At 35.8% G+C, this 72,089-nt stretch overlaps 2 protein-coding genes, 1 non-coding gene and 1 pseudogene across 4 annotated transcripts; 2 read left to right on the forward strand and 2 right to left on the reverse strand.

The window, feature by feature from the left end:
- The first annotated feature begins 22,347 nt into the window (after positions 1 to 22,347).
- LOC132600961 (small nucleolar RNA R71) lies at positions 22,348 to 22,454 on the forward strand. Its single transcript, XR_009567415.1, has one exon. It is a non-coding gene; the product is annotated as a small nucleolar RNA R71 (small nucleolar RNA).
- Positions 22,455 to 46,832: 24,378 nt separating this feature from the next.
- Positions 46,833 to 47,870, forward strand: LOC132643744 (pentatricopeptide repeat-containing protein At1g05750, chloroplastic-like; annotated as a pseudogene).
- Positions 47,871 to 48,340: 470 nt separating this feature from the next.
- LOC132599508 (protein CLAVATA 3-like) lies at positions 48,341 to 53,321 on the reverse strand. Of its 2 annotated transcripts, none has more exons than XM_060312864.1 (3): positions 49,239 to 49,325; positions 49,097 to 49,129; positions 48,341 to 48,776 (listed from the first exon to the last, which is right to left on the reverse strand). In XM_060312864.1, exons 1-3 carry the CDS (start codon positions 49,323 to 49,325, stop codon positions 48,618 to 48,620), a joined length of 279 nt encoding a protein of 92 aa, XP_060168847.1. In that variant the 3' UTR covers positions 48,341 to 48,617. The 2 variants fall into 2 exon arrangements, 1 of the variants encoding a protein (XP_060168847.1); XR_009566848.1 differs by lacking the exon at positions 49,239 to 49,325 and adding an exon at positions 53,190 to 53,321 and having other exon boundaries at positions 48,645 to 48,776; positions 49,097 to 49,167.
- Positions 53,322 to 62,638: 9,317 nt separating this feature from the next.
- LOC132600644 (uncharacterized) lies at positions 62,639 to 66,971 on the reverse strand. The gene is made up of 4 exons (XM_060313948.1): positions 66,709 to 66,971; positions 65,107 to 65,363; positions 63,685 to 64,139; positions 62,639 to 63,119 (listed from the first exon to the last, which is right to left on the reverse strand). The coding sequence occupies exons 1-4, from the start codon at positions 66,834 to 66,836 to the stop codon at positions 62,856 to 62,858; spliced, it is 1,104 nt and encodes a 367-aa protein (XP_060169931.1). The 5' UTR covers positions 66,837 to 66,971; the 3' UTR covers positions 62,639 to 62,855.
- Positions 66,972 to 72,089: the final 5,118 nt, after the last annotated feature.

A 72,089-nucleotide genomic window follows, 5' to 3' on the forward strand; every position in this document is an offset into this window, starting at 1 on the left:
CTGTTGCAAGAGTTCGATATAGAAATCCTTGTTACCACTAAGGATTATGGTGTGAAAAGACTTATGTTACCACCAAGGATTATGGCGTGTCCTTAACCATAGAATTTGGGTTCGAACTCTGTGAATAAAATATTGGGCTCATTCAACTTTAGCTCAATCCAAATTGTCAATATTAGTAAGAATTCAATGTTAACGAGGTACTGTCACATAGTAATTGTCACGACCCAACCCCGTGGGCCGCGACCAGTGCCCTAGCTGGGCACCTATTCGTACCCGATACCCAAATTAGCATATTATCAGAGTAATAATATAATAATAACATTAGTGGATGCTACAGAATTTAGCAGAAGAGCAGACTTGGCACACAGAAGCCGAAAAGGCTATCATAAAACAAAACATCCCAAACGTATGTACAGAACCCACACAGATGTATCCACAGACCTCTACAGAACATATTATAATCATAAGACGGGACAGGGCCCCGTCATACCCTGAACAAAGTACATATCCAGATAGCAGTGACAGACTGTACTAAAAGATGGGCTCTGTAGAAGAGAGCGCCCCAAAATAGCAGAAATGGGATCCTAAACGTGCGGATCAGCAAACCTGTCGTCTGTACCTGCGCGGCATGAAAACGCAGCCCCCGAAGAAAGGGGGTCAGTACGAAATATGTACTGAATATGTAAAGCGGAATCACAGAAGTCAAATCATAATGATTACAGAAGATGGGTACAAAATCCAGAGTGTCAAATGCATATTTCCAAATCAGACAGAATGTGTACAGAAACATATGTCATATCATATCCGATCCCTGCCACGGGACTCGGCAGACAGAACGTGGTCACCCTCCCGACACTGGTGCCACAATACAGAGGAATCAGAAAAGGGGCGTGGCCCCGTATCATATAATATCATATCAAAATGGCCATAACAGATCAGATTAGAATAGGCGGACATGGCACATCATACTCCACAGACCCATGTACGCGTATACCTGCCCCCTCACATCGGGACGCGGCGAACAATGCAGAGAATTACGCTTGACAACATATCCTGGCCCGGGCTCAGTGTGGGAAACATTGGGACATCCACGAATGGAGTAGTGAGAGACTAATGCAATTTAAAAATATAATAAATGTTTTCAAAGACTCGATGAAGCGTATCAAAGACAAACAAATCCAATGGGGTCGGACGAATTCATAATACATGTATTTCGGATATCATAATAAATTACAGAAGTATAACTTTCCCGAAGTCATTCCGAGTGTCAAGATAATTTATAATATTTAACAGAATATTTAAAATAATATTCGTTAAGCGATTAGTAGGGTAATTAAAACATTTCTTTCAAAAATCGCTTAAAAAGGAAGCTTTAACACATTAGGGGCAAAACCGGAAATAGTGGGCCCGCCTCAGAACAAATAAGGCGGCGGGCTCAAATTGTGCCCTCTAAACATATAATATCATCTACGAAGGTTATACAGACATTCTATGACTTTCTGAGTAATTTAGAGCACAATTGCATAATTTCAGAAAAAGCGTATCAAAATGGTTCAATTCTACTGAAGGAAAAACTGAAATTTTGTCTTGCGGATTCCGCGGGCCAAGAGGTCCTTCGAGGCTCGGATCCGACCCTAATTCACTAAGGGCATGCCAAGGGAAGAATTGGGTTTGCTTTACATACCTTTCACGCCCCTTAAGCCTTTCCAAACTCACTTCCCGTTTCGTCGAAAAACTGCAATTGGTCAAGTTTACCAATTGTGAGTTATTAATGCCATTCTTACAACTTTAAGCATATTTGGCTACCGAAATTTCGGCAGCACTTCCCCTATACATATGGCACCCCGAGAATTTAACTCGGCTAGAAATCATCAACAACAACCCAAACGACAACATTAACATCAACAAAGAACATTAAGAACACAAATATCCTTCAACTAGACATTTCTCTCACAAGTTGACATAACCTTCATTTCAATCCAAACTTCCACTAATATCAATAATTTCACATTCATCAACAATCAAGATCATCACCATATAGTTCTAGATACATTTCATATCGTTTGCCTTAAGATATACACTCAATATACATAATATACAACTTTCCGCCAAAATCATAACTTATGCAAAACATCAAATCTTTGGCATCCAACTTCATAACAAGTTTCCAACTTCCAAATTCATCAATGATCACCATAATTCACAACCAAACAACTTCATTTCCTTAATGTCGGAAAATCATACTAAAACGACATAAGTTTCTACATTCCAATTCAATACAAACTTATATCATTCTAACTTCATTTACATATCAAGCATTACAACAACACTCCAATACACTAAACAACTTAATCAATTCCATTCCATAGCCAACATACCACACGGCCATATGCTATTTTTCCATATCAACTAAATTCATCCAACTTTCAATTCCCATATGCATTTCATCACAATCATAACTAGAATATAACAAAATTTCAATACAATTTGGCTATACAACATGCATATACACACGGCTACAAGCCATATACCAAACCCACATTGCAAACTTCCATTTCTTCATACAATTAACACATTTCCATAAACTACAACACAATCAAAACTTCATAACACAATTAAAAGGTAGAAATTCTTACCTTTTCTTCAAGTTCTCTTCACTTGGATATATGATCACTTTGGTGAATTGGATGCTCCCCACTCCAAACCAACTATACCAAGTTACAAAGGAACCTTAACTTTGTAGGAAAACAACAAGAAATAAATTTTTGGAACAATATTTTGGATAGCTATTTTTCCATGGCCAAACCCGAGAGCCTCTTTTTTTTTCTTTGTGTTGTTCTTGATTTTTTTGATCTTGCTTCTAAGTCTTGAACCTTCTAATGTATATCTTATAATGACTTGGTCACATGACCAAGCACATGACCACTTAATGGGCTTGGATCAAGGCCATTATGCCAATTAATCTTATGGAAATTTAATACAAAGTTTTGGGCTTGGGCCACCATGGCCGGCCACTACAATGCATTGGGCCTTAAATTTGCTTCTTATTTTACAAGCCCAATAATTTGTGGATCGTATTTTGTAATTCCCGAAATAAATTTCCAAAATTCCAAAATTACCCTTAGCCTTGTCCCACACTTTCATGACTCTATTCTTTCGTGCATAACTCCTATGTTCAACAAAATATCAAATTGACCTGATATCTCAAGAATCCAATATAATTCAAGTCTTTCCAAACGTGTAAAAACACGGGTTATAACAGTAGTCAAGTACTCAATTCGTTTGAAAAAGATTGTCTTAGTTTGACTTGGCACAAAGTTTAAAAAATAAATGACGACTTTTGAAATGTGTGGTCCAAAACAAACTTTAGATATTTGTGTGGCTGTAAATTATCCCATAAAGTTAAATTGTTTCTAAATATAGAAAGATGCCAATCTTTTTGGGACAGACTAAAAAGAAAAGGAAGACAATCTTTTTGGGACGGAGGGATTAGTATATAAAGAGATTAGTTGTGTCGGAATAATATCTTTGGTAAGCTACACCCTGTTCTATATCCATTATGTGTTAGGTTTTTGAGTTTTCCCTTCCTATGTGGAATTGGATTAATACAATCCAATCCAGTTTTGACCAGGCCACTTTTGCCCAAAACTTCCTCTATATATATGACCAATTTAGGTCTTATTTTTAGAATACGAGAGTGAATTAATACCAGCCATCTAGAGAGAAAAACGTGAGAGCGAAAGCCGATTTTCATCCAGAAATATTTTGCTACAGCAGTCCGCTTTAAATTACGAATTTCGATTCTTTAACCGTTGGATCGTGCTGAAATTTGTACTGGGGGTTCTCAACATCTGGTTCTTCGATTTTAATGGTGGAGATCGGATTTTGTGGTCTGTAGCTTCAGTTCTTTAGTACAAACAGTAGCTTATTTTGCGGGGTGCTTTCTCTCTTTTCTTCGCTAGTTTTGGTGCTATCTTTTATGTATTGTAGCTCCGTGCTTGACTTTGTTGTTGTATCCATTTGGAGAACATTGTTTTAACTCTTGTTGATTATAGTGGAGTTTTTGTGGGCCGGAGGTCCCGTGGATGTTTCCTCTTCACCTTGAAGGGGTTTTACCACGTAAATTTGGTGTCTCTTGCATTCGATTTATTTTTTCTTGCTTTGTTATTTTATTGTTGGTATAGCTGCTACCTGGTTTGTGCTAGTGTTTATTGTCTTCTCTTGGTTCAAATAGTGTAGGAAGTTTTGACTTGAGTATTTCTTCCGCTGTTACCTCGTCATGCAATTTGGTTGTTGCTTTTTTCTTCCTAACAAAGTGGTATCAGAGCTTGTGGTTGTATTTGGTTGTGTTGATCGTCTATTTGAATGATAGAGGCAAATATGAGCAAGATGGTTTGCTTAAATGGCAGTAATTACCATATTTGGAAAAGCAAGATGAAAGATCTTCTATTTGTCAAGAAATTGCATTTACCAGTGTTTGCTTCTAAGAAACCCGAGTCTATTGAAGATGAAGATTGGGAATTTGGACACTTACAGGTTTGTGGTTATATTAGGCAATGGGTTGAAGATAATGTTCGAAATCATATTGTGAATGAGACAAATGCCAAAAGCTTATGGGAAAAGCTCGAGACACTTTATGCTTCGAAAACTGGAAATAATAAGTTGTTCCTAGTGGAACAATTGATGAATATTAGATACAAAGACGGAAACCCTATTTCTGATCATATAAATAATTTTCAGGGTGTCCTTGATCAGCTGTCTGGAATGGATGTCAAGTTTGATGAAGAAATACAGGGACTTTGGGTTTTTAATACTTTGCCAGACTCTTGGGAAACCCTTAGAGTTTCTTTGACTAATTCTGCTCCCAGTGATGGTGTTACTATGGAATATGCTAAGAGTGTTGTTTTGAATGAAGAGATAAGAAGAAGATCTCAAGATTCGTCTTCTTCAGCTTCACACTCCGATGTTTTGGTTACTGAAGACAGAAGGAGAAGCAGTTTCAGAGGTCAAAATGATAGAGGTAAAAGTAGAAGCAAGTCAAGATCCTCCAGGTACAAGAATCTTACATGTGACTATTGTCACTTGAAAGGGCACATCAAGAAACATTGCTACAAGTTTAAGAGAGACCAGAAAAAGCAAAAGAAAGATGGAGATAATGAAAAATGTGTTGCTATTGTTGCTGAAAATGATCTTCTTGTTGCTTGTGGTAAAAATGATATCAATCTTGTTCGTGGTAAGTCTACCTGGTTTGTGGATTCAGGTGCCACTTCTCATGTCACGCCAAAGAAGGAATTATTTCCTTCTTATACCCCAGGTAATTTTGGAATGTTACGAATGGGCAATGATAGTGAGGTTGAGGTATTTGCTATTGGCACAGTTTTCTTGAAAAGTAAGAATGGTTCGAGGTTGGTTCTTAACAATGTCAAGCATGCTCCAGATGTTCGTCTGAATTTGATTTATGTGGGAAAGCTTGATGATGAGGATTATGATCAAACCGTTGGTGGCGGCTAGTGGAAGATTCTTAGAGGCTCAATGATTGTGGCTCGAGGTAACAAGATATCTGACTTTTACTTATTTCAGGGCTCCATTTGTAGTGACTCAGTAAACTTGGTGAAGAATGATAGTTCATCAGAGTTATGGCATAGAAGGCTGAGTCATATGAGCGAGAAAGGGATTGATAATTTGGCTAAGAAGAATTTACTTTCTGGAGTGAAACAAGAAAAGTTAAAGAGATGTGTTCATTGCTTAGCCGGGAAACAGAAAAGAGTTTCTTTTCAACGCCATTCTCCTTCAACAAAGATGGATTTGCTGGAGTTGGTACATTCTGATTTGTGTGGTCCTTTTAAAGTAAGCTATCGTTGTGGTGCACTTTACTTTGTGACTTTTATTGATGATCATTCTCGCAAACTCTGGGTATTTCCTTTGAAGTCCAAGGATCAAGTACTTGATGTGTTCAAGACTTTTCAGGCCTTGGTTGACAGACAGATAGGGAAGAAACTAAAATGCATCCTTTCAGACAATAGTGGTGAATACATTGGTCCCTTTGATAATTATTGTAGACAGCAGGGTATTCGGCATTAGAAAACTCATCCAAAGACTCCTCAGTTAAATGCTTTAGCAGAGAGGATGAACAGAACTCTAGTTGAGAGGGTTAGATGTTTGCTTTCAGATGCTAAGCTGCCAGATTATTTTTGGGCATAAGCACTTAATACTGTTGCTTATGTTATCAATTTATCTCCTACTGTTGCTTTGGATGGTGATGTCCCTGACGGAGTTTAGTTTGGTAAGGATGTCTCTTATGCTCATCTGAGAGTCTTCGGGTGTAAGGCTTTTGTGCACGTTCCTAAGGATGAGAGGTCAAAGCTGGAAGTTAAAACTAGGCATTGCATTTTCATTGGTTATGGTCATGACGAATTTGACTATCGTTTCTATGATCCAATTGAGAAGAAAATTGTTAGAAGTCGAGATGTTGTGTTCTTTGAAGACCAGACAATTGAAGATTTTGAAAAAGCTGAGAAGGTTGATTCTCAGAGTAATGAGAGCTTAGTTGATGTTGATCCAGTTCCTGTGACTATTGCACCTGAAGAAAATCTTCAAAATAATGAAGATCAAGTTGATAATGAAGATGGTGATCATGTTCAGAATGACCAGCATGATGTTGTTGATGCTCCAGTGGAAGATGATGTGGTTGGCCAGCAACCAGCTGATATTGATACTTTAGAGAGTTCTCTTAGAAGATCTATTAGAGAGAAAGTACCTTCATCTCATTATTCTCCCAATGAGTTTGTACTCTTAACTGACAGGGGAAAACCTGAAAGCTTTGATGAGGCCATGGATAGTGAAGAAAAAGAAAGGTGGTTTGATGCTATGCAAGATGAGATTAAATCCTTGCATGATAATCATACATTTGATCTGGTTAAGCTTCCTAGAGATAGAAAAGCTTTGAAAAACAGGTGGGTTTTTAGGGTGAAACATGAAGATAGTAACCCAGTTTCACGGTACAAGGCTAGATTGGTTGTCAAGGGCTTTAATCAGAAAAAGAGAGTTGATTTTGATGAACTTTTTCTCCAGTTGTGAAGATGTCATCCATTAAGCTTGTTCTGGGCTTGGCTCCAAGTCTAGATTTAGAGTGTTGCTTGATCGCCGGGATGGCGGCTTCCTCCACATAGTCGGGAGGGGGAGAATTGTTAGGTTTTTGGGTTGTTTTCCTTCCTATGTGGAATTGGATTAATAAAACCCAATCCAATTTGGATCATGCCACTTTTGCCCAAAACTTCCTCTATATATAGGATCAATTTTGGTCTTATTTTTAGAACACGAGAGGGAATTCATAGCAGCCATATAGAGAGAAAAACGTGAGAGATAAAACAGATTTTTGTCCAGAAATTTTCTGCTACAACAGTCTGCTTTAAATTGCGTTTTCTGATTTGTTAACCGTTGGATCATGCTGAAGTTTGTACTAGACGTTCTCATCCTCTGGTTCTTCAATTTCAACGGTGGAGATCAGATTTTGTAGTCTGTAGCTTCAGTTTTCGAGTACGAACAGTAACTCATTTTTGGGGGTGATTTCTCTTTTTTCTTCACTAGTTTTGGTGCTATCTTTTATGTATTGTTGCTCCGTGCTTGACTTTATTGTTGTATCCATTTGGACAACATTGTTGTAACTCTTGTTGATTATAATGGAGCTGTTGTGGGCCGGAGGTCCCGTGGATGTTTCCTCTTCACCTTGAAGGGGTTTTATTACTTAAATTTGGTGTCTCTTGCATTCGATTTATTTTTGCTTGCTTTGCTATTTTATTGTTGGTATAGCTGCTGCCTGGATTTCCATTTGTGCTAGTGTTTATTGCCTTCTCTTGGTTCAAATAGTGTGGGAAGTTTTGAATTGAGTATTTCTTCCGCTGTTACCTCATTGTGCAATTTGATTGTTGCTTGTTTCTTCCCAACATTATGTTACTTTTGTCCCTTGATTTCTATTAGAAAAGGCTATTATTTTACTTATAGAGGCCAGAATAATAATAATTATTGAGACGATTCAAAATCCCAAAATAGTTGTGCTCTTGAACTAATCTAAATTTTCAATTCATCTTTCAAGAAAATAAAGTAGTATAATTACTTATGGATTTAATTACTTATGGCGTGCGATACTCGTTTTGAACCCTGACCAATTAGGATTCGAGCCTAAGTGCATAGACACCCTATTTTGGGTAAAAATTAGATGAAATGACCCGTTTCTAGGTCTGCTATGGGTGTTTAGACACCGTTTGAAAAGTTTTAAGGAAATAGCCACACTTTAATGTGAAAATAAAATTCAGACAAAAATAACCCTACTTAAAACACAAAAGAACTTATAAAGGTTTGAACTCATGAACTGTTACTTGATTTTGAACCCCATGATCAATCCTTCTTTGGTTTGAAACTTCAGTAAATTATTTAACCCAATGAATCGTTTCTGAATTTTGAAATTATGAAGGTTTGAACCCCATAAATACCTCCTTGGTTTTGAACCCCGTGATGCTTTTCTTCCATTCCACTTGTTAATTCTTCGAATTCCAGTAGCATTTTAAAATAGTGGCTAATATTTGATAGCAGGAGCTAAAAGTAGTTACAATATTCAACTATTTCTCACTATTTTGGGACATTATTTAAGTCCTACTTGCGATGCGTAAAAATTTTCAAGTCCACTTTAGAATACTACCACAACAACATACCCAATGAAAAATGCAGTGTCCGAAATTTCAAATGGCTGAAGTTCAGTAACTTTTATGTATGTTTGCTTGAACTTCAGCTATATGTGTGGTTGAAGTTCAACCATTTTTGCCTCAGGTTCAAGTATTTTTTTCCTGAAATTAATGGACATATTGCTGAAGTTCAACCAATTTTGCCTGAGCTTTAGGCATAATTGCACAAACTTTAACTAAGAAACTTTAGTTATTTTGTCTGAAGTTAGGATTGACAAAGCCTAACTTCAGACACCACAAGTCTGAAGTTGTTGTGGTGCCTGAAATTGTTCCAAAGTGGGTAAAGTGCAGAGGCACGAGTCAAATGATGATGTCAAAATAGAATACCCCGCAAATTTTTACCTTTATTTGCTCTGCGTAAGATTCATTAAAGGATGAAGCGTTACCTATCAGAATTTTATTCATTTACAGAGTTCAACCCAAATATATGATTGAGGATAAAAGGATCATATCCATCACGCTATAATCCTTGATGGTAACACGAGTCTTTTCACACCATAATTCTTGGTTGTAACACAAATTTTTATTTATTTATTGTCATATTCATTACACCATAATCCTTGATGGTGACACGAGTCTTTTCATTTATTGTTTTGTTGCAAGAAATTATTTTAACCTTTGGGAAGAAGTCTTTTAGATTTTAACTTTAGGAAGAAGTAACTTTTAACATGTGATAGTTTTTACTTACCATATTTACTATATTGTGATTACAAATATTTATCAAAATACGTCATTACCACATAAATGATCTAATTGTCACATTAAATATTCCCCTCCCTCCCCCCCCCCCCCCCCGCCCCACACACACCATACGTACATTGTATGTACATAATTGACATATTTATTGCCAATTATTTTGGAAGTGAACTTGGTGCTTTTATTCTTAATTTGAGGTCTTGAATTCGATTTGAGACTGAAAAGAAATCTTGATAGAGAACAATTTGCTTTTAACGGATTTTATATGGCGCAAATTCGAATTAATTGACACCTCAAAACAAATTATTGAATACCAAATGGGAAATGAAAAAACACACAATTTAAGAGTGTGATTTATGTGAAAACTTCCGAAACAGTTCGGAGCCAGTTGTTTCCGGTTTTTTACCACAATATTCATTTGCTTCATTCACTACTAAAAAAACTGATTTTCCCGACCTCAAAAAACCGACCTCATGAGGTCGTTAAAGTCATAATATTTATTTTTTAATTTTTTTTAAAATAAACCGACCTCATGAGGTCGGTAATATTGTACCAAAATTTAAAAAAATAATATACTGACCTCACTAGGTCAGGAATTTATTTCATGATAAATATTATAACTTTATTTTTAATTTTAAATAATACCGACCTCAAAATAAGCTTATTAAATATACCGACCTCGTGAGGTCGGTATAATTGGACAAATAAATTAAATTAAAACAGACTCAAATAAATCCTTCTCTCTCTCTCTCCCTATCACGTTTTCAAATTAATATCACACATTGGTACGCTCAAATTACACTTATTAATGGCGTAAAGCGGATGTTGTCAAATATAGTAACCCAACAAGGTTGGGGTCGAATCCCACAGGGAAGATGGAGAGAAAAGAGTACTAATCGTATGCGATACTAGTCTTTAAAGGCTTTAATCCTATTCCGGATAGTTGGAAATAGTTGTTGAATAATGTAATTGAATATTTTGACTGGAATTGTATTTAATGCGAGATAGAGACTAAGGTTGTATTCCCCAATTTGAATAGATATTATGCTTCAGGTTTCAATGTGATATACTTCTGATGGTTGTTCTATGAATATGCACTTGGTTTCTTAAGGACTTCTTAATGTTTCCCAACAGTTAAGTCGTATTTCTTCTTTATGATTCTTCCGAATGTAAAAGAGTTGCAATCAAAGAATGACCAATAATGCCAATTTAGACTTGTTCTTATCCTTAAGTTAGTCTATTAAACGAGGGTTAACGCCTCGAGTCATTGTCATTCAATCTTACCAATATTAACTCTCTTTCCCAAGAACAGTTAATATAATGGCTTAGGATAATGCTTGCAATCATCACCAACGTTAAATCACTAAAATTGAATGAATACCAACAACCATTATGCATATATCAATAATAGAAACCCATTCACATAATATCCATCATGGGTTCCACAACCTTAACTTTAAAATTAGCTAACATGATTTTGGATAACAAAGAAAGCTTACAAGTAACATAATGAACTTACAATGCAAAATACAAGATGGAATGAGAGTGAAGTTGTTACCTTAAATGCTCTAACCACTTCTAAGATTAAAGACCTAGGGTTTGTGCCTTCAAAAGAAATCTGAATAATGAATTAAAACCCTACATTAAGTATTTATAGAGCCAAAAATCGCTCCAAGTTTTTGGACAAAAATTCCACTACGCCGCATCGTTACGGACCGTAACTCAGGTTATGGTCCGTCCTTCATTTCGTCATTTGTCAGCTTGTTGTTACGGCCACCATGTTACAGACCGTAACCTGTGTTACGGACCGTCCTTCGGAGGCGTAACATGTGATATTACTTGGTAACTCTCTGGAATTTTGGCTGATGTTACGGTTACATGTTACGGACCGTAACACAAGTTACGCACTGTAAAACCATACCGTAACACGGATGGTTTCCATGAAAACTTTCTGGAAATTGTGGTCCTGGTACGGTTCACTGTTACGGACCGTAACACCATACCATAACACGGATGTTTCCATGAAAACTTTCTGGAAATTTTGGTCCTGTTACGGTTCCCTGTTACGGACCGTAACATGAGTTACGAATCACGTTACGGTCCGTAACATGAGTTACGGACCGTCATTTAGCTTCATTCGTATGTTTTTCAGCATTTCATCTCATTTCCGATCCTTAATCAACCAACCCTATAAAACACAAAAATAACATAAGAAACAAAGTAAAAACACTTGAAATCAAGCAAGATTTCTAGTTACAAAGGCATAAAATGTGTCAAAATTCACGGCACATCAACACCCCAACTTAAGCTTTTTTGCTTGTCCTCAAGCAAACTACAATAAGACTAACTACTAACACACGACCTCTTAGTAAAATAAGAATGACTACGGTGGTTTTGGTATGTGTTTCTAGCACGGACCCTTCAATCCAAGAAAAATATTAAGGCTCTTATCCATCTCCTATTTGTGACACAAGACGCACATTTCAGAAAATATTTCAATTCACTATGCAACCTCAATTAATGACACAATCATAGTACGGGGGTCTCTATGCACATGAATTTCAACTTCCGGAAAGCTAGTTACTTTTAAACCTACAATCCTTACGCCCTCACATAGACCAAAGAATCTCCCAACACACAGTTACGACATAAATGGGACAGAAGACTAAAGAGACAGAAGAACACTCACACTCACAAAGAAATTTGCATACCATGCGTGCACATACCATAGGCTTGCCTTTATTTTCCATGCCTTCAACTTTGAACAATTTGATTGTGATCACATTAGGACTTTTTGGGCTTGTAACATTGGCTTAGGGACGGGTAGGATGAATATTTGGATATCGGTGACTCACCCTCCTCGACACTTCTTTTTGACTTCATTCACCATTCTTCCTATCATTTCTGACCCTCCATCTTCAGCGTGGATTTATTTAGAGCTTATATACCTATATATCTAAAAAAAAATTATATATATATCCACGCTGAATTATGCCCCTTAATATTCGCGATCACCCCCAACAGGCCTTTAGCCTCATCTCCGCATCTTTTACTTGTCACCCCCAACTTAGGCTTTTAGCCTCATTTGCCATTCTTCAGTGTCAAGGAGGGACTTGGTGCCAAATGGGTTTATTCACAGAAGGGAAAGAGGTTAGTTCACAGTTAATTGAAGAAAAAGTCTATAGGCTCAAAATGGGAGACTAGGGATCATTTTCTGTACAGGCTAGGCTCATTTAAGATAGACAGGCTTTGGGGTTAATACAAAGAAAGCCTAAGATCACTTCACAATCAAACTCTCCTTAGAATTCACGCACGACCAACCGGGCAAGTTCTAGATTACAAGCATCATATACAATTAGAAACTAAGAACTCACAACACAATGGCATAAGGATTGTTTAAATGCTCTGACTTCATTTCCGTTCGAAGATTTCACATGCATGAACACCCTTTCTTTGCAATGTTATTAAAAGAACTATACATGTCAATATCAACAACTCATTCTTGATGTACATCACAAAATATTTTTCGGAGGGATATCATTAAATTGTAAAAACCACTTTTATCTATGCTAGAAACACGGACCACCACCACTTAAGTCATTATTACTTCACTTCTATATTAAACATCCTAAACATGCCAGGTTCAACATACACATATCATTTCTTCGGGAATAGAACACATAGCAAAGACTAGCCGAAGAAGGTCCTAACACATACTTAATAATAAACACAATACCAACAAACACAAACAATAACAATTTTCCGAAACACATGTTTAATATCATAATTTGGGATAAAATACCCACCAAAAACAAAAACAATAAAAACAATATCCAGTATACCAAAACAATACAAATAAAAATAGTAATTACCCACACACCCCCAACTTAGAAACATGCATTGCCCTCAATGCATCAATATAAAGCATGAAAATAATGGAGGGCCTCCCTGGAGAGCACTAGGCACTCGGATCGGTAGCAGCATCATGAGGTGGAGCAATGGTGGTGTCAGGCCGGCCAACACTGGAAATCCCCGTCGCAGAGGGTGGGGGAGAAGTAGCTCCAGCTGGCTCAATGGGATGGGCTGAGCTAGAAGTTGCTCCAGTGGTGTCCGTACTCAGCCGAGACTCATGTCTGAGCTTCTTCAAGGTGCGCCGCTCCTCTTCCTCATTGTGCGGGCTCAAATCAGCAAATGGATCAAGACTCTGGAGAATGGGATCGAGGTTTTCATCATCTGGCGAGGCTCTCCTGCGCTTCCCTTTTGTCAAAGAGGGGATATCCTCTTCCAACTCCTCATCGTGCTCCTCTGCAACTGTGTCCTCGATGTCATCATCTCCAAGTAGACTCTGAACCGGCTGGTAGAAGCTCTGCACCAACTCTGTGTGTACGTTCAGAAGCTGGTCAGTCACCACAGCCACATCCTGGGCCTTCAATTTCTGCACATCATCCTTGACAGATCGCAACTCACTCCGAATAGCGCCCAACTCCATAGCAGGGTGTGTCCTGGTCAGTTCAGTCATTCTGTTCTCAATACCATCTATCCGAGAGTGGATCCGTAGGTGGTCATCAGCCAGCTGTTCTTTGATTGGCCACAACGCAGCATCAATGGCTCTTTTAGTGTACAATTTCAGCTCAGTCATGAGCTGCTTGACCTGCCTATCTGTGCGATCTGCTTGCAGGACCACTGCCCCAAAATTATCCCTGTTGAACATCATTTTTCTTGCAAGATCGGGTGGGACTCCCGGTATTGGCTGAGCCGGTGCTGGGCTCACTCCAATTAACGAGGTAGGACCACCTGAAGTAGGTGCGGCTGGAGCTGGCATGGGCTGGGTAGCATGAGCAACCGGTGAAGCCTCAGAATCTGTGGGCTGGCCCCTAGCAGCTTCCTCAGCACCCATAATAGACAAGGGTATAACATCGAATCCCGTTGGCCCCTCCGGCACCTCAGAAGACGATACAGAGGGCATTGAACCCTGGTTCAACACATCATCTTTCCCCTTTGTGATGTCATAAATATGGCTGGCGATCACACTGTGATCGATATGGGGTAGGGGTTCTGGTTCTGCACGTAAGAATAGTAGCGTAAGCAGACATGGATGAATGAGGGAAGTGGCCGGCTGAGTGGCTCTCTCTCGGAGATCTGCTGCTATCAATCGTCCGAAGTTGATCTTATACCTCGACATAATGGCAGCTACAAGAACAGTCTTGTCCGGAGTCAAAACATTATCTGTCTGGGTAGGACGGATGCGAAATAGAACAATCTGCCACCAAAACTTTGCCTCTGGCGTGAGGGTGTTTTTCCAAATTCGCGTGGTGGCTGTCAACTTTAGCACCATGGCCCATTCAGGATCTGTTGTTCGTGAAATAACTGAAGCCACCCATTTGCGGATGGAGATTGTATCTTTCTGTTCAACTTTGTATACAAACTCCCCTTCTTCCGCTGCTGTAGGCTCTATATAATCCTCCCCGAATAGTATTCTATTGATAGCCGTCGGAGAGATGTCTATCTTCTTTTTCCGCATTGTTACCTCGGTCATTGCCGGCACTTGACTTGCGCACTGCCCCTTTTTTAGTGCTTTGAATATAGCAGCCCCGTACGAAGCGTAGAATTCTCAAACAAAAATCGGGATGTAAGACCCCACAGAGTTTTTCAGAAACTCTAACTTATGGAAGCGGATAGTGTCACGAATGCCTGAATAACCATTGAGACCGTCGAAAATGACGGTCCTCTCCTCGAAAATACTCCGCCTTGGGTCCGTCCCCTCACTCTTTACCAACTCACACCCCTTGTTGTACAAGTCTTCAGATCCCTCCACAGAAAACCGGAGGGTCTGCTCATACACAGCCTGCATTCGAATGTCGGTTTCTCTCCTTTCCTGCTCGCGCTCTTTTTCGCGCTCCTTCGTAGAAGGCTGTCTAACGGGTGGTTGAGGTCGGTGTGTTGGTGTGACAGCCCGCTGGGGTTCACTCTGGCTTGACGAACTCGACGAACTCGACCCTCTCGACTCCTCAGCCGAGGAGGAACTTTCTGATGGAGGGTCTGGCTGGCTGGGTGCGACTGGTGGGGCTGGCTTGCTAGGTGCGACTGGTCTCTTTGTAGGCCTGGCGTCCTTGATTAGATCGTCGTCGCGCAGCCTTGAGGTTACTTTGCTTGTGGCACGACCTTTTTCTTTTTCCACAACTTTAGGTGAAGCCTTCTTTGATTGTCGTGGTTTACCCATACCTGCGTAAGGAACAGTTAGATATGATAGGGGAGAAACGTTTCAATTATACATTTTATTAGTGGAAGTAAAAAGCTTCATTAGCAGATGCACCGTAACACAGTCGATGGACCGTCATACGAGTTACGGTCCGTATCATCAAACCGTAACTCAATTTGTTCATTTCTAACACAGGGACTGTAACACAGCCGACGGTCCGTAACATCTCACCGTAACATGACCAAAATTTCCAGAAAAGTTACTGGAAATTTGAGAGGTGTTACGGTATGATGTTACGGTCCGTCACTCATGTTACGGTCCGTAACACCTCTCAAAATTCCAGAAAGTTTTTCATAGAATCCATCGATGTTACGGTGTGGTGTTACGGTCCGTAACATAGGGTACGGTCCGTAACATCCCACCGTAACATCAACCAAATTTCCAAAAAGTTTTCATGGAAATTATCGGTGTTACGGTGAGATGTTACGGTCCGTAACACACGTTACGGTCCGTAACACAGAATGACGGGCAACAGATTAACAAACAAATGGCTTGGCCAAAGTTTCTCGTTTTAAGCACGAGGCCAAGATTTTCGACTTAATGCTCCATGGGTATGTTGTAAAACAATATTTTATCCCCTTACATGCTTCGGGTTACTTAGACTTCACCCGATTTTACTAAAGTTTTCATTGGGGACTTTTATCGAACAGTTGGTGGGCAAACAGATTTTGGAATTTCACGAATGAAACCTTCAATCGGGATGCCCTCCAACTCAGTGGGAAACAATGTGCTTGTGCCCACGATTCTTTTAAACAGCACAAATACCAATCCCAACCCCTAACATTTGTCAAATCCTACACAATTTATCAATTGAAATTGAAAGTCATTCAAGACAATCAATGTACTAATTTCAACACATATCATACGAATTTACTCATAAAGATCGTAGCAATCACCTCGATAGTTAAAAGAAGAGAGTCACGACATGTAATACCTGATCGTTGGCGATTTGTGGGACGAAACTCGAACTTTGGCAGTGATTTTGACAAGAAAATATCAACGAGATTTAGAGAAATATGAAGAGAAGAATGAGAGATATAGAGAGGAGTTATGAGGGATAGCAAGTTATGAGAGGGAAAGGGAATTAAAATATGAAGGAGGCGGTTCGTTTGGTTTTTAAAAAAAATTGTAACCGTCGGGTTATGTATTTAAACATAACCGACGGTTACGTTCCCTGTTACGGAGATACGGGCCGTATCACGTGTTACGGTCAACCAAACGACCCCATTTTATTTATTCATTAATGACCTGGCACTACAGCCGACGGACCGCAACTCGTGTTACCGTCCGTATCACCGGGCGTAACATGTTCAAAATTTCCAGTGAATGCCTAGATTTTGCATCAAAGTTACGACCACGTGTTACGGTCCGTAACATGTACGACGGACCGTAACTCATACCGTAACAGTCTTCCTCATCCTTCAGCGATTGTTATTTTTTTCTTTTTGCCTGTTACGCTCCATGATACGGACCGTAACATGAGTTACGGGCCGTAACTTGGAGCGTCTCGCCTTGGATCACTCAGCAGTTATTTGGCCTCTTCAGTTCTCAAAATCCTACCACAATAGCACATCAACAATCCAAAAGAAAACAAAGGTAATACAAAATTTAGACTACTAACAAAGCGGTAAATGTGGGTTACCTCCCACACAGCGCTTGGTTTAACGTCACAGCTCGACGTGATACCACTTTGGGTGCTAAGGTCCGGTGCCATGTTTTAATCGGTGAGCATCGACAATCCTGTCACCATCAACCATCCAATGGTAGTGCTTGACTCGATGGCCATTGACTCTGAAAGTACGCATCCCGTCATCAGACTTTAACCCCATTGACCCATTGGGTGACACACTCACCAAAGTAAAAGGTCCAGACCACTTAGTTTTCAACTTGCCCGGAAAGAGTTTTAACCTTGAATTGAACAGCAGCACCAAATCACCCGATTGAAAATCCCGCTTCAGAAGTTTGACATCATGATAGTGTTTCATCCTTTCTTTGTACAAACTAGCACTCTCATAGGCATGATGCCGAAACTCATCCATTTCATTCATTTGAAACAACCGCAGCTTGGTTGCCTCATCCCAATTCAGGTTCAACTTTTTTAATGCCCACAAAGCCTTGTGTTCGAGTTTCACAGGTAAATGACAAGCTTTACCGAACAACAACCGGTAAGGAGAAGTACCAATGGGTGTCTTGAACGCTGTTCTGTAAGCCCAAAGTGCGTCATCAAGCTTGGATGACCAATCAGTTCGGTTTGCATTAACCATATTTGCTAAAATGCTTTTTATCTCACGATTGGAGACTTCGACTTGCCCACTGGTTTGGGGGTGGTAAGGAGTTGCCACCCTGTGCTGCACTCCATACTTTTCCAAGAGATTAGCGAATTGTTTGTTGCAAAAGTGAGTGCCACCATCACTGATGATTGCCCGTGGAGTGCCAAACCTGGTGAATATGTTCCTTTTAAGGAATTTGGTGACGCTCTTTCCATCATTGTTGGGCAATGCTACAACTTCAACCCACTTGGACACATAATCAACCGCGACAAGGATATATCGCATACCATGAGAACTTATAAAGGGGCCCATAAAGTTGATGCCCCATACATCAAACAGTTCAACCTCCATGACAAAATTCATTGGCATTTCGTGCTTCCTCCCAATTAATCCTTGGCGTTGACATTGGTCACAAGATTTCACCATCAAATTTGCATCATGATAAATGGTGGACCAATAATAGCCACACTCAAGCACATTAGCTGCTGTGCGGTTTCCACTGTGATGCCCCCTCCCCCCCACTGGGGAGTCATGGCAATCTTTCAAAATTTCCATGGTCTCAGATTCGGCCACACATCGCCGAATGATGTTGTCGGCACAAGTGCGGAATAAATAGGGCTCGTCCCAATAGTATTGACGGCTATCTCTCAGGAATTTCTTCTTTTGATAAGCTTTAATATCATCGGGGATAAGACCTGTCACCAAGAAGTTGGCGATATCTGCATACCAGGGAGCAATATCACAAGTTACAGCCAAGAGCCTCTCATCCGGGAAAACATCATTCAACTCAAGATTTCCACTTGGTCTCCTAGCTTTCTCAAGTCGAGATAGATGATCCGCAACTTGGTTTTCACATCCCCTTCGATCTTTGACCTCAAAGTCAAACTCTTGCAATAACAAGACCCAACGAATCAACCTTGGTTTTGCATCTTTCTTTGTCATCAAGTATCGCAAAGCCGCATGATCTGTATGAACAACCACCTTGGACCTAAGTAGATAGGCCCGGAACTTCTCAAACGCATAGACAATGGCTAGAAGCTCTTGCTCGGTGATAGTGTAATTCATTTGAGCTCCATTGAGGGTCTTGCTAGCATAATAAATTGGGTGCATGATTTTGTTGTGCCTTTGCCCAAGTACCGCACCAATAGCAAAGCCGCTTGTATCACACATGAGCTCAAATGGCATTGACCAATCCAGTGATACAATAATTGGAGTGGAGGTGAGCATGTCCTTCAAACCATTAAATGCCTTAAGGCATTTTTCATCAAATGCAAACTTAGCTTCTTTTTCTAGAAGCTTACACATCGGGTTGGCGATCTTGGAGAAATCTTTTATAAATCGCCGATAGAAACCGGCATGTCCCAAAAAACTGCGAACCCCCTTTACAGAGATTGGTAGAGGAAGCTTGGCTATTACGTTAACTTTTGCTCGATCTACCTCAATGCCCTTCTCGGAAATCTTATGGCCTAGGACAATCCCTTCCGTCACCATGAAATGACATTTCTCCCAATTAAGTACAAGGTTGGTTTCTTCACACCGTTTCAATACCCTACCGAGATTGGCAAGACATTCATCAAAGGAGTCACCAACAACAGAAAAATCGTCCATAAAGACTTCCAAGAAATCTTCTACCATATCTGAGAAAATAGACATCATACACCGTTGGAAAGTAGCCGGGGCATTGCATAAGCCGAAAGGCATGCGGTTGAAAGCAAAAGTGCCATAAGGACAGGTGAAGGTGGTCTTCTCTTGGTCCTCTAGTGAAATGTTGATTTGGTTGTACCCCGAGTACCCATCCAAAAAGCAGTAGTAAGCTCTTCCAGCTTGCCGATCAAGCATTTGATCAATAAAAGGCATAGGGAAATGGTCTTTACAAGTTGCGGTGTTCAGCTTCCGGTAGTCCATACACACTCGTCATCCGATGATTGTCCTTGTAGGAATCAACTCATTCTTGGAGTTAGGGACAAAAGTGATGCCCCTCTTCTTTGGCACACATTGCACCGGACTAACCCATGGACTGTTTGCAATTGGGTACACAACACCCGCATCCAACCACTTGATTATCTCTTACTTCACCACTTCTTGCATAGGAGAGTTGAGCCTCCTTTGATGCTCTACACTTGATGAACTATTCTCCTCAAGCTCAATTCGATGTTCACAAATACCGGAGGGAATTCCCCTAATATCTGCAATAGTCCACCCGATAGTTCTTCGATACTCCAGCAACACTTCAAGCACTTTCTGAGTTTGGTCCTCACTTAACAAAGATGAGAGAATAACCGGTAAAGTATTATCTGGGCCAAGAAAAGTGTACTTCAGATGAGAGGGTAGTAACTTGAGCTCAAGTTTTGGAGGCTCAACAATCGAAGGCTTAGCCGGAGGAGTGGTTCTTTTATCAAGATCAAGAGATAGTTTCTTCGGCTCATAAGAGTATGAACCCTGGCCAATGAGAGAATTAACTGCCTCAATATACCCCTGCATATTATCCGCCTCGAAGTTCACCAGGATAGCCGAAAGTGTCTCATCAAAATGCTCTTCTTCTAACTGATGTTCCACCGCTTCGTCTATATCATCGAATGAATCAATGACTGAAATGCTCTCATAAGCACTAGGAAACTTTAACCCCTTGCTAGCTTGGAAGGTTACTTCTTCATTATTGACTCGGAATTTTATTTGATTCTTTTCTGAGTCCATCAAGGCTCTCCCAGTAGCGAGAAATGGCCTTCCCAAGATAATTGGGACTTCTTTATCAATTGCACAATCCAGGATGACAAAATCTGCCGGTAATAAGAATTCCCCCACTCTAACAAGGATATCATCAACAACACCTACCGGTCTTTTTATGATTCTGTCGGCCATTTAGAGACGCATGCTCGTTGTTCAAGGTGTTCCCAGACCAGCTTGCTTATATATGGCTAGTGGCATCAAATTAATACTAGCGCCATTATCACATAAAACCTGAGCGAAATCATGATGACCGATGGTGCAAGGGATGGTGAAAGCCCCTGGATCTCCCTTCTTCTCCACATTTGACGACGAGATAATAGAACTCACACGATGGGTGACTCCCACCGTATCATGCTTGATCGGCCTCTTATTTGTCAACAAATCTTTCAAATATTTATCAAATCCCGGCATTTCTTAGAATGCGTCTAGGAATGGGATATTCACTAACAACCCTTTCAGTTGGTCGTAGAATCGTTGGGACTTGGCATCCTCCGTTCTTTTAATCAATCTTTGTGGAAATGGGGGAGGAGACTTATATGTTTGAGTCAAGGGTTTAATTGCCCCTATGACCTTGCTCTTTAGAAAGCTCTCTCCGGTGGCTTTTTCAACACTTGGCTCTTCGTCACCCTTTTTAACACTAGGGTGCACTTCCCTCTCTCTCTAAAAAATAATGGGCACTTCAATTGGTGCCTCTTTTTCTTCTTCAACCTCTTCTTCAATAACCTCATCAATGATCGGCTCGACAAGGATATGTTCAACCACTTTCTGATTTACCGCGTCAAGGACCTTTCCGCTTCTAGTGGAAATAGCTTTCCATGAGGCAATGTGATCGCCTCCACTACTCCTTGGGTTCGGAACTGTGTCGCTAGGAAGGCCCCCTCTTTGCGGTGGGTGTTGCTCACGAGAGAGATCTCTCATTTGTGACTCAAGTTTATGAATCGAAGCGGTGTGAGAGCCTACCACTTCGGTCAAATTTTCCATCTTCTTGTCACTATTTTGCTGGTTGTCCAATATCTTTTCAAGCATAGATTCCATCTGAGAGGTTCCTTGATCATTGGAAGGACTTTCTCGCCAATTCTGAGAGTTTGACGTACGGCCTTTTGGTGGAACATAGGCATTTGAATTCCGATTACCATAATTGTTATTGTTGTAATCCCTTCTGTCCGAACCTCCATATTCATTTCGACCATATTAATTGCTTTGTTGTTGGGGTCTCCATGGCTTTTGATAACCCCCTTGAGGGTGATCGATATAATTTGCATCCTCAGGTTGTGGCTACCCCTCTAGATAAGCTTCTTCCGAGACTTGGTACATTCCTGGAGTATGAAGTGGCATTTTTTCGACAACATTCACACTCTTAGCCTCTTTCTCCGTAAGCCTCTTTGATAATAAATCCACGGTGGTTTGCAATTGAGCGAAAGCATGATCTCGCTCATGATTTTCTTTGGCCACCGCGGCAATAGAGGGACTACCATATGACAGGACTTCACTATCACTCGAGTGCCAAGCTTGATTATAGGTTGTAAGCTTGTCGAGCAACCTGGTGATGTTGACAAATGATTTGTCCATGAAGCATCCCCCAGATGCAGTGTTGACAGCAATTTGATTCATGGTATCTAACCCCTTGTAGAACTTCTCGGTGAGGATTGCATCCGTAAATCCATGTGTCGGAGATTGAGCTAGATAATATTTGAAACGCTCCCATGCTGCATACAATTGTTCCCCCGGAAGTTGTTTGAACTCAAAGATCTTGTCCCGAAGCTCAGCCTTCTTGCTTGGTGGGAACCATTTTTTCAAGAATATATTGGTTAACTCATTCCAGGTATGAATAGTATTGCTGGGGAGCTTTTCATACCATTCCCTTGCTTGGCCAGCTAAGGAATATTTGAAAACCCGTAACCGTAGTGCATCAACAGGAACAACACCTTGAGATTGTTGAGAACATACATGCAGGAAATTCTTCAGGTGTCGGAGTGGACAATCCTCAGCGGAATTTCGGAAATAGCCTTCAAGTTTCAATAGCTGATAGATAGAACTATCAATTTTGAAATTAGCATTTCCCGTTCTAGGAGGAACTACAGCAGAAGCATAATCAGCTTCGTTGATGAATTCCGCAAATACATTCTCATCATCCTCTTCTTCTTCCGGTGCAAGATGGTTCACTTGGATTCCCCTTTGGTTCCCTTGATTGCGATTGTGTCTTCCTGCCATGTTCACCTGGTTCACTACAACAACAAACAAGGTGTAATGGAATAGAAAAAGTTTTAAAGAAGAGTACACAACAATCAGTAATTTCTAAACCGTATTCCCCGGCAACGGAGCCAAAATTTGATACGCTCAAATTACACCTATTAATGGCGTAAAGCGGACGTTGTCAAATATAGTAACCCAACAAGGTTGGGGTCGAATCCCACAGGGAATATGGAGAGAAAGGAGTACTAATCGTATGTGATACTAGTCTTTAAAGGCTTTAATCCTATTCCGGATAGTTGGAAATAGTTGTTGAATAATGTAATTGAATATTTTGACTGGAATTGTATTTAATGCGAGATAGAGACTAAGGTTGTGTTCCCCAATTTGAATAGATATTATGCTTCAGGTTTCAATGTGATATACTTCTAATGGTTGTTCTATGAATATGCACTTGGTTTCTTAAGGACTTCTTAATGTTTCCCAACAGTTAAGTCGTATTTCTACTTTATGATTCTTCCGAATGTACAAGAGTTGCAAGCAAAGAATGACCAATAATGCCAATTTAGACTTGTTCTTATCCCTAAGTTAGTCTACTAAACTAGGGTTAACGCCTCGAGTCATTGTCATTCAATCTTACCAATATTAACTCTCTTTCCCAAGAACAGTTAATATAATGGCTTAGGATAATGCTTGCAATCATCACCCAACGTTAAATCACTAAAACGAAATGAATACCAACAACCATTATGCATATATCAATAATAGAAACCCATTCACATAATATCCATCATGGGTTACACAACCTTAGCTTTAAAATTAGCTACTCATGATTTTGGATAACAAAGAAAGCATACAAGTAAACATAATGAACTTACAATGCAAAATACAAGATGGAATGAGAGTGAAGTTGTTGCCTTAAATGCTCAAACCACTTCTAAGATTAAAGACCTAGGGTTTGTGCCTCCAAAAGAAATCTGAATAATGAATTAAAACCCTACATTAAGTATTTATAGAGCCAAAAATCGCTCTAAGTTTCTGGACAAAATTGCCCCTACGCCGCATCGTTACGGACCGTAACTCAGGTTACGGTCCGTCCTTCATTTCGTCATTTGTCAGCTTGTTGTTACGGCCACCATGTTACGGACCGTAACCTGTGTTACGGACCGTCCTTCGGAGGCGTAACATGTGATATTACTTGGTAACTCTCTGGAATTTTGGCTGATGTTATGGTAACATAAGTTACGGACCGTAACACCATACCGTAACACGGATGGTTTCCATGAAAAATTTCTGGAAATTGTGGTCCTGTTACGGTTCACTGTTACGGACCGTAACATGAGTTACGGACCGTAACACCATATCGTAACACGGATGTTTCCATGAAAACTTTCTGGAAATTTTGGTCCTGTTACGGTTCCCTGTTACGAACCGTAACATGAGTTACGGATCACGTGACGGTCCGTAACTCAAGTTACGGACCGTCATTTAGCTCCATTCGTCCATTTTTTAGCATTTCATCTCATTTCCGATCCTTAGTCAACCAACCCTATAAAACACAAAAATAGCATAAGAAACAAAGTAAAAACACTTGAAATCAAGCAAGATTTCTAGTTACAAAGGCATAAAATGTGCCGAAATTCACGGCACATCACACATCACTCAAATTTTTCCCCATTTCTCAATTTACACTCTCTCCCCCCCTCAAACGCTCTCTCTCTCTCTCTCTCTCCCCCGTCAACGTTTTCTCTCTCTCCTTACTCATCAGTCGTCACCCATCTCCGATGACTGTCCTTCGCCCATCGTCAGTCGTCCCTATCGCCGTCTCCACCGTCGCCACCCACCAAAAAAACTCTTTTGTTCTGTGAAAGCTATTACCTGAATTAGGGTTTAAACATCTTCTCCTATTTGCACTGGTAAGTATCCCTCTAATTAATTATATGATTTCTTATTTGCAATTTTGCTTGAAAAAAAAGTTTTATTGTTAATTTTTTAGCTCTATTTTCTAATTGATGGTTGTGTGTTATGTTGGGTTTTCATTTCTCGAGTGCATTTGTTCAATAAATACAAATGTTAATTAACTGGCAGTATAATGCCTTTTTTTCGTCTTACTGCATAAGTTTACTTGATTTTGGCCAATTCATTTGATACTTTAGATGAGCTTGGATGAGTCACTTAAAATGACTTACTTTAGATGAGCTTGGGGGAGTTGCTTAAAATTACTCACTTTGAATCCTTCTTGGTTTGAATGATTGCACCCATTGTTTGTGGTTTGGTTCTCTCGTTATTTATCTTTGATGCAGCATTCATCTACTTCGATCTGTGACTTGATTGACATTCTTGGGATCTCTATTTCTAGTGTCTTAAAGTGTTTAACACACCTTCTATGGGTTCTCAATCTCTGTTTGTTCCCCTTCTACATTTTATTATGTCTTTAGTTTGAATAGAAGTTCATATTTGAGCAGTCTGTTTTGGTTCCTATGTGTATTTGTTATTCTTCAGAATTCTATTGTCATTCTAACGAGCCATTATAAATTTAGAAATATTCAGAATTTATTGAAACCTGCATATGTTCTTTGAGCCATTTCGACATTTTAGAGATCTAAGAGGGGTAATGCACTTGACCATCTTGACGGTGTAGTGGACGTTTTATGCTTTTTTCCCTTTTGTAGAATTTTACCTTACTAATCCTATTGAGGCAAACTAACATATATGTGTACCATGTACACTAGTATACCACTTATTCATGTCTTTTAGTAGCTGTATTCTTTTTTCATGTTGTTTGACTAGTCCTGCTTAAAAGGGTGAACTTTGGTTGCATATTCTTGGCTTTTAGTAGTTGTACTCTTCTTTTTGTTTTTTGTTTTTTTTTTGTTGTTTAATAAATGTTTTTAGTCTTACTTTTTTCTCTTTCTTGAACTTCTGTGATACTTTTGCATATTCACTGGAGAGAAGAAAAATCAGAAGGTTTTGAGTTTCTTTTGTCAATATCAGATGTAAAGTTAGTTGAATCTAACCCTTTCCTCAGAAACTGAAGTATAAATAGCTTCCATTTCTCCTACTAACTAACTACATACAGTTTGCTATTGCTGCATTTCAGCTGAATTGCTGCTAGGCAAACAGATGCCATAGTCCCATGGACCTTTGTAACTTTTTCCTAGAAAATGATTGCTATCCCATTAAAGGAACAAATGCTTCATTTTAGGTAAAAAGTTGTTGCTATGTGTTTTGTGTGTTGTACAGGCCATTACACTTGTGAAAGAACAGATTGCTACACTTGCTTTTCTTGAGAACTGAGGTTAAGATTCCTGAGGCTTCTGCAGTAACAAAATGGCAACTAAATGCCAACTTCTGCAGTAGCAAAATGCCAACAAAATGCCTGAGCTACACTAATTTTTGGCACCTGCCCAAAATAAATAATAGCAAAATGTCAACTAAATTACACTCTAACTTACTGGAATACAAGGCATATAGTATACTTGTATTAATCTTAGTCTTAGTTGCCTAGATGATCAATATGGCATTGTATGATCGTGTGAATGTTGATTTGGTTTATGTGTTTTGTTACTAATACTGCCTTAAAACTAGATTTCTCTGTCAAATGATGATTGAGTCCTTGCTTGATTATCTACTCTCTTGATATGATGGTGCTTGACCGTGAGACTTAGGCTAGAACAGACCCTAATAGATTTGAATATGCTTAGATAAGCCCTAAAACATGATCCAGCTGACTGAAAGGATCTAAAAAGGTTTAATGGCTTCTGGAGTAGCAAAATGGCAACTAAATGCCAACTTCTGCAGTAGCAAAACGCCAACAAAATGCCTGAGCTACTTTGTTGCACTTTTGACTGATTAGGAGTTGACAATTAAAAGTAGGGACACTACATTCTCCTAATACCACCCACTGAGAAACAAACAATAAATAGATCATGAGTGCAACTTTGTAGTTCAAGCAGTCCCAATAATAGCACAGTATACCACTGGTATATCTGTGTATATCAATCTGTTGTTCATATGCAAACTACAACCTGCAGATGTACAGAAAATAACATGTTCTGAGTTTTGTGATGTATTGCAATCTGTGTTTCTTCCATGCCAGCTGGTTTTCTTCCTCTATTGTGATAGTATCCATGACCTGGTCCTTGCATTACCTTTATGACTTTGGTGAACCTATAGCCATATAGCATATCTCTGCTGTTTACAAATTTCTCTGTTAAGCCTCCCTACTTGGCCCTGTTTTGTCTGAATTTTCCTTGAATGAATGATGCTAATTTTTTGTTTATGATGATGTGTGCATTATTAAGAGATTGATTAGTGTATAATATAATACCATAATCAAAGATAATGCCATCAGCTTTACTTTAACATCTAAACAAAAAAAAAAAGGTGACAGATGCATCTAAACAAACAGATTCAATTATCCAATTTACAAAAAACAATTTTTGAATCTGCAATAGTCTTAACACCTTCACTTGATTTTTGCAAGTTGCTACTAGGACAAAACTTGCCATCAGCAATTCAGTGACTCAGTTATTATCAGGAAATAATACCAAATACATCATCAGTCTCTGATTTATCCATTCCCTCCTCCAACATCATTTCTTTGTACCTGCAATCACTGTTGCAAAATACCTTCTCACCTCTAAAAAGAACACAGTACAGAATTACAAAAGGGAAAAAATGTAAGTAATGTTTAAGGTTCTAAAATGTAACTCTGTAGGATAAAATATGAAGGTTTAAGTGTTTAACATCAAAGATAACTTGAAGATTTAGTCTCTTAAATGTTACTGCCATTTTAAAGAATCTTATACAGAATACAGGACCCTCCAGAAATTCTCAAATGCTACTGGAAACTTGGAAAGAGTACTAGAGTAGACTGTGATAAAAAGTGTCAAACAACAATTAAATCATGAAGAACAAAAAAAAAAAGCAAAAAGCTCACTCTCATGACCAGATTAATGAACTTACAAACAGATCATGTGAAATCATCACTTTGAATAAGTCATGAAACTTTAACATCTAAGCAACTATTGAGTTTGCTGCATAGTATGAGATATCACATGTATGTTGAACATTGTTAGAATTTGCAACTTACGTTCGTTGATTTTAGTTTACATGTCTATTTTCAAATAATCTGTACTATGTAGTTCGTTGATTTTAGTTAAATAGGTGAATTATTTAAATAAATTTTGAAGTTGTCCCTTTTCTATTAATTTATATTTGCGATACTTACATATATTATTGTGTTAGATGGCAAGTGAAACGAGGGGTAAGAAAACAAAGAAGGCTAACGAGACAGCGGTTCCCCGGAGACCACCAGAATACCTTGCTATTAATGTTATGGTGGATTTGTGGATTTGCGAGGGGTAAAGTAGTCTAATGTTGTAGACTAACTTAGTGTAGACTAGTTTAATGTTTTGTGGATGTTTACCAATGTTGAAGTAGTTTAATGTTGTTTTGATGTTTGCGAAGGTTGAAGTAGCTTAATTAATGTCTCTTGTGAATGTTTGATTGATGTTTTTATTCAACTTTGAAGTAGTTTCGAATTGAATTTGATGTTTTGGTGGTTGTAATATATGTGTTGTAATAGTAGCTTATTGTTTTATGTATTTATAGTAGTTTGGTGTATTGTTGGCAGCTATTTGGGCTCGTTTTAGTTGAAAGTAAAATTATTTTCATCTTGACAGGGAGGCAGCTGGAATAAGAGGTAGGTGCTACAATTTTTTTTGCAGAATACCGACCTCATGAGGTCGGTAATGGGCAAAATTTACCCAGAAACTGCTAATTACCGACCTTATGAGGTCGGTTTTCTGAAAAATTTTCCCAGAAATTGCAAATTACCGACTTCATGAGGTCGGTTTTCTGCAAAATTATTCAACATATGACTAATTACCGACCTCATGAGGTCGGTTTTCTGCAAAATATTTCCAGAAATTGAAAATTACCGACCTCATGAGGTCGGTAAAGTTTTTAGCCAAGTATTAATTAAATAAATTACCGACCTCATGAGGTCGGTTTTATGTAAAATATATCATATATTCATATAAATTACCGACCTCAGGAGGTCGGTAAACTCATATGATTATACAATTAGTATAATTTACCGACCTAATGAGGTCGGTATTTTATTTAATTAATACCCGGCAAAAAAACTTTACCGACCTCATGAGGTCGGTTTTTTGCGACCTCATGAGGTCGGTAATAATTCCGACCCACTATTTTCCGACCTGATTTTGAGTTCGGTTTTGAGGTCGGTTTTTGGCCAAAACCGACCTCATGAGGTCGGAAATAGCCATTTTTTTAGGTCGGTAAAACCTGTTTTTTTAGTAGTGATTAAATACAATAATCTTTTTTTTTTGTCTACAATTGTTTCACTAAACTACTTTCTTAGTATATACCACTTGGCTACTATGTGGCTGTAAATATAAAGGGATGGTTCGCAGACTAAATTATATGGGATTATAGTTCTGAAATTATGATTTTTGGACTAATTTACTTAAAATAATTCCAAGTTTGATGGGATAAGGTGGGATATTGAGGATTAAGTATTGACTAAATTTATAATGTGTTTGTTGACAGGGATAAATTAATACTGTGAACCAAACACAATATAAATTTAATTCCAGATTTAATTCTGAGATATCCCACCTTATCCTAATACTGACAATTTGAAAAGAGTTAAAATTAAATAAGGTAGATCTAAAGTGATGTGAATAGGGATTGTTAGGAAAAATAGAGTATATCTTATAATTCATGCACAACTTTTTTTCCAGATAACTTACATAAATAGCTATAGTTTCTAGGCTTCTAACCAATAATAGCTACTTTTTTTAATTACATTTCGTAGCTATGTTATAGCTATTTCGCATGTATTTGACTGTATTCAAATACACAGCTCCAAAATACAGTCAGCCAAAATACAACTATGTTTTTCCTGTTTCACGTGTATTCGGGTGTATTCAAATACACAGTTCAAAATATAGTTAGCCGAATATACATGTATATAATCAGTCAAACAACACATACAGTCAAATAAATCTAATTTGCCCAAAAATACAATTAGCCAAATACATAAGCCTTATAATACACTTAGATCTGGAGATACAAAAAATAAAATACACTCATATCTGAAATACAAGAAGGAGGAGAAGAAGCCATGAATTCCGGCCAGCGATATAAAAGTTCCTCTAGAAATTGAGTAAATAAACTCAGATCTGAGATACAAGAAGGAGAAGAAGCCATAAATTTCGGCGAAAAATTGTCCTGTGGCGGCTAGAGATGACGGATGGGGAACCCATCCCCATTTTCTCCGTCATGGCTATCTAAAATCTGCTAACTTCAATCCTCCATGGACGTCGAAAATAATGGAAAGGTAATAAACTCATGCTACTTCCAGTCACGTCAATAGTGGTTGAACATCTTTGTGTAAAGAAAAGAAAAGAAACTCAGCAAATACTAGGAGAGTTAGAAATATATAGGGTTGTGTCCCAACATGATTGAAGAGGGGCAGCTAGCATTAGGTTTCCGAGGAGCTCTGGGCTTCCATTGTTTATCACAGAATATGGATTAAATACACACTATAGTTATGGTAGACAATTAAATACATACTATAGCTACTGTAGGTAATTAAATTAAATTATAACTATAGTGAGTAAATACCTCTTAGATGTTAGCTATATCATGTAAAATTTCCTTTTTTTTTTTTTTTTTTAATTTCTCATTCGGTGTCCGGTATCTACATTAGGGCCTAATTAATCCGGATTCACACCGCGTAGGGCTCATTCAGGGGAAGCGCTTCATACCAAGAATTTTTTCATACTCAGGACTCGAACGCGAACCTGAGAGCAGCCTCAACCATTGCACCACATCTTTTGGAAATACAATTCATGCACACTTAATGAAAAAGTTGAACACAAGTCACACTGAATCAGCAAATCAGGTCAATTTGAAAAGAAAGAAAAGGACTTACGGTTGACTTGATTTATCAGTTTTCTTTATACGATGAAATTTTACTTGATTGTGTTCCATTTTGTTCGCAAGTGTGCATGAATGATAAGTATGATTGATTTTCAAAACAACTGTTTTTGATGCAAGTTTAAATCTGCCTCATTCAATTCTAACTCTTTTTAATTGTTAGTATTTAGTAGGAAGTAACCGTTAATGTGGAGAGGAAAGAAATTCGTGTATTTAATGAAGTAAGTGAATATGTGACTTAAATTTTCGGTTTACTTTGTATACCCTTAGCTGTTGCTTTATTGTGTTCACTTTTTTTAATAAGTATGCCTGAATCATAAGATACAATCTATCTTCCGTGACTACTCTCTTTCACGTGATTTTAGATCTTTAGTCAGTCTTCTCTATAACATCTTTATATAACAACGCCTTCCTATAATAACTAAACTTTTCTTGGAACAGAAATTTTATGTTGTATTTTACCTCTCTATAATAACCTTTTACTTATAACAACAATCATATTTATAACATGTGCGCTCTTTGTAAAAAATTAACCCCTATAACAACTATCTTCTTTTTGATAATATAATAATTAACTATCCGTATAGAAATATAATCTCTAAAATTACCAATAACTATGTGAATCATGTAGAAAAAAAAATTGGAAACAATTGGCTCCGAACTGTATCAGAAGTTTTCACAGAATATATTTTGCTCTGTTCCGTATTTATTTTCAGGTTTTGATTAATTTGGATTCGCACCATGTAAGACTGTTAAAAAGAAAAGTGCTCCCAACTAGAATTTTTTTTATTTACAAATTCGAATCCGAGACCTCTAATTAAAAATTAAAAAATTCTATCCATCCCGACATAATATTTCGTAGTGCCACGTAAACTATCAAAATAGAATTAAAGACAAGAAGAGGCAAAATTGGCACGAAATGTACCAGCCATACAACTCTATTTCCAAATTTAGCTAACAACTCGAATCAGTTGAAACCTAAAAAGTCCCTTCCCAAAATTTAAAATGGTAGCTAGCCAAAAAAAAAAAAAAAAGGACAAACAATAAATGACAAGACCAACAGCTCAAATAGACATAACTTTTATCCTTTTATGAAAATAGAAATTTAATGGGAGCATGTTGGAGAAGAAATTAAATGGGAGCGTGAAATTATATTGCGTATGTTGTTGTTGTCATCGTGTTGGAGAAGAAATTTCTAGTTTATAATTGGAGTAGTAGTTCAATAAAAAACTTTGATCTTAGTCGCGCTATTAATGAATGTAGTGAGATGAATGAGATCGTAAATAGAGTCTAAAGGTCTTGAATTCAAGCCCTCGGAATTTGGATTAATCCAGTGAATTCCGAATATTAAATGACTAAACACCAACAATAAAAAAAAACTATAAAGATCTCCGAGTAAGAAGTTATTGCTACATTTGGAGCTTTTGCTGAATTTGAACTCGTATGTGTGAAAACAAATGGGGTTTTTATACTACACAATTTATACTACACAATAGCCAAACAAAACTCACAACAAAAGTAGGTATCTAGTAGCTCAGTTGGTTGGCTACCTGAATTTTCACCTTGTTCGTGAGGGTTCAAATCTCCACATTGTAATCTCCTCCCCTTATGTAATTTAATAATAATAAAAAAAACTCACAACAAAAATTACCTTTATCTTTATTTTTTTTGGGTCAATAGCACTTTTACAACCTCAGTTACATTGTCAATAAATTCTAATTTTAGTCATTTTCATGTATTTGACTAACCATATTTAACCTTTGATTACTTGAATCCCATTGCTTATGAATATCCACGACTTTCAGAATTATTAACTATTTCACTGTTTAATTAAACTTTTATTGATACTATATTTTTAAGTGCAATATACTTCTAAAAATAGTCGAAATATATGTTAATCAATATAACCTACGTGAAGAGACCAAAAATACATATGTTAATTAATTGAAGGTTAAATGTGTTGAATCATATATCACAAGGACCAAAATTAAAATTTTCCAATAACTAAAAGACCAAAAAAGACCAAAAATGTTATTCTCCCTTATCTTTTCTTACATTTTTTTTTTTACATGTCTAATCACTGCGTATTCATTGTAACTTGTTATACAACGAGTATACATTGACATCGACTATAATCTACTACGACTAGGGGGGTAATTTTTTTTTAATTGACCGACTAAAAATGTTACTAGCCCAGAACAAATTATGGGCTGGCCCCAGCAAAGATCCAATTTGGGTAGCTGTTTAAAGAGCAAGAACCTCATTTATTTGCTAAGCTGTTCTTTGGGAAAACTACGTATATATACATGTTAAGGAGAAATATTTATGAAACGTGACGATAATTTTCCTTTTTTACAAAACATAGCGATATATTACGAAACATGACGGATTTTCATATATTTTTCGTTTTTTTATTTTTTTCCAGAAAATAAAATATATTTTTTTACAAAAATTAATTTTTTTTTTTGCTCAAAGGCTTAAAAAATTACCTCAAAATTTTGTGTATGAAAGCTGTATGAAAAATGAATGAAATGTGTATGTGTGAGCAAAATTTTTAATATAATTTTCATACACAAAATTGTGAGCGAAAACTTTAAGCCTTGAATATTGTATGAAAGTTGTTACAATGTTGTTGTAGTTGTATTAATTTTCCAGAAACCTAATATGAACTTTATATACAAAAAATGTGAATGGAATTATAAGTCTTGAGCGAGATATACATATTTCATATCATTCTCGTGCATAAACTTTTGAGCGTAATGTTTAAGCCTTGATCGAGATATACACATTTCATACGTTCTTCATACATAAAATTTGAGCGAACTTTTTAAGCCTTGAGCAAGATATACACATTTCATACACAAAAATTTGAGCGATTATTTTAAGTCTTGAATGTTGTATCAAAGTTGTATACAATGTTGTTGTAGTTGTATTAATTTTACAGAAATCTAACATGAACTTTATACAAGAAAATATGAGCGAAATTTTAAGACTTGAGCGAGATACAAATTTCATACACACAATTTTGAGCGGATTTTTTAAGCCTTGAACGAGATATACACATTTCATACTAAAGTTTGAGCGAACTTTTTAAGCCTTGAGCGAGATATACACATTTCATACATAAATTTTTGAGCGAAAAAAATATTTAAAAAAATTTAATTTTTTTTAAAAATAAAAAAATAATTTTTTTTTTTTTTAAAAGCATGTTTTGTATAGGGTTTGTAATGTTATGTTTTGTAAATATAAAACTATCGTCACGTTTCGTAAATATTTCTCCTTAAGATGTATATATACGTAGTTGTCTCTTGTTGTTATATCAACTTCTTTTGTAGTTTAGTTACCCACCTAAGTAATGAAACCTTTATTTAAGAAGAGTTCTTTTGCATTTTTTATATAGCAACTAGTGAGTACTCTATTATATAGCAAATAGTGAGTACTCTTTTGCTACTCAAAGGAATTCACAAAGGTTGCAAGAGCATTCTCCTTCAAGTGTTATACACTTGAAAAGGGTAACTCTAATTAATTTCTATGTTAATTTGTTAATTTTCTTTATTGTTTTCAATTCAATCTCATGCTTATTTATCTATTCATCAGTTTTTATCTATTACAATAGTTGTTCTTAGATTCTACATGAATACAATTCTTTTTGTTCTGAAATGTTGCATTTTTCCCCTTTTAAATTATGTTTTTTTTTTTTTTGTTATTGAAAAACTTGTTATCTGTACTTCAAGAACAATTTTCTTCAATGCAGCAAGCCTTTTTTTTTTTTTTTTTTGTTATCTGTGTTTCAAGAATAATTCTCTTCAATGCAGCAAGTCTTTTTGTTTTCTTTTTTGGTTTTCCACCCAGTGTGCGGTACCCACATTGGAGCCCGACTAATCCGGATCCCCGCCGCATAGGGACCATTCGAGGGGAACGCTTCCTACCATATTTTTTTCCCATACCCAGAGCTCGAACCCGAGACCTCTAGTTAAAGGAGGAGCAGCCCATCCGTTTCACCACATCTTTTGGTGGTTTCAATGCATCAAGTCAGAAGATATATCAAGATTTCATTTAGAGAAAGAAAAAAAAAATCTTTCATGCGTTTTGAGAAAAATATTTTCTAGTAAGACCATAGTAATATATAGAATAATTTTTTTTATTAACTTGAATGATGTGTTAGTATTACTTACACAGCCTTGTGGATGACAAACTATCGTCGTTATATAGAAGTAGTACATGGTTTTTAGATCTCTCCTTTTTTCTTGTTTTTATAACTATCGTGTCTCTGTCTGAGACTAACTTTGTGCGCCTCCACTATTTCACCAGTATCATCTACCTTGTCTATCAAAGTTTAGATTGGCAGGAAAAATTTATCTAGCTAACATTTTTATTTTATTTTTAGATCTTACAATTTTCTACCAAAGGGACAACTTATTTTACACACTTACGGTTTTTGTCTGCATGTGTGTAGTTCTAAATTTTGAATATAAAAAACAAGAATATCTAGCTGTGGACTATTCCACTAGTACTTGCTATACCTCGTTCATTAAAGTTAGGGAAAAAAACCACTTAGCTAAGAGGACAAAAATTTTACACACTAACAGCATGTAGCCATGCCGGTTTAGTCGAAAAATGGTTGAAATATTTCAAAGCAATGAAAGCAGCTCATAGAATTACTCCAAGAATTGAACATTATGGGTGTATAGTTGATCTTTATAGTCGTGCTGGAAGATTGGAAGACGCATTAGGTGTTATTAAGAATATGCCAATGAAGCCAAATGATGTTATATTAGGGTCTGTTTTAGCAGTTGTCGAAATCTTAGCTATGTAAACTTAGCTGAAAGGCTAATGTGATATATATACGAATTGGATCTGGACGGAGATTCAATCACGTGTCGCTTTCTAATATATATGCTGCGGTGGGAAGTTGACGTGGAGTTAATACTGTGAGGAAGAAAATGAAGGCGCTTGGGATTCAAAAGAGACCGGGAATTAGCTCCACTGAGATATAGATCACATAAACATGCACAACATATTTATGCAATGCTTGAGCATTTGTCAGGTGAGCTTAAAGTGTCTGGCTACGTTGAAGATGGTGTAAATGAATTGTATGAATGTGGTTGATTGCTTTCATTTGTGTGAAACACATCATTATAAAGAAGAGTGAGTTTTTGCTTTGAACTTGACTGATAAGTTGTGTAGTTGAGCTAGTATATATTCATTTGAAAAGGCATTTACTCATAAAGGCTAAAAAAATTAAGCTCTAACTTGTTTGGGACTAAGGCATAGTTGTTATTGTTGTTTCTTTTATCAACTTAAAGAACAAATTTCTAGCGAACACTCTTTAGCTTCATAAACATTCTTTGCATTGATGACATTGGGAGCACAACAAAAACTATGTTTCATTCCTGAGTTCTTTTAGTACTAATAAAAAAGAGAACTTAGCATCAAAGTATATACATGTCAATTAAGACATGAAAACCTATTCCAACTTGGTTAGCCTAAGCCCACACTTACATTTTTGTTTCTTTTCTTTACTTTTTTCATGTTTTTGCGCGGATTGCCCTTCTTCTGGGGTGGTCTTTAATTTTTGCCCTTAGCTTAAAAAGGTGGCCGAAAATACCCCCGAGGTTTTGGGTTCGAACCCCCGCTCAATCAAAAAAACAAAATAGCAAGGCAAGGCTTTGCAAAAAGTCTGTCTTATGCCGCAGACTTTTCCTTAAGGCATAACCAAAAGTTTACCTTACAAGGCAGAGTCTGCTGTCTGTGTCAAACTTTTAGTTATGCCTTAAGACAAAGTAAGCAGCATAAGGCAGACTTTTTGCAAAGCCTTGCCTTGCAATTTTTTATTTTTTTTATGACTAAGCCGGGATTCGAACCCATAACCTCGGGCTATTTTAGGCAAAGGCCAAAAATTGAAGACCAGCATTTTGAGGGACAAAAAATAAAGACCACCCCCAACAAAGAGCAATCGTGCAAATTGCCCTACTTTTTTTCTCTGTTGGGCCAAAAATATTTGGGAATTCTCCTCCTTTTAAGTTTTCTAATTCCTCAAATCAAAAGTAAAAGCTTACATAGTTCTTTTGTGATTAATGTTTGAAAGAATACAATTGAGCATCCCTGGTATAAAAACAAAAGCAATGGTGTGCCTCTTTTCTCCGAATTTCTTGCGAAACAAATTAAAGTCCATACTATTACTCATATACTGAAAGTTTGTACAAAGTAACTAAAAGGTATGATACATAGGGTAGACACTTAAACTTGGCCTCAACGAGACACAATGGGGACAAGTTGAGGTATCTACATATGCTTCTTAAAGTTGAAGTCTAACTAAAAAACTGTAAAATTCTAACTATAACCACTTGAATATATAGTCGAGTGTGCTATATATAACATGGTTCTTCCTTTCTTCTCCTATCATTCTTTCTTTTTCTCATATGCTTGTGGATATCCAAGATCGGGCTTATCAAAGAAGGCCAATTCTTCTTCAGTTAAGGACTCAAAAGGACCATTAAATGGTGGAAGTGCAGTTAAAGCGGGATATAGCGGCCATGGATTGGCAGCTACATTCTTGATTCCCGAGGGGACATCCTGAGAATTTTTAGACAAACTAACCTACCTCGTAATGCTAGAGTCTTCATGTCGGATTTCTCCACGTCGTCGTGACACCTCCATTATGGTTTCGTTAAGACAGTATTCTTTCATAATCCAGTACACACCTTTAGTACTTTCTTCATCAAAACGAAAAGTTTTCTTTAACCCAATCACTGACCTTCCTTATCCAAAACTGGTTTACTCATGTCCCATCCCTTCCCTGAGCCACCCCCGACAATTGTCCTGTTGAAGTTTCTACTTTGCACGGATTTTTTCTTCAACTGAGTAAAGAAATTACAAGATCAGTATCTGTCTTCCCTGGATCACTACATAATAATTCTATGATAGAGATCTTTTGATTCAATGGGTGAAACTTCAAATATCATAAGCAACTCTATAAAACTATGATCAAACTAAAGAAGGATTTAAAACTACTATAAAAGGTAATAAAGAACATATGAAATAGAATTTAAGAGGCGATTTCAATTAGAAAAATACCTTATAGCTCTCTTCTTGCAAGTATCATCATCTGAAACTTCTTACAAAAATTTTTTCCTCTCCTTTTCTTTTCTTTCCGAGAGATAAATATAAAGGAAAATATGCGCGACAAACAAGTAGTTGAAAGGTAGCAAGCATTAATATCTCGTGAAGGTCTACCACATTTCATTTGAAAGATTTAGCAGATTTAGCATTGATCTCTGAATAAACCAATATATTGGCACGTGTATAAAATTGTCGATATTCGAAATATACAAACAAATATAGTTGCGTGAACCTCCAAGGTAAGTTAGGGTATTCTGGTCTTTCTAAGAGAAGATGAAAGGAAAATATGCACGACAAACAAGCAGTTGAAAGATAGCAAGCATTAATATCTCGCGAAGGTCTATACGTTTCATTTGACAGAGCTAGCATTGATCTCTGAACAAACGAATATATTGACACGTGTATAAAATTTTATATCGATTTTCGATTACACAAACAAATATAGTTGCGTGAACCTCCAAAGTAATTTTGGGCATTCTGTTCTTGTTGAGAAACATGCCCGGTACCGGTGATAAAATTTTGATCGAAAAAGATGAAGGTACTCGGACTGACAAGATGAAGAGAGAGAACAAGTAGCATCTTAGGGTTCTGAGTATACGAGGAAGTGAGAGGAAGAGTGATGTTGAAAGGTTTTAAGGGTCGGCTACTTTCCTCTCACTTTGGGGCACAGAAATACTTGGGCTCAGCTGAATGATCTGACTCTTAAGTTCCACAAAGTCCAGTTTTATTTAAGCCCAAATGTTGATGGCACGGCATAAGTACAACACACAAGATTACATATCGAAATCTTAGCGATGTAAGACTAGCTGAAAGGCTAATGTTTTGTATCTACAAATTAGAACATATTTATGCAATGCTTGAGCATTTGTCAGGTGAGCTAAGAATGTCTGGCTAAGTTGAAGATGGTGTAAACGAATTATATGAATGTGGTTGATTGCTTCCATTTGTGTGAAACACATCATTATAGAGAAGAGTGAGTTTTTGCTTTGAACTTGACTGATTAAGTTGTGTAGTTGAACTAGTATCTATTCATTTATCTATTCATTTGAAAAGGCATTTACTCATAAAGGCTAAAAAAATTAAGCTTTTCTATGTAGACTAAAAAGGACTTACAATAGGTCATATTATCGGTGTCTTGGACTAGGATTTGTCTCGTTTTATAAAATTTTGAACCCCATGAATCCTTCTTTGTTTTGAAACTTCAGCAAATTATTGAACTCAATGAATCATTCCTTAATTTTGAACTTATGTTTTGAATCCCGTGATGCTTTTCTTGCATTCGGCCACTTGTTAATTCTTCAAATTTCAGTAGCATTTGTCGGAATTGTTCCGTGTTTTAGTTGGGGTGTTTTTATCCAAAACTTTGTTAATAACTTTTAAAATAGTGAGCAATATTTGATAGCAGGTGTCAAAAGTAGTTATTTAAGTATTTCTCACTATTTTGGGACATTAGTTAAGTCTCTTGCGATGCGTATAAATTTTCAAAGTCTACCACTTTAGAATAATTTCAAAAATGCAGTGTCCGAAGTTTCATATGACTGATGTTAATAACTTTAACTTATTTTTGCTTGACTTCAACTATATGTGTGGCTCAAGTTCAACCATTTTTGCTTCAAGTTCAAGTATTTATTCCTGAAGTTAATGTGCATAATATTGTTGAAGTTCAACTATTTTTGCCTGAACTTTATGCATAAATGCACGAACTTTACTAAAGTTAGGTTTTGCCAATCCTAACTTCAGACACCACAGGCACACATGTCTGTGGTGTCTGAAGTTGGTCCAAAGTGGTTAAAAAAAAATAGGCAACGATCATGACGATGTCAAAATAGGATATACCGCGAATTTTTACCTGTATTCCCTCTCTGCATAAGATCCATTAAAAGATGAAGCGCTCCCTAGCATAATTTTATCCATTTACAGTGTTTGACCCAAAATTATGGTTAAAGATGAAAGGATCATATTTATCACTAATCATGCCATAATCCTCGATGGTAATACGAGTCTTTTCACGCCATAATTTTTGGCGGTAATCAACACGAGTTTTTTCATTTATTTCCATTTTCATTACACCATAATACTTGGTGGTGACACTGAGTATTTTCATTTATTGTTTTTTTCTAGCAATTATTTTAAAAGCAACAATCTACTAACAATAGCTTAAAAAATCAATAGTTGAAGAAGATTAGAGCATATCCCGTTTTGCATCCATTATGAACGTTACTTTTGTCCCTTGATTTCAATTAGAAAGGGGTATTACTTATAGAGGGCAGAATAATTACTATTGAGCCGATTCAAAATCCAAAATATTTGTGAATCCACCTCTTGAACTGATCTAAGTGATTCAAAATCCCAAAATATTTGTGAATACACCTCTTGAACTGATTTAAGTTTTCAATTCATCTTTCAAGAAAATAAAGAACAGTATAATTACTTATGGAATAGGATTTAAGTTTTATATGAACACTATAAAGATCTTTTTTACTTATGGTGTTTGGTATTTATTTTTAGATTTTTATTAATTCGGATTCGCACCGTGTAAAACTATTAAAAGGAGAAGTGCTCCCTACTAGAATTTTTTCCATTCACCAGCTCAAATCTGAGACTTATAATTAAAGATTAAAGGATCATGTGCATCTCGACATAACGTTTCATGGGGCCGCATAAACTGTCAAAACAGAGTTAAAGACTTGAGAAGAGGCAAATTTTGGCACCAAATGTAGCCTTAGCCATATAACTCTATTCCAAATTTAGCTAACAGCTGTTGAAACCTAAAAGACTTCTTTGCAATAAGTTAAAATACTAGCTAGCAAAAAAAACAATAAATGAAAAGACTCGTGTTACCACCAATGATGCGGTGGAATATTAGATCTATCCACCTTTTAATTAGAGGTTTTGATTTTAAATGTTGTGTGAAATTTTTTTGACAGGGAGTAGTTCCTTCTTTAATGGGTCTTATGTGGCACGAATCCAAAAAACTAAGGTGGGATGACTAGTCTTCGGGTCTGCTAAGAACTTTTAGCCACTGTTTGAAACGCAACAAGTAAATAGCCACACTTTTACAGAAATACCCCCTCTTCAAATACGAAAGAACTAAAAAAGGTTTTAATCTCATGAGTCGTTTCTTGGTTTTGAACTTATAAAGGTTTGAACCTCATGAATCGTTATGGAGTTTGAAACTCTAATAAATTCTTGAACCCCATGGATAGTTATGGGGTTTGAAACCCCGGCAAATTTTTAAACCCCATGAATTGTTCCTTAAGTTCTACTTGTCAATCCTTTAAATTTCAAAACTGGAATTGATCCGTGTTTCAGTTGGGAGTGTTTTTTGTCCAACAATTTTTTTTTTCGTGTCAAAAGAGTGGTTAAAATAGCTCTTAATAGGGGCTAATATTGATAGCAAGTGTTAAAAGTGGCAATTTACCCACATCCTTCCGTGTTCGAAAATTAATTCTTTCGTTTTTGGTGAATATATAATAGACAGGGAAGTTAACAAAAGGAGAGAAGACAAAAGATTTTCTTTTTCTTGTCTATTAAAAGGCAACTTCCCAAATTTAGAACTGTGAAAAATCCCCATTTGGTTAGGACTATAGTTTTGCTATTTATAAAGTACCATAAATAAACAGTAAAAAAGGCACAGTACCAGACTTTTATATTGGTTAGGGCTATTTTATTTTCTATGTTGGTTTACAAGGTAAGAAAGTTTCTTGGTCTTCTTCTTTTTTCTTTTTCTTTTTCTTTTTAAATTATTTTTTTCACTCGATGTTTAGTACCTGCTTGGCTTTCTTTGCATTAACTATACAACTCGGAAGGCCAGGTATTCGACCTGTCTAAATTTTCTCTCTTTTAAAGCTACATTAATTTCTTGACTTTTACTATGTAGAAAATTTTGTTACAATGTAATAACTGTTAGCTCAATAATGAATCTGGCTCTGAGTTTGTGAGGTTTTTGCCAAATAGAAAATATTTTGCCAGATTAAATGTTAGTATTTTGAATAGTAGAACATAAACCAAATAAAAATAATAAACCATATCAGTAAACCAAAAAGAACCAAAAATTCCCCATATTGCTAATGTTATCTTCTCTTCTTGGTCTTTAAACACCTGACCAAATTGGAGCTTTGCCGAGGCCAGCCCATAATTTGTTTTGGGATCGTAACATTTTCAGTCAGTTGGTTAAAAAAAATTACCCATCTAGTCGGAGTAGATTATAGTCATCATGATATATATTCGTTGTATAATTGTAGTAATTACACACGGACTTCATGACAATCAATGGAGATATTGGAACAAAAAAACAGAAGATAACATTATCAATATTGGGAATTTTGCAATGAAGATAGAATGACATCAAGTTCTTGCTTGTTTGTAGCTGCATAAAAGAGTTAAGAATGAAACATGTTGGGTCATTTGTATTTTCCTTTAATTATGTTTGCTTAGATGTCTTTTGTCTATGTTTTAGTTTGTTAATTATGAGTAAGATGTTGGGAAGTAGAGTGATGTCTGTTTTGTCATGCATTATATACAGTAAAGTACGTGAAAACTTGTGGCAATTTCTCTTTTTTTTTTGTATTTTAAATTATGACTAAATTATCGTTGACAGCATATTTTCTGAGGTGGACTCATAATTTGAACTTTGAGGGTTGGGGATACCGTTGAATTTATTGGTCGAAGTTTAATATTTCTACACATTTAGCAGATTTCTTAACATATGTACAAACCGATACTATGAAGAAATTGCACGGTTTGGCCTTCAAATGGGTTGATCTTTAAGTTTTGTCCTTCAAATGGGCTAGTCTTTAAATTCTGTCCTTGAAAATCTAACTTATGCCTAAAGCTGCATAAGTTCTGTAAGGGATCCGACATAATTTGTGAAATATTATGATCCCAAAATATAAACTTATGCGGCTCGAAAAAATTATTTGTGCTGAGGGCCAAAAAGTAAAAAACCAGCCCAAGAAGGGACAAAAAGTGCAAATGACCCATCCAGCAAACTTTAATATGTAGGTTCCCACACAAATTAATAGGAGTATTAGGCCTCATTTGTTTTCATTAAGATTAAGACGTCTGAATCTGAATGCACATCTGAATGATTAAGATGTTGTCTCTAGGTCTGAACACTGAATGATTAAGACTGTTTGTTGAATGTTTTTCAACATCTGAATGTGCATAATGTATTCATTTAAACATAACAAATATACAATTCAAATAAAAAATAACTAAATATCAGAAAATAAAATATTATTTGATAAAAAAATGAAACACTTATGTTCACTAGTAATGGTGTAGATGATTTGTAGTCATGGTGGGTGATGAGTGGAGATAGAGGTGAGGGTGGGTGGTGGGTGGTGGGTGTTGGGGTGAGAGGTGGGAGATAGTAGGGGTGGTGTGGAGTGGGGTTGGTGGTGAGAGGTGGAGGTATTGGGGAGTGAGAGTGGGGTGGGTGGTGCGAGGTTGGTGGTGGGATGGGTGGTGGGGAGAGGGTAGGTGGGATTGGGGTTGGTCATGTGGGAGTGGTGGGGAGTAGGGGGGTTGGAGTGGAGGGTGGGTGGTTGGGTGGGGTTGAGGGTTGGGGGTGGGGGTGGGGGTGGGTTGGAGTGGAGGGTGGGGGGCGGGGTTGGGGGTGGAGCTTGTGCTAAAAATAAATTCATACAAAAATACCTCTTAATGATATTAAGACGTGGTTTAAGATCTTAATGAGTAAGACTTATTCAGACCCAATAAGTGCTTAGATCTTAATGCAAACAAATGAACTTAATAGCCTAAGGTCTGAACAATTCAGATTCAGACCTCCAATAAGTGCAAACAAATGAGGCCTTAGATTCTGACTTTGATTTTAATATAGTCGACGACCATCCAGTGCATAATAATATTATTCATGACTTACTTTTTTCTTATATATGATGGAATTATTTTTTCAATTCCTCAAACCAAACGACAATAAAATAAAGCACATGTAATTGTTTTAAAAGGCTATATTTACGACTATTTTGTTATCTAATTTACAAAACTAATCCCAAATAGAAATTCTTTATTTGAACTGATAACAAATAAATTATTTTTTGACATGTTACTCGTTACAAACTAAAACATAGATAAAAGTTAAATCTAAACAAACATAAAGGAAAATAAAAATGAGCCACTACATGCTTTTACCTCCTACTTTTTTACTCAACTAGAGCTTAACTGATTGGATTAATAAATCCACAGAGCTATTACACAAAGTTAGAGATATCGTATAACAATTTATTCATTATTATCACGGAATAAAAATATTTTATGTTATAATTAATCTTCACACAACTAGCATGTGAATTAAATCTCAGAGTTGTAGCATATAACGATACAAAAAAGAAATACCCCTATTTAAATCAAAAGAAGTACATTACATCAGGTATTAATGTTCATGCTCTTAATATGTCACCAACTTGATTTGTCGCTAAAACATGTCTGAACAAACCTGGAAAAAAAAGGGTAGGATCTCACTTTCCTTTGTCGTGTTTCTAATTTATTTATTTATTTATTTATTTTTGAAATCATACTAAACTAACACACTTTTCAAAACTACCGTTATCTCATATATAGTGAAATCTATGATAGAGATCTCTTGATTCAATTGGTGAAACTTCCAATGTCATAAGCAACTCTATAAAACTATGTAAGATCAAACTAATGAAGGAATTAAAACTATTACAAAGGTACATAAACAACCTATGAAATAGATTTTAAGAGAGGATTTCAATTAGAAAAATACCTTGTAGCTTCTTGCAAGTATCATCATCTGGAACTTCTTACAAAAACCTATTTTCATTTTTTCCTTTCATGATCTCCTTTTCTCTTCTTTCCCAGAGAATATAAAAGGAAAATATTTGCGACCACAAACAAGTAGTTGAAAGATAGCAAACATTAATGTCTCGCGAAGGTCTACCACACGTTTCACTTGAAAAAGCTAGCATTGATCTCTGAATAAACTAATATACTGGCACGTGTATATATAAAATTGTTAATATTCGGGTTATACAAACAATATAGTTGTGCAGACCTCCAAAGTAAGTATAGGGTATTTTGTTCTTTCTGAGAGAAGATAAAAGAAAAATATGTGCGACAAACAAGTAGTTGGGATATAGCAAGCATTAACACTTAAAACATACGATAATTTGCCAAGTTTCATATAAGGAAACATCGGTCTCTAAATAAACAAATAAATTGTCTTGTGTATAAAATTGTTAATATTCACATTATACAAGCAAATATTGCTCCAGAAACCTCTAAAGAATGTATCCACTTTTCTCAATTATTCACTATTTTTGGACAACACATATGTACACCGTTTTTTTCATAAAGGTTGTTGAAGCAATCAAAAGTTACCATAAGGATGTTATCCATTTCTTGCTCATTGAGCTACTGTGTACCAAGATGGAAGAAGAAAAAAAGAACTGTATAGTGGTCTAGATTTTAAATCAATTTTGTTTAGTTGGGTGTACTCCCCTTATAGGGATTCCATACCGTGTGTGTATATATATCGTGTTTGATGGTCAGTGTGGCAATAAGTTTTGTTTCTACGACTACCTTCCTAGCCGTTGAAAGATTGGGTAAAAACCTTAAGTGGTGCACCAAGTGATGAAGGACAAGGTTCAAATGAGGAAAGGCTTACGGTCGACACCTAGGAACGCAGAGACGAGGAAGGGCACAGTAATCGATGAAATGCTTTAGAGAGTTGAAAATAAGCAAAGATCCGAAGATTTTCGAATAGTGCAACCTTTCGAACTGCTGCTAAATTCATGGGTAGACAAGAGACAACCTGGAGAACTAAAACATCTTAGTAGCCAAAGGAAAAGAAAGCAAAATTGATTCTATAGTAGCGGCAAGCGAAAAAGGGAGCAGCCTAAGTCTCGAATACGAGGTTGTTGGAAAGCAATAAAAGCGTCATGCTTCTACGCGACGCAGCCTGAATGTTGCACCCTAGCTAGATAGTGAAAGCCCAGTAGCTGAAAGCATCACTAGCTTACACTCTGACTTGAATAGCATGGGGGCACGTGGAATCCCCTGTGAATCAGCAAGGACCACCTTGCAAGGCTGAATACTCCTGAGTAATCAATAGCAAACTAATACGGCTAATATATATTGAATAATACACACACTAATGTATAATTTTTGTATAGTTGGTTAGCGGACATAACTACTTTTAGATGACCAATCAAATGTATAGCTTGTCCTTCTGTTTCGTTTGTGCAATTTAATATTCTATGGCAGTGGCTATTTTTGAATGGTAGGGATTGAAAAGTGTCTATTTATGGGATCACTATTTGTAAATTCTGAAGTAGCATCCACTAATCACTTTTAGTGACGTCTTTGAAACCATTGGCATAGGTTTTAAATTCCACATCTGATACTCTATAGCAATATTCTGAAATCTCACCATGATAAAGCTTCACCAATGCAATTTAAAACTTCATAACAGTGTTAATTACTTTTTAATTAGGCAATATAAATTGAAAAGTCCCATACTGAAATAGCATCCACTAATCAATTTCCAATGAATGTCTTTATAACCACTGTCATAGGTTTCAAATTCCATAGGTAAAGTTTTACAACAATAATGAATTATACAATTTAAATTTCTATAATAGTGACTATTTTTTTAAAATTAGTGGCTAATTTCACAAATAGCAACTCTTATATAAGATATCTCCAACTATATTTTGAAATACATGCAATGGCTAGTTGGGAATTCGGAAATAGCATCCACTAATCACTTTCTGTAATGTCTTCAAAAAATAATCACAATCATATGTTTCAAGTTTTATAGGTAAAACTCTATAACAAAATCCCGAAGTTTCACCGTGAAGTATTACCTATATGGGTGTTAAGAATAAGGTGACTTGGAACACAATGGTTATATGAGAAATGGCGATTTCAAGAATGCGGTTAATGTTCGATGAAATTCCTGAGAGAGATGTTATTTCTTGGACGGCTTTGATTAATGGATTTGTTTAAAATGGGCTTTTTGAAGAAGCTTTAGTGTGGTTTCGTGAAATGCAGTTATGCGGGGTTGAGCCTGATTATGTAACAATGATTGCCGTTCTTTCGGCTTGTGCTAATTTGGGTACTCTTGGTATAAGCCTATGGTTACACCGGTTTATCTCACGACGCATTTAAGGACAATGTTTGTGTTAATAAGTCGTTAATCGACATGTATTGTAGGTGTGGATGCATCGAATTTGCGTGTCAGGTGTTCAATGAATGTCTGAGAGAAGTTTGATTTCGTGGAATTCAATCATTGTAGGCTTAGCAATCAATGGGCATGCAGTAGATGCTTTATGATATTTCGATTTGATGCAAAATGAAGGTTTTCAACCGGATGGGGTGACCTTTACGGGAGTTCTCACAGCTTGTAACCATGCTGGTTTAGTCGAAAAGGGGTTGAATTATTTCAAAGCAATGAAAAGAGTTCATAGGATTACTCCAAGGATTGAACATTATGGTTGTATAGTCGACCTTTACAGTCATGCTGGAAGATTGGAAGAAGCATTAGGTGTTATTGAGAATATGCCAATGAAGCCAAATGAAGTTATATTAGGGTCTGTTTTAGCAGCTTGTCGAAATTTTAGCGATGTAAACTTAGCTGAAAGGCTAATGCGTTGTATCTATGAATTGGATCCGGATGGAGATTCAAATCACGTGTTGCTTTCTAATATATATGCTGCGGTGGGAAGTTGGCATGGAGCTAGTACTGTGAGGAAGAAAATGAAGACGCTCGGGATTCAAAAGAGACCGGGAATCAGTTCTATTGAGGTTCGTGGCGCCCTTCACAAATTTGTGGCTGGAGATAGAACACATATACATGCAGAGCATATTTATCCTATGCTTGAGAATTTGTCAGGTGAGCTAAGGTGAGCTAAGAGTGTCTGGATATTTTGAAGATGATGTAAGTGAATTATATGAATGTGGTTGATTACTTTCATTCTGTGCAACTACACATCATTATAAAGAAGAGTAAAGTTCTTGCTTTGAACTTGACTGATCAAGTTGGGTATAGTTGAACTTTTATCTAATCATTTGGAATGTCATAAGCTTAAAATTAAGTTTTTCTATGTGGACTACAAAAGGACTTACAGGTCCTATATATGTGTCTTGGACTAGGATCTTGTCTCCTCTTTCACAACTGATTTTGTCTCTTCTCAACTTATTTTTCACATTTATTTTATTTATAGTATGATAATGATATGAAATGAGCTTAATGAAGAAGTGGGGATTCCTATAGCCGAGCCCAACTCGTCTTGGATTGAGGTGTAATTGTTGTTAGTTTCTTCTATCAGCTTGAACCAATATCAGAAAACCCTTTAGCTCCAAAAACATTCTTTTGCATTGATGACTTTGAAAGTACAGCAAAAACTATGTCATGCTTGAGTTTTCTTAGTACTACTAATAAAAAGGACAACTTTGCATCAAACTATAAGTACATGTCAAGTAAGACATGAAATCCTATTCCAACTTGGTTAGTCTAAGCCCATTCTTACTTTTTTGTTTCTTTTTTTCCTCTGTTGGGCCAAAAACAACAGAAAACATAAACATGAAACCATACAATACCCTTTACCAAAAACTTAGATATAGAGCTAATAAAACAAAATTAATACTGCATGATCATGGAGTCCTAGGTTTCTTGGGACTAGCACCATTGTGATGCAATGGATCAGGACCAGCTGGAACTCCTCTTAGCTCCCAATCAGCAAACTTCTCATTAATCTTCTCTGCATGATTGTAATAGCCCTTTCCAAATGCAGCCAACTGGCTTCCTAAAACCTGCATGCACATATATTTTAGTTTAAGAATTACTATAGCTGGAAATCAAAGCTATGATTCGCTCGTCCCCTTGTCCATTGGAACCTTGTTGCATACAACCGAATGTTTGCAACAACCCCCGCTAGATAGCCTCCACATTTCTCTCTTTTTACAGCCTCGTGGATGGACGAAAGGTGGGAAGTTATGGAAGGGGGCAGTGTGAAGGCTCGCGAAATAGCCCCTTAACCATTTTGCTTAAATAATATTCTTAATTATTTTAATCAGGTAAGCTTTAATGAATAAAAGATAGCGTATGAGAATAAGATGAGAAATTCAAAAACCTTTCTGTTTAGAAGTCTCATAGAAGCAACTTCCTTTTTCAAAATGCATTTTGAGCTGCTGCTGGTGCATCCTACATCAAAATAAAGCAATGATCAAGAACAACACATAGTTTTGTACATACACAAAAAAATCCTTAGACACCGAGAGAGGAATACCATGAGATTCTTGAATAACTAAAAAGCAGAGCAAGACCAAGAGAGTGAAATGCTTGGCAGTGATCAAAGACATTTTGAGAAGCAAATGAAAAGAAATAGGCAAATGCTAGTTCTTGAGCTAAGTAAGAAATAAATGGATCAAGATATGGAGTACAGAGTAAGTGCAGATAAAAGCCAATTTATAGAGCAAAAGAAAATGATGAGCCATGCAGCCATTTTAGTATATCATAAGTATACTTTTTAAGACATGACAGTGCAGTTTTGAAATCCCCCTACATGCTGAGGCAATTATATGCCTCTTTCAATTTTAAGTTTAGACATCCCTTTTTAAAAAAATATTATTTGGTTAATATGTTGGACTGATTTTTGGTTAGTTTTTGAAGATGAGATATTAAGTTGGAAAAATTGGTTTTGACTAATTTTTCAAGTAAAAAATCATTTTCAACTCATGCATGTCCAAGAACAATTTCAACTTCCAAATACTATGATTTTCAACTTTAACTTCAAAAACTATAATTTTCTATCAGAACTATGTCAAAACACCTACTTGGTCAGTGGATAAGGGATTACAATTAGGGAATAAATTATATGATTATTTTATCCTGTATTTGATGCACTCTTTGATTTCGAGATTAGCGATTCCGAGATTATTCATACCACAATTGTCATGTGAGATGGAATTCGACCAACTAAGAATGTGATGGGATGAAAGAAATTCCTTCAAATCTTAACCACATTTCCCCAGTTCAAACCGTGCAGAAGATCCACTTTATTGAGCCCTATCCGGCTCAAGTCTAAATTAGTAGAATCAGTGGATAGTGAATGCTGAATATGTTCAAAAAAAGACTTCTTTAAATTTGGATGACCTTATGCAATATGGAAGATTGGTTGGACACTACCTTTCGCGTTCGAACAATATTTGATTAAAGTTTGAAAAAAAGGAGCACCATATAATAAAATTAAAGTTGAAAAAGATTATTTGGTAGCAAACTATAGTCAGTCATTCTTTTGAAGTACTACTATAGACCAATGATAATTGAAAAGATAAATCACTATAATATCTAAAGATATTGTGACGGGATCATAATAGTTAGTATAGCTAAGCTGCACATAAGACCCATACAACTCCCAGTTTCAGTTCTGCAAATTAGATTCGCAGCAGTACTATAGTACTGATCAAACTGGGATATCTTTCACTGTCACCTTTTCTTGAAAATAATATTTGCTTTTTTATTACTCTAATAATAAGCTTTTAAGGCACTAACAAGACAGTGTGACGGCTTCTTGTCTCAAAATAACCTGCACATATATAGTTTTTCAAACAAAAGGACACCTGCCCAACCCAATAGGAAATTTTGAGGATAACACAGCTGGGATTTTTGACATTTGAAGTATATATATTGCTGACGTGATCTTAGAAAAAAGTGTAATCATTACTTAGATATGATTACTCTTTTATGTAAGTATTTTCTCTTTCCATCCTATGGTGCTTCTTCCAATTCCGTGATTTTGAAGTTCCATTAATTCAAATTCGCACCATATAAGGTATATTAAAAAGGAATATATTAAAAAGAAAAACGCTTTGTACCTAACAAAAATTCATTCTTAGTGATTGAATTCGAGACTTTTAGCTTAGAGAGAAGAGATTTTACCTATTCCAACATTAAAAGGGAAACACTTCTTACCATGATTTTTAACATATTCAAAAGTCGAGTTCGCCTCTAGTTGAAGGTGGAAGGATCATATGTATTCATCCGACCATAATCGATAGTGGTGCATTCCGATTTACATGATATAATTTGTTATGGGACGAAATTAAGAAAGAAATGAATTTTTTTGAAATTTATGATATTAAACATGTTATAGCATTTATGTGACCAAAACGTTACATTTCGTTAAGAATAAAAGAAAATTATATAAACTGCAACGGGTGGATGAAGTATATAGGTAAGTATAATGGAGGGCTATTAGCATCATATCAAGATCAGGGGTTGATTGATGATATGTTCTTATATTACCCTTTTGCAGCTAGCTGCACTGCAATATTTATTGATGCTGGCTGCTCTGATGTGCACATCACATCAAGAAGTCAAGAAGGAAAAATTGTTACTCGATTGGATAACATTAACTCCTAACCACCGTTTAGGTTTGAATTACTACTTACTAGATCTCATGTCTGATCTGATACAACTGGCTAAATTCGTCAACCGGTTCGGGTTAATCGGTTCAAATTGATAATCGGATCGGTAAAATTGAAATCGGAATCGGTTGAACCGGTTAACCGGTTCCGGTTAACCGTATATTAACTACCGGTCTGGTTTCTATTTTTTTGAAACCGAAACTGGTAAAACTGGAATCGGACCGGTTAAATCGGTAAAACCGGTCGAATTAAAAAAAAATATATATTTTTTTTTTAAATGTAGCCATTGGGCTGCTAATTTGGACCGTTGGCCAACGGTCCATTTGCAAAAATGGCCGTTGCCAAACGGTTCCAAACCCATATTTTGGCCCCCTCAACCCCCCAAACTTTTTTTTAACACTTTAACCCATCCCCCACCCCTATATAAATCCCTCTCCATTTTCATTTTAATCCACACCAATTCACTCTTCTCTTTCTCTCAAATCTCAATCTCTCAATTATAGTTAATTTGCAACAATTAGCCACTTTAAATAACTCATGTATTATTTGCCAGTTAAAAAAACTACAACTTGCAAATAAATGTTATTCAAGAATGAATAAAATATATGGCTCATTGAGCTTTCTTTTATTTACTTGTGTTCATATTTTTACTTATATTAAATTAGGAATATACCTAAAATATACTAAGAATATACTTATAATATACATCTACTTTTAAAAACTAGAAAGTTATATACTTGAAAAATAACTAAAATATACTAAGAATATACTTATAATATAAATATATTTAACTTATAAAATACGAATTTATAAACTTAGAAAAAATTAAGCTATAAATAACTTAAGTTATAATATATAAGTATATATAGTATACATATAACTTAAACATATATATATAAGTTATAAGTCAATATAGTATACATATAACTTAATCATATATATATATATATATAAGTTATATAACCTAAGTATATTGATATATATAAGTATATTCTTAGTATATTTTAGGTATATGTAGTATAACTTAAACATATAACTTAATATATATATATATATATATATATATATACGTATATGCTGTATTGCTGTTAGTCAGTAAATATATAAACCTTACTTATAAATAAATATAACATATGTAAATATACCTACAATATACTAATAAATACTATAATATATATATATATATATATATATATATATATATATATATATAATATACAAAAAATAAAAAAAAGAGGTTTTGACACTTTTGAACCGGACCGGTCCGGTTTCAGTTATTTAACCGGTTAAACCGGAACCGGTGGCCGATTTCGGTTTTTGAACCGGAAGCCGGCCGGTTTGTTAACCGGTTACCGGTCCGGTCCGGTTCAAACCAGTTAACAGGACTACAACTGGCTATGTTTGAGAGGTTTTTTTTTTTTTTTTTTTAGGACAAATAACTCTTTCGTAGGGACAATTTTATTCTCAGGCTCCTTGATCTCTGATTAAGGCTGGGGAGATAGTTACCACCCTACAATTTGTGGCGGACGTGAATATCTTGCCTCTAGTGGTGTCATCAAACACCGGTTCGTCAAATTGTTTACTATATGTATGTCACTACACTACAGAAATATATTCGATCGCTCCCTTCTTTAAATATTGATATCATTTACAGAAAATTTTGCATACGCTAATATTCACCGTAACTATTTATGTTAAAGAAACTAGTTACGACGAGTGAGTGCAGAAAAGATGTATACAAAATTGGATCCGCATGATTAACCAGAAGGACATTTGCAAAGAAGACAGAGTACAGACCTTTAGTTGATGCTTGACACTCCACTGGATTAATTGGCCTTCTGCAAAAACTAGCCAGCTATATTAGACGGCGCTACTGTCACTTTCACTCTTTAATTCTTGATAAAAGTCTAACTAACTCTACTTCTTGCGCTGCATCATCATCCAACAGGAAGCTGCATATTACGGGGTATTCAAATGAGATCGAAAAATCGATCCGAATCAGTAAATTGAGTCAAATCGACTTAACAAATCGAAAATTCGCTTAGTTTGATTTGATTTTGTTTTAAAATTTAAAAAATTGATAACATTTGATTTGATTTAGTGTTAAACCAACAAAATCCGAACCAAAATCGAACCAAACCGATAGTACATACATATTTAAAATTTTGGCTCATTCCAAGTCCAATACAAATTATAGATACATACATATCTTCTTCAAAAATTTGGTTCATTCCAAGCCCAATACAAATTCAAATAATTAGAAAGAAAAGTGTAACTCATTTAAACTTAAGGTAAAATAAAAACAAATTTGTTAAATTACTATTAATAAGCTAACATTTTATCTGTAACAAATTAAAGGGAAGAAAACGGCAATTGGAATCTAAAAAGTTTGGATAGATGACTTTGTCTTTCTGTTTATCATTTTTCGTTTTAACTTCTGTGCTTTCTTCTCAATGTTTCATAACACGATGAGTCTAGATAACAAAAATTCCGAAGGCTGCGTAATATCAAAAGGCTATATGTAGGGAGGAAACTAGAATCATGAAAGGTTGATGTTATGTTTCAGTAATTTTTATACTCATAGCCCTAGGCCTATACCTAAATAAAGTTAGTGAATTAATTAAGAAAATTCTTAGATTTGAATGGATCACGGTCAAAGCCGTATTTAGTTACCATTTGATTCAAAGGTTCTTTTTATTAATACATTCTTAAAATCTGAAAAAATCGCAAAAACCGAACCAAACCGATAAAACCAAATAAACCGAAACGGCTAGAATTTATACTATAATGTTTTGATTTGGTTTGAATATTAGAAAAAACTGACTTAATTGGTTCGGTTTGATTTTAACCAAAAACCTAATCAAACCGGACCATGAACACCCCTAGATTTATGTGTACGTTAATTTCTATGATACATCCTAATTTCACAAGCAATCTTTTTACATATCAAAAGTTTTTCTAGGTGTCTCTCTTAAGAAAGAAATTTTTTTGGAGCTTATAGAAACTTAATGTAATATTTCTATATAGGGGCGGACCCACCTTATTAGGAGAAGGGCACATTAAATTTGGAAAACACTCTGTATGTATATGTGTATATACCTTGAATATCTATTATATACATTTAGAAGGACCCCTTAAACATATCTGCCGGATTGGTTCATTTGGTTAAAAAAATGCATTAAAAAAAGGTGTTGGTGGCAAGTTTCAAACAAGCAACCTATTACATGAAAAGAGGTGTCCAAACCACTAGTCCGCGGAATGAGTTTTGTCGAAACGTACCGTTTAATTTGTATTTATATGTTAGTACATCGGTTATGTTCTAATAAAATTTCAGACAAGGCCGTGTTGCATGACATCTCTTCGACTAACATGCATCTGCCTTTGGTGGTGCCCCCGTCGTCTTCAAATTCAGAGTCCACCTCTGTTTCTACAATTATATAAGTATGTCATTAAGGATAAACTAGAAATTTTAAAATTAACCATTTCCAACACAGAAAAGTGTCACTTTTGTAATGGGCTAATAATAAAATAGCGCCACATAAAATGAAATAGGGCGAGTGTACACAAGGGAATTTGTTGTTGCACAACAGTTTAAAGGAATTTTGTTACTCCTCAGTTCCAACTTACGTGGTTGGGGTTTGACTCAACAGTCGACAGTGAGTTTAAAATAGAAATAGACTTTTAAAATTTGTAGTTTTCAACCTGCCATGATATTTCAATTGCTATAAAAGCATGTCATTAATGAAAAAATGAGAAATTTAAAGTTCAATTCTTTCTAAGTATAGAAAAGTATCATTACCCTGTTAAGTTGGTTATTAAAGTATGTCATTAAGCATAAAATGAGAAACTTAAAGTTCAACTATTTCCAAATATAAATAAGTAAATATATCTTATTCTATTTGGAATAGACTAACAAAAGAATAGTTTGAGAATATCGTTAATTTGGAAATACAAAGACTGTCATAACTAAAGAGAAGTCCAAAAAGGGAAAGGTAAAGAGAGAGGAACCTAGTAATACTAGGAATTTAAGTTAAAATAGAACCTGCAGTTTCTGTTATAGCAAACTTTAGATTCCCAGATAAGTACTAATATATTCTTGTGATGCTCTATTTTGAGTGTCAATTTTTCTGGGATTGATGCCCATTTTGGTGCTGCAGACTGACGGCAAATAAATGTCTTTTGTCTATCAAATGTAATGTACTGACACATGTCCTAGCTGAGCTAGCTCTATTTTACTTCTCTGCAAGAAATAAGAATATACATATCCTATTTACATCATTGGAAAGATACTTAAAGGCAACTGATGTCATATTCAAGGTTCGAAATCCAAAAATTCTGATTAAGAGAGAAATAACCTCATCGCACCATATTCTTTGACATAAAATGAAAAAATAGTTGCTATGCTTGGTATACTTCTAAGTTGTGATCAACTTTTATTGCCAAGAAACCAATTTTTGGGCAATTTTCAGGATTGCCCTTTGCTGGGGTGGTCTTTAATTTTTACCCCTCAAAATGGTGGTCTTTAAATTTTACCCTTTAGGCAGAATTTACATGGCACAGGCAGAATTTCTGCCCATGCGAAATTCAGGCAGAATTTGCATGGGCATAAATTTACATGGCACAGGCAGAATTTCTGCCCATGCGAAATTCAGGCAGAATTTGCATGGGCATAAATTTTCCTGTGCGGCCCAAATTTTGTCTTGCGATTTTATTTTATTTTTTTACTGAGTTTGGGTTCGAACTCACAACCTCGGAGTGTTAGCAAGGGGTAAAACTTAAAGACCACCAATTTGAAGCTCAAAAATTAAAAACCACCCCAAATGAAGGGCAATCCTTGCACAAAAAAAAAAAAAAAAAAAGAGAGAGAGAGAGAGAGAGAGAGAGAAGTACATACTTTTTAAAAGAAGATATTAGATCGGAAATTCTCAAATTAAGGTTAAAACACTCGGTATCAAAAACAATTTCATATTCAAGGGTTGAATCCGAGACATCTGATTAAAGATAGAGGAGTACTTACCACTTCATCACAACCACCGGGGTGATGAATATCATTTTGAATATTTTTTTTCATGACTCTTTTTTTAATTAAACACATGTATCTATAAAAATGAGGGGGGAAAAGAAGATTCACACCAGAAGTCAGAACAATGTAAAAATTAATATTCTTTGCTCCCTCCGTCTCAAATTATCTGTCTTTTTTTTCTGTTTTACATGCCCTTTAAGAAATATTAATTAGGAGGGGTATTTGACTAACTTTACTTTTTTTTATGTCCATTAAAAATTTTCTCTATTATGTGTCATCTCTATTAATAACATCATTCTACTAAGGGTAAAAATAGTTAATTATGTCATCAACTTCAAAAATGATAAATAATTTTAGACAACTTAGTAACCGTGACAAATAATTTGAGATGGAAGAGTAGCAATGTAAAAAAATTTGCTATTTTAGGGTCAATTCACCATCAACAAAGAAGGCAGAGTTCTAATTTTAAATAGGGAATCGACAAATAGAGGCATATATTAGCAATGAAAGAAAATTGAAACAATAAAAATTGGTGCACTTGCTGATTCAGTATAAAACGAACTGATCAAATGAGATTTACACTTCCGCTTTTAAAGCCTCCATCTCACTCTAACCCACATTTTGTAAAGAAATATAGCAGAAGAAAGGTAAATCGGGAAGACCTTCTGCTAGCCCAAGATCGTTAACTAAGATCGGAAGATTCAACTAAAGAAGAGGAAGTTATGAAAAGGAGACTTTGGTTGAAGAAGACTTTCTTGAATTACTTGGTTACAAATGGTCAAGGTCACCCCTATTTATACTTGTCTAAGGATGGTTCTAGACATTCTTCTAGATACATCTATAAGAAAAATCTAGCAAGCCTTATCTTCTATCAATACTCTAGACTATCTAGAAATCTCTTCAAGATATTTATCCAAGATACTATACTAGACTATTCTAGAATTATTACTAAATATCTAGAATTTTTTGTACCTCCAAAAAATCAACTTTATTTCTTCACACTTCCCCTTAAAATGATTTTTTGGAAACTACCCCGAGCTTGTTGCAGAAGAACTCAGACGAAGCTTTTGGGTGTGCCTTGGTGAAGATCTCAGACATACTTTCTTGTCTCTTCTTGTTTCTTCAAATGATGAAGGTTTTCTGCCATTAATTGGGCCTGCAAAGAAGCATGAATACGTACCGGCAAACTTTTCATCTTTATAGCGAGCTGGCTTAACAGTATTCTTTTCTTTTTGGACTTTGAGAACCACGTGAATCATCTCCATGCTGAGTTTTACGTTCTTGAGTTTCCAGACTCCCCCTTTCTCTTATCTCCTTGACAATTGTGTTATTTGGAGAAGCATCTGAGTCGGTGACGATCTGACCATTAATTTCTTGCAAAGACTTAGCACCACCGTAGTATCCACCACCAGATTCCCTTTTCAACTGCTGAATAAACTGTTTGTCAGCTTCAGAGCATCCGAGAACCATATTATCTGTCTCTCCATATGAAATTGAGCCTTCAAGGTCAATCTCTCCATTTATTTGACCGTCAGCTTCTCTATCTGCTTCCAGTATTTGATCTAAGCTAGTGATTGACTCTGATTTGGCAGATGATTGACCAGAGACTTCAACTTCTACTACAACTCCCTCAATGCTTTCTCTAGAATGGTCACCATTGTCATATATAGTTTCAGAAACTTCATGCTTAGGATCTACTTCAACATCCTCCACGTCCAGACTTTTATTACCAATTTCAGGATCTGCTTCATTGATTTCCTCGATAGCAGCTGCCACGTCACCAGTCTGAACGTCTTCAGAATCTTCTTGCTTTTAGTTGATGACACCAATGCGTTCTTTCTCCACGTGATGGACTGTATTATCTCCTGAATCCACGATCCGGTCTTTTTCAAAATTGAGGGAGGCTAAGGCATCTACTGCTCCAGTTTCAGCTACGAAACACCTTCCCCAGTCTTTTTCTTCTTCAGCAACTTTCTCGGTTTGTGTCATGTTGCTTTCTTTGGCTCGGCAAAATCTTTTTATGTGTCCTACTACAGCACATCGATAACATTTAATAGACTTCTTACCATAATGATTAGAAGAATCCTCCTTCTGTCTTGACGAGCTTGAAGCCTCATGGAATTGAGAATGTGTCATAGCTCTTGAGCCACTTCGCTCTTGTATTTCTTTAAAATTCCTCTTGTTAGCAACAAGAGCATTTCCTTCTCCTTCTTTGATAGACACGATAGCCATTTGTTTGGCTAGTAGCTCATGTGATGACAATAAATTCTCAAACTCCTCCAAGGATGGTTGCTGAGCCCATCCTTGAATTGATGTAACAAAAGGAATATATGCTTTCTTCAAACCACAAATGATAATTCTTCTCATTCGTGCTTCACAGATAGCCTCATCTGGATTTAATAATGAGATCTCTGAACATAAGTTCTTAAACTTCAAAAAATATTTGGCAATAGAAAGATTACCTTGAATGGTGTTAGCCAATTCATTCTCCAAGATCTGTAGACGCGCTTCATCCTTCTTGTTGAACAGCCGATCGAGGGTCCTGCATATCTCATGAGCTGATTTGCACCTAATAATATGATCAAACAAGTTGTTAGAAATGGACCTCTTTAGGATGAATTCCGTCTTTGCATTAATCTGCTTCCACTTCTTGCATGCGTCGCTATTTTCGGGTCCGTCAATAGGAGGACTTGTGTAACTACCATTAACAACATCCCACAAATCCTCTCCCACAAGGTATGACTCCATGCATGTCTTCCATACCTTGTAATTGGACTGATTCAACAACTCCATCCCCAGTCCATTAACACGACCGCTCAAATCTATTCAGAAAAACCAGTTGAATCCACCACTGACCCGATCTTGAAATAAAACCTAGAAGCCAATTGCGACTATGGCTCTGATACCATGTAAAGAAATATACCAGAAGAAAGGTAAACCGGGAAGACCTTCTGCTAGCCCAAGATCGTTAACTAAGATCGGAAGATTCAACTAAAGAAGAGGAAGTTATGAAAAGGAGAATTTGGTTGAAGAAGACTTTCTTGAATTACTTGGTTACAAATGGTCAAGGTCACCCCTATTTATACTTGTCTAAGGATGGTTCTAGACATTCGTCTAGATACATCTATAAGAAAAATCTAGCAAGTCTTATCTTCTAGCAATACTCTAGACTATCTAGAAATCTCTTCAAGATATTTATTCAAGATATTATACTAGACTATTCTAGAATCATTACTAAATATCTAGGATTTTTTGTACCTCCAAAAAATCAACTTTATTTCTTCACACATTTTAATAAATTTTTAGATGCAAATAAAAAGAAAAAGAAATGGTATTTTCTCTATCTTTGCGCTCTTATATTTTTAATTTCTAATTTTTAGACAATAATACAATAATTCTCACACTAAGTCAAGTTAATTAGCAACAATAATAGGATATGTGTAAGCTCAGAAGTGGAGTCTGAGGAAGATTGTGAAGGTAGAGAGATTCTTCCCGATACGTCTAGTAAATTAGCATGTACTATCAATTGATTAATAGATCAAAGACTATTGACATTAGCTAGTATAAGAATGTCACAGAGCAATATAACAATGGCACAAGCTAAGGAAATTTGATGACTTTTTAAAGCCTGGGAAACATTAATATATGCACTACCAAAAAGATAGGAATTTTTTGTTAAGGATAATAATACTTCTACTAAATCTCTAATTCATGTATCTGTAAGATTGCCAAGGACTGTTGTTATGTAGTGTAGTTAAAGTTAATTTCCATAATATACAAAGAAAAATACACAAGCATAGTCTCTCTATTTTCAAACCCTTTTATTTTCTGTGAAAATCCGTAAAAATTTGGCTCGTCCGTTGGAAATTTCTTTTTTTTTTTTTTTTTAAGTAGAGAGGGGTAGTTCTGTAGTACCCTACTTAAAATGCTAATGATGCGGCAGTGATAGTAGTCAGAATGATTGATGATATGTGTTAAAAATAATTATACTTTAGAGTTTTATGTAGCTTTTTGAGTGCAACTTCCTATTTTTTTTTTCTCCAATGCATTTATGTGCTACAGTTTTTTTTTTTGTTTTGATGGAACATTTCTGTGATCTAGTTAAATCCTTTTTTTTCCACAGTTTCCATCCAATCTAATAGGCTGTTTCTTAAAATATTTGACGGAAGCAATAGATAATTTCTTAAAATATTTGACGGAAACTAAAAGGGCTCATTTTTGGCAAATTTAAAGGATCAAAATTAGGAAAAATAACTACAGTGCATTTTAACGTTTGACCGGATTATTTATAACACGCTCAATCTTTACGAGGGAGAGGGAGGGGGTCTATTATCCCTTGCAAATTTTTTAACCGGTATTATTAAGCTCTCAAGTGCTGAGTTTGCAAAGAGACTAACACTCTTTTTGAGAGAGTGAGGAGCACTAGAAATATTGTTTTTTAAAAACCCTATAGCCATTATTTAATTTTTTTTCTTTTCATTCTCTTTCTCTCTTGTTTTTTCCTCTTATTTTAATCATCTTCTCCGATGGCCTTTTTTTTCTTTGATTTTCCACCATTAGTTCCAATGGTGAAGAAAGCAGCCCAGGAGGAAGGGCAAAAACTTGGGACTATTCGACCAAAATTGAGCGAAAACAACAGTATAAGAAAACTTAATTAAAAATAAAAATAAGATTAGTGGAGCAATTGGGGGAACAAGAGCCGAAAAATTTGTACCCTTTTCGCAAAAAAATTTAAAAAGCGAAGCCCTAATTTTGAAGAAAATCAAAGGATTACGTAGTTGTTGTTGAGGAATTCTTCTAATTTAATACTCCCTCCGTTTCAATTTATATGAACCAATTTGACTGGGTATGACATTTAAGAAAGAGGGAAGATTTTTGAAACTTGTGGTTCAAAATAAGCCTTGAAAATTTGTGTGGCTGTAAATTATTCATAAAGTGAATTTGTTTTCAAATTAGGAAACATGTCATTTATTTTGGCACGAACTAAAAAAAAATAGATTCAAACAAATTGAAATCGAAGGAGTATCATTAGCATAATTTCTTGCTAATACTTCTTTGGGTTAAGTTCTGGTATGATAATGGGTTTTGAGTTTTCCATTGGAATTCTGTGCCTTGTGATTGTATGTGAATTTTTTTTGTTCAGGGTGCTATAGTTTTGAAACTGCTATTTTTCCATTTCATTTTTGTGGGATAAAGTTAGACAAGGAGCTGTAAAATTTCACCATGCCCACCATCCTCAACACTCTCACAAAGAAGTTCTGGCTTGAAGCATCCATTGATGCCAAGAGAATTACAAAGGATATTCAAAGGTGTTGGCAATCATTTCAGGGAAAGGCTACATCTAGTACCGGACCGCTGATTTGGACGACACGCCCCAGGTTTTTTTTTTTTTTTTCAAGCGTGAAAACCCCAGAACCAGAAGTAGTAGGATTGATTCTCATAATAATAAAATAAATAAATATGTCAAAATATTTTTTCAAAAATTATCGAATTAAAAAAAAATGTCCGCTAGCACGTCAATCGGTTAATTCAATAAAATGGGAATTAGCACTCGATTTTGTTGGCACCATGCAATTGAACTTGAACCAATTCAATTGTTTACTTATTCAATGAGACTGAGTGAATTTACAAGCTCACCCAACTTATTTTCGTTTAAAAATCTCAAGTGGATGAATTAGAATCTTGAGAGAGTCTTTCATTTCTCTATCATGTTGGCAATCATTTCTTTTCATTCTCTCTCTCTCTCTTCTTTTTTCCTCTTATTTCAATCATCTTCTCCAATGGACATTTTCAATTATCTTCTCCAATTTTATAAAATGGAAGAAAATGAAAAAAGAAAAAGAAAATATAATTACCCAAAATGGGGAAAAGGAAAAGAATATAAATTAAAAAAAATTGTAAAATGTACACGTGTCGGCGCGTGCACACCACGTTCAGCCATAAATTTGGCTGTCCAGTTTTAGGGTGGAGTTTATTTCAGTTAAAAATAGCTAAGGGAGGTAATAGGCCGTAAAGGTTGAGTGTGTTATAAATAATCCGGCTAAACATTGGATGCACTGTAGCTATTTTCCCATCAAAACTACTTAAGAAATGTATTTAGCAATAGCTTCACTTCATCACCATAATGTTCTTGAAGAAATAGAACTCCAATTCGTAAATATATATATATAGATGACAAATGAATGCCATTTCCACACATTTGATAGAAAATAACAAGCCAAGATTTAAAAAATACTAGATCATATACTCATTAACTGCAACAGATATTACATATTTATAACACACCTAGTCAAAGAATTGAACTCCAATGCACATTCTACTGCAAAATATAAGTAGAAGAACTTGCATTTTAGCCATATGAAAAGCAAACCGAACAAACAAACAAAAAACAGCATTTTTTACACTCAGAATGATCTGAATCTCATGAATAATGAACAATATTACTTTGGTTGAAGCCCCATTTTCTTCCTCGTTTTCCCCACGTATAAATCTTTAGACTTGATCATCCCGGGCACTAGTCCGATCACCGTCGTGAACGAAAATTGAGCCACTGCATCTTGCCTTCCCAATGAAACAATAATCTTAGGTGATGAGCGAGGCTCGTATGTTGCAAGTTTGTCTTCCTTTCCTCCGCTCATCAAGAGTTTCAAGTTCTTCGCAGCCACAAGAGCGTGTTTCTGAGCTGAATACCCTTGTTTTAGTTCCTGGTAGTGAAGAATCATTAGAATTCAATTGAATAATAGAAGAAAACTGCTCGAAAAGTTCTAGTACTATAGCTGCTTCAGTTCCTCTGGCTACTGCTCTGTTATTAAAAAAAATAAGATCCCTACTTGTTAAATAGACGTTTATATTCTTTAACAGTAGTTTCTCTTGCAATAAAACTCAAAAATCATAGCCCTCCAAATATGCTTGATCGGTGCAGTCACATTTTCAGGTTTTTCTAGTGCGATTCAATGTTTCTGTATCCGTTCCTTAATACTCCATCACTTTCATTTTATGGGACATTCTTTCCTTTTCTTTTTTTTTAATTCAGTTCCAAGAAGAACGACACCTTTTTATAGATACATGACATCGTTTTACAGCTACAGAAATGTCATGGCATGTTTATGACACGAGTTTCAAAAGTCTTTTTTCTTTCTTAAACTCCATGCCCGATCAAACACGCCTTCACATATAATGAAACGGAGGGAGTACAAAATACTACTATTAATAGCTACAAGGAAAAATATAATGTTTCAAGAAATAAGAGATACGCAATTCAGTGGTTACCTTAATATCAGTTATATCTCCAACGGCAAATATGTTTCTATGACCCTTGACTCTAAGATTCTCATCGACCTTCAATCTTCCAAAATTATCAATTCGGTCCTTCAAATACGTCTCCCTTAACCATGCTGAACCTGGTGGCTTTCCCGTGCAAAGGAAATGGCAATCTGCTTTGATAGTTTCTCCTGATGAAGTGAAATATGTTCTGTTTCCATCCGAGGTATTATTACTCAGATCGATAGATTGCATCAGTTTCACTTCCACATTCCTGGATTTCAACCATTCTAAAGTCTTGTCAGACGCTTTTGGTCCGATGAACTCCAGTAGTCTGGATCCGTCGTGCACCAAAGTTACCTTCTTCTCGCGAAAATCTACAGCGATTTCTGCTGCAAGTTCAACGCCAGTAGGGCCACCACCAACAATCAATATAGATTCAGCTGCTTTTATCTTTTCATTTTCTGCAACCACAAAAAAGGTGAAGGAAAACTATTTAGGATATCATGAATCTCTGAAAGATTTCTACAATTCTCCTCTACTTCTCTATACTATATGAAAATAGCTGGCAACACCCCAATTTATAATAGCGCAGAACCTAGTTTAGCTAGGAACTAGAAAACCTATTCCTTTAATATTCAGACAAAAAATCCTATTTAGACATAAATTAATTAAATACCAAACCTAAACAAGTTTCGTTTCCTACTTCAACTTTGAACTATTCTTCCAACAAAAGGGCCAAAATCAGTCAACCCTCACGCCATTTTGACTAGTAATATCAAGTAGTCTAAAGCCTGAGAGGATGATTGCAAAAGAAAATAGGGAAACTTACATAAATATACCCTTCAGCCATCTGGTTTACCAAACATGGCCAAAGTATACACTTCAGTTGTATAGGTAGTGTATAGATATGTATATTATATGTACAAGTGTGTATATTATATGTATAGGTGTGTATATTGTGTGTATAGGTATGTATAGTATATGTGTGTATAAACTATACACTACCTATACACAGTGTACATATTTTGTAAACTAGATGGCCGAATGCTATTTGACTGTAATTTCCCAAGAAAATAATCACTAGTACATCTCGACATCTTTGTTATATCGTAGAGCATAGAGATCAAGACAATTGGCTGAATCTCGTGAAAACTTGCTAGAGAAGCTGGCTTACAAATAAAGAATCTTTGCTCAATGGATACAAACAACCTATGCTTTAGCTTCTTTTTACCATTTTCGAGAAAGTTGAGAAACTTGTCAGGAATAAATTTCTCATATGGTTATCTGGTTCCAGCAAAACTTGCCAAGAAAAATGTACATGTAATTTGCTCATCGAAAAGCAGACAACACGATAGATCTTACGGCTTAAGCACGTGGATCCAAATGACAAATTCATATTGTAAACGAAGCATTTGATGTTATGCATACCTGATTGATATTCTGCCAATCTGTCAGTTCTAGTTACGGGCAGGGGATCATAGTGACCGGTGGCTACAACAAGATAGTCGTAGGTGATTTGATGTCCGTCTGCAGTCAAGACTTCTCTGTTGTTGATATTAGTGACTTCGGACACTATGAGACGCCCATTGAAAAGATAATCTCTGTGGTGAATCAGTGATCTCTCCGCGAACGAAGGCTCCACCGTTGCTCTTAAGTTTGCCCATGGTATCTCGAAATAGTCCTTCCTGTTAACAGGTTTTGCTACTCATTAAAACCAAATTGAAGTGCATCACAGTGCAAGATATTTCCTTTAGAAAATGAAAGGTGTAATTGTGATCCAGTATTTCAATCTAAATATATCAGCTTCTAACAAATTTTATATAGTGCATTATAGTAAATCTTTCCAATGTGCTTACTTATGTTTGCATTAATCCTATCAAGAAACACACTAAATCCACTCCTTCAATTTTCACCTATGTTGCTCAGACCCTCCAAAAGTATTGCCACACCCGTGTCGGATCTTCCAAAAATGCAAAGCTTTTGGGGGATAAGATACACACCCGGCAGTATTTTTGAAGAATCAAAGCATCATAGGTTTTTACTATGAAGGCCTTTTGTCCAATGTGTTCTATTTTTGAAGAAGCCAAGCTTTTGGTGGAATTAAGCTTTGACATTGCATTCAGAATTTATCTAAACTCTGTAAGCAAACAAAAGTTAGAAACAAACAGAGATGAAAAGTTCAAAAGCAATTACTCCCTTTATTCCATTTTATATGATATTTTTTCCTATTTAGTCTGTCCAAAGAAAGAATGATAATCTTCTTATAATTGAAACTCTTTAACTTTGAACTTCCCATTTTACTTGTAAAAACATGTTCTTGTAGCCTTGAAAATGTCACCTAATAACATGTCTAAGAACACAAGTTCTTAGAGTACTTATAATAATCTTTCTATCTTAGAACTCTGCATTCGGTTAAGTACTGTCATATAAAATGAAACGGAGCCTAGCATAACATCAAGTAACAAGTCAACCCAGTCAATTGGCATCCCAACTCCTCTCAAATGAGAAAATAACCAGAATTTCTTCGAAAGCGGAGGCAAATATACCTATATTGTTCGAACTCTTCAAAAATGATGTCGCACCTATGTCAGATCCTCAAAAAATGCACTGTTTTTGAAGGATTCGACATGCACCCATCAACATCTTTGAAGAATCCCAGCAACATAGAATTAAATACTAGGTGACTTTTTCTTGTATGTTCAAACTTTGATGGACAGAGTTACACGGTATACTAGGTGACATTTTCCTATCTATTGAAACTTTGATGGACAGAGTTACACGGTATCTGTTCAAACTTTGATGGACAGAGTTACACGCACCCCTCAGCATTTTCAAAGAGATCAAGCAACATAGAAAAATACTAGCGGAGATATCAGATACTAATTAGTCGAGGTGCGGACAAGCTGACCCGGACATCAAGGTTATCAAAATAATAATAGTAATAATACTCACACATAAGTCTCCACATATGTAACAGATTAAAAGAGGGGTCTATACATATAACAAATTGAAATATAGAAATGAGCTTACGGATCAATAAGAGTTAAATCAGCATCAAATTGAAGGGACTTAGCAATAAGAGAACCAGCCACTCCTCCGCCTATCACCACCACCCTCTTCCCTACTCCACCACCTCCCCACTCCGGTGGATTCTCCATCAACCACTATATATCTTTCTTTTAATTAATACAATGAGAAAATGATTATGGAGATATTAGGAAAGAAAAAGGGAAATCAAGAATTGACTCTAGAAATAACAAAGAAGAAGAGAAGAAGAAAATACATGGAAATTGTCAACTACGCGGGAGGAGAGTAACAGCTGTTTAAAATCATAGTATATTAAATGACAAGTCATGAAAAGGACAAAGAAAATTAGAGTAACTGTTTGGACAAGTAAAGGAAACGAAAGATATTACCGACTGTATTAAATTACGTTGCATAAATTGACAAAGTCAGTGGTTTAAAGGAATTAGAAACCGTTTGGCTATTAGAATTACTTCCTCCGTCTCAAATTATTTGTCGTGATTATTAAAATAGTTATCTCAAATTATTTGTTATTTTAGAAGTTGAAGTCACAATTAATTAACTTTTTTCCTATTTTACCTACAACATACTCAGTGTAATCTCACAAGTTTTTTTTTCTTCCTATTTTACTCTTAAAAGAATTTTGTTATTAATGGAGATGACACATAAATAGAGTAAATATTTAATGAAAAGAGATTATAACATAGACATAAATAAGGGTAAAGTAGTCAAACACCCCTCCTAATTAAAGTATTTCTTAAGAGGCGTATAAAATAAAATAAAACGACAAATAATTTGAGACGGATGGAGTATTCACTATTTTTTTATGAATTTCTTTTACTTTATTTGAAAATCAACATTTACTTATGGCAATGCCAAATACAAGTTGAAGTCGTATCTGAAATTTGGAAAACACTTCAAAACATGTTTTCATTTTTTTCCATCTCACTTTTTGTTTTTTGTTTTCAAATTTTCCCTGAACTTATGATTGTTATAAACACGAGTCCGTTTCAATTTGATCAAGTGCGCAACCGGTTTGGGTTTTGGATCGGCTCGGGTCAGATCTTTTTAATTGTGTTTTTATTTATTAGATAGATTATAAATAGAGTAAAAAATATATTAATCATGACATTTGAATTAGTGAAATAATTTTTTTGAACTTAAAAAATATATATATGAGATCAAATTTATGACATTATGTGATTCCCAATTATGAGATATTACTCTTTTAGAGCAGATTTTGTTGTATGTTTCAAATAAATTAATCAAGTTGGATTGTTTTGCTAGTTTTTAGAAATTGGGATATAAATCATATTTCATATTTCTTATAAAAAAATTATTCAACAGTCAAATATTATTTGCAAAAACTATAACCAAACACAACTCCATCTTTAATACCAACTTTAAAAATTTCAAATAAATTAATCAAGTTGGATTGTTTTGCTAGTTTTTAGAAATTGGGATATAAATCATATTTCATATTTCTTATAAAAAAATTATTCAAACAGTCAAATATTATTTGCAAAAACTATAACCAAACACAACTCCATCTCTAATACCAACTTTAAAAATTCGAAATAAAATGAAAATGTTTGGTTAGCCAAACGCTTACTTAGTTTTGACGAAGTCTCCCAATTTCTATCATGGGGTCCAGCAATTTTGCGACAGTTTAAATATCAGAAAAACATTTCATGTGGCCACTATTTTTCAGTCAATTACAGGTACTTAATTTCTCTTAATAAATTTGAATTACTCAAATCTTGTACAAAAAATTATTACTACTAGTCACCATTACAAATATCATTACCAACCACTTTTACTACTAACATTACCAACTGTTTTTACCACCAATCTTCATTATGCAATCGCTATCATCACTAGTTATTACTATCAACCCCCTTCACCACTAACCATTACTATCAACCATAGCTAGGACGTTATTCACGTCATTTTCCTTTAGTTTAAAAAGTAGATTGAAAGGGCAAACAGAATCATCTAATCATCATGGGTAAAGCTATCACCTATTTAATTGGCGTGCCTACAACACCATAAAGTCGTTATTGTTATATATCAGTCACTAAAATCACTACGAGAGCTATCTGAAGACAGATGAAAGTAAAGGGTCATATATTACAAGCCTAGAAAAATAAGTGACAACGAGATCATATATACCCGCTAGCCTCAACTATCTCTATCGCCAATTGCCACCACCTAACACCTTCACCATCAACCTCGCCATTAGCCACAATCACCTTCATTAACCATATATCACCACCCATCTTCAACACCAACAATTATTAATAATTACCGCTACCATCATCTATTGCTACCAACAAGCAACATCCACTGCACAACCACCAATTACCATCACATAACCACCTCCACCAATCACAACTATTACTAGCCAACATCTCACTAGTGCCACAACTAACTTTAGGGTGTACTTCATCAAACTAACAGTTTTTACTGTCCTCATATAAATTAAGAATTTTTCTAGTGCTTATGAATAAAATATTTAATTATCAGTCCATATGATATACTTATTTGCTTTTAGATAATGATAATTTATATCCATTCAAATGTTGAGAAAACAAATAATATTGATTATCCCGCGTTCATATTTAAAATAATGTTTTAATAATTAAATACGTATTTAGATTCAAACATCTTTTATCTTTAAATATTTAAAGAAGAAACAAAAAAGCATAAGTGAAGCCCAATAGAGGGAAACAAACGTAGCGTATTCTTCAGTATTGTCGTTAAATCCCATTAAAACTCATCAGCTCGTTTAGTAATAACCCAACTCGTTTAAACTTGAATTGGTTGAGCAGGGGTTACACAATATGGGTTGTTTTTGCCACTCCTGCAGACTACAGTATGGACATCCAATTCCTGCCAAAATTGTTGTCCTCTTTCTTCATATCAGCATAGTGATTTACTAAATGGACCCGGGCTAAACATCATACCATTCCATTGTGGGCCTTCCCACACTTCCTGTTCCCAGCTCAAAAAATTGTGTGGGTTACCCTTCAATACGGACTGTTCTTTAATTATTGTCCCTATTTCTCATTTAATAAAAATTTGTGAGCTAAAGTATCATTTTCGCAACAGAGATTCTGTGTTCGATCCCCAGCAGAATCGAAAATAATAATAATTTCGGAAGGCATAGGTTTCTATAAACCTATGCCGATTTGAGCGCAGATACATAGAACCTATGTCGATTCGGGCAAAGGTTCATGGAAATGAAGTTTTGTCTTAATTTCACGACTATGCCTATGGGCAGTTCTATGTAGTTTCATAAAAACCTTTGACGTGTTCGACATAGTTTCTATGTAACTACATAGCGAATAGACATAGTTTCATAGGCATAGGTTCTATGTAGTTTCATAGAAACCTTTGCCGTGTCCGGCATAGTTTCTATGTAACTACATAGCGAATAGACATAGTTTAATATGAACTTATACCTTGAATTATTATTTTTTTAAATTGAGCGGGGTTCGAACCCAAAAATCTTAAGGTATTTTCGGCCACCTTTTTTAGCGAAGGTAAAAAATTAAAGATAGCAATTTGAGGGCTAAAAAACTAAAGACCAACGCTTTTGAAGGAGAATCTTGCAAATAGGCCTTCCCAGCTACTCCCATGAGTTTCCTTTGAAAACATGGGCTCACTACAGATCCATAATCAACCACTCAATTGGAGTGATTGTTAAGGGGCAATTATTTGGGGGTGGTCTTTAATTTTTGTCCCTCAAATTTAAAATCTTCAACTTTTGCCCTTTGCTAAAAATTTCTTGGTTTCGGGTTCGAATCCCCCGCTCAGTCAAAAAAAAATTACAAGGTAGAGTTTGGATTTGTAAAGAAGAATTTTGCATGCAAAACTCTGCTTGCAGGTATAGAGTTTTGCATCAAAATTCTGCCTTACGAAATTCCTTTTTTTTTTTTTTTTTTTTTTACTGAATTGGGGTTCGAACCCAGAACCTGGGGATATTAGGCGAAGGGCAAAAATTAAAGACCACCAATTTGAGGGATAAAAATTAAAGACCAGTGCTTTTGAAGGTAATCCGTGTAAAAAAAAAAATTGTTAAGAGTCTTAAGTATTCATTCCCACTGAAGTTGGCACTTATGCCTTATTCTGTGCTGGTCTTTAATTTTTGGCGCTCATAATAAATACATCGTTTGTTTTAATTGGTTTGTCTTACTTTTCTTTTTAATCTGTTTATGAACGAATACATCTTTTATTTTTGATAACTTTTTAATTCCAACTTTTCACATGTCTAAAACCATAAGATTAAAGGCATTTTCGTACATTCTACAGATATTTAATTTAAGACCACAAGATTCAAAACTTTTCTTTACTTTCTTAAACTTCATGTCAAATGAAAAACAGACAAACAAATTGAAACGAAGAGAGTAACTTTTTAGCAGTGCATAAATTTATATTTTTGCATTATAATATCCCACAACTTATGCCCTACATGACTTTTTCCCTTTGCCCTACTAGAATACATTCAATTGCTAAAGGGGAAATATTAAAGACCAGCCCATTTAAAGGCCAAAAATTTAAAGACCAACCCATTTGAAGGGTTCATATTCTTCTTACTTATCATAGTAGGGCTGAGCATAAACACTGAAAATTGAAAAATCCGATCGAACCGAATCGAACCGAACTGATTTCGTTCGGTGTTCGATATCCACCTTTAAAAAATCGAAACCAAAATAGCTGAACCGAAGTTTGATAAAACCGAACCAAAGAACCGAACGTCCACCGAAATTTAATACATTACCCAAAAAAATTAAAATAGTCTAGGCCCATTAAGTTAAGCCCAAAAAAAATTCAATTGTAATAAGCCCTCTTTTGATTTTCCACTTCAGTTGGAAAAATCAAATATCCTTAACAAAAGAAGGTGACTAGGATGTGTTTTTAGGATTAATGTATGTCCTTTATGTGTTTTCTTAATTATTCTTACGGTATGTATATAACACCTAGTAATCCTATATCATGGTTATGGTTTTCTATTCTTGTGTATCCAGTTTGTTTGATTTTGATTTATCAGTTTTATGTTTTATTGCTTTTGAGAACATGAATTAGTGTAAATGGAATCGCTTCTAAAATCATATCAAAAAACCGAATTGAAAAAACCGAACCGAACTTCAAAAAACCGAAACCGAAAGAACCGAACCGAACTAGTAGGGTTCGGTGTTCGATGTCCACCTTCAAAAAATAGAAACCGAAATAGCTGAACCGAAGTTTGATAAAACCGAACCGAAGAACCGAACGCCCACCCCTATATGATAGTGCCACAAACAAAAATTTTATTTGCACGGCGTGTTTTACACTAAATAAAGGCGGAGTTAGAATTTCAACTTTATGTGTTCTGAATATTAGAA

Source organism: Lycium barbarum, chromosome 6 (assembly GCF_019175385.1).
Source record: "Lycium barbarum isolate Lr01 chromosome 6, ASM1917538v2, whole genome shotgun sequence".
NCBI classification, from domain to species: domain Eukaryota; kingdom Viridiplantae; phylum Streptophyta; class Magnoliopsida; order Solanales; family Solanaceae; genus Lycium; species Lycium barbarum.

What these genes read in the sequence shown, in the direction of transcription:
- LOC132600644 (XM_060313948.1), bottom strand. Translation starts at nt 66,836, where the DNA reads ATGGAGAATCCACCGGAGTGGGGAGGTGGTGGAGTAGGGAAGAGGGTG. An exon ending in ATTGGCAGAATATCAATCAG is followed by an intron (nt 64,140 to 65,106) that starts GTATGCATAACA and finishes TTGTGGTTGCAG; the next exon opens with AAAATGAAAAGATAAAAGCA. An exon ending in GAGATATAACTGATATTAAG is followed by an intron (nt 63,120 to 63,684) that starts GTAACCACTGAA and finishes CTTCACTACCAG; the next exon opens with GAACTAAAACAAGGGTATTC.
- LOC132599508 (XM_060312864.1), bottom strand. Translation starts at nt 49,325, where the DNA reads ATGTCTTTGATCACTGCCAAGCATTTCACTCTCTTGGTCTTGCTCTGC. An exon ending in CTCATGGTATTCCTCTCTCG is followed by an intron (nt 49,130 to 49,238) that starts GTGTCTAAGGAT and finishes ATTTTGAAAAAG; the next exon opens with GAAGTTGCTTCTATGAGACT. An exon ending in TGAGACTTCTAAACAGAAAG is followed by an intron (nt 48,777 to 49,096) that starts GTTTTTGAATTT and finishes ATGTGCATGCAG; the next exon opens with GTTTTAGGAAGCCAGTTGGC.